General features: G+C 42.6%; 2 protein-coding genes and 1 long non-coding RNA gene across 3 annotated transcripts in view; 2 read left to right on the plus strand and 1 right to left on the minus strand.

Annotated features, from left to right (window-relative positions):
• Window positions 1–1,782, plus strand: part of Nobox (NOBOX oogenesis homeobox) — a 5,577-nt gene extending 3,795 nt beyond the window's left edge. The window contains exons 7-9 of the mRNA XM_032905176.1: window positions 22–253; window positions 570–874; window positions 1,478–1,782. Of these exons, the coding sequence (XP_032761067.1) occupies window positions 22–253; window positions 570–874; window positions 1,478–1,782 (842 nt within the window). The remainder of the gene's footprint in view (window positions 1–21; window positions 254–569; window positions 875–1,477) is intronic.
• Window positions 1,783–12,931: 11,149 nt separating this feature from the next.
• Arhgef5 (Rho guanine nucleotide exchange factor 5) lies at window positions 12,932–36,881 on the minus strand. Its single transcript, XM_032906649.1, has 15 exons — window positions 36,766–36,881; window positions 26,750–29,891; window positions 26,169–26,226; window positions 25,578–25,642; window positions 25,118–25,371; window positions 22,120–22,280; window positions 21,422–21,574; window positions 20,986–21,115; window positions 20,684–20,758; window positions 20,199–20,288; window positions 18,873–19,030; window positions 18,156–18,317; window positions 16,844–16,914; window positions 14,598–14,702; window positions 12,932–13,627 (listed from the first exon to the last, which is right to left on the minus strand). The coding sequence occupies exons 2-15, from the start codon at window positions 29,877–29,879 to the stop codon at window positions 13,470–13,472; spliced, it is 4,770 nt and encodes a 1,589-aa protein (XP_032762540.1). The 5' UTR covers window positions 29,880–29,891; window positions 36,766–36,881; the 3' UTR covers window positions 12,932–13,469.
• Window positions 36,882–39,273: 2,392 nt separating this feature from the next.
• LOC116902849 lies at window positions 39,274–42,086 on the plus strand. The gene is made up of 2 exons (XR_004388243.1): window positions 39,274–40,921; window positions 41,620–42,086. It is a non-coding gene; the product is annotated as an uncharacterized LOC116902849 (long non-coding RNA).
• Window positions 42,087–72,089: the final 30,003 nt, after the last annotated feature.

Genomic DNA, 72,089 nt, shown 5'->3' on the forward strand with positions numbered 1-72,089 from the left:
CTCTTTGCTCTATTCTCCTAGAGCCCCCCATGCTGCTGACTTCGGACCAGACTCTAATGTCCTCTCAGCACAATGAGAGTGCTGAGAGGGTGGCAGTGACTCCACCACTCCTCAGTCCCCCACCTATTCGAAGGACCAACCTTCCTCTTCCTCTGGGTCCCTTTCAAACTCCTCAAGTGCTACCTCCGCTGAGGGATGTTCCTGGCAGTGACAGCATATACAAGGACAAGCCCTGTGGGTCCTGGGGTACTAGGTATGGGACCTGAGTTCATTTGTAACCTTGGAAAGAAGAAAAGAATGGTGATGTGGAAAGGAGAGGGCTGAATGGGTCAAGAAATGGCTTATGTGATGGGGAGTGCCACGATGTACGAGTTTGGGTAGGAGTGATCTAGCATTTGTAGCAGTAGAAGTGAAGCAAGGGGAGCAGTGAGCAGGGACTGGGAAGATGAAGTGGCAGATATGCTGTCCCAGGAGATGAAGAAAGGAGTTAGGAGGGAATGGTCTCTTCACTGTGTGGTGGGAATGAGTTCACTGTTACATCTCATTAAATACTCCTCTATCTTCCATAGTATCACCTCACCTCCCATCTATTCAAATTTGGAAGACCTGGGACCTCAGGATTACCAAGCAAGCAACCAGTTGGGTTCGTTCCAGCTCACCCAGGCTCCACAGACCCCCCTTTTCCCACCCGTTCAGTCCCAGGTTCCGTATCTGCCTCCCTTCCCTCTCCCTATCCCAAGCCCACTGCCATTTCTACCACCAGAAGACTCTCTGTTTTCATTTCCTTTCGGCCTCAATGGGGACTCATCACAGGATTATTACCCAGGGCCCCAATCAGGTCAGATCTTGCTGCAGCCAACAGCTGGAAACACGGGTGAGTTTCGGCTAGAAAGAATAACAACCCCTTTTCATTTGAAGCTGAGAAAGGACAGAATACCTCCCTACCTAGAAGGCGGAATGAGGCAGGTCTAGGTGGTGAGCAAACCTCTTGCTTGCTACTGATCGGAGCTGTCCTGAAACTTCTGTTGGCCTGGCACTGGAGCCCGGGTTTCATATTGCTGGGGTAGCTGGTGACCACTAGAAACGGTAATCAAAAGGACCTGGTACAGAATTGGTAGCAGCTAATTATACCAAACGATGTGGACTTCTGAAACCCCAAAGCCCTCCCTCTCATGCATGAAAAGAGTTCTGTAGGGAAAAATGAAAGAGATTTCCAGGTGCTTCCTTGTCTCCTTGGTGCCTATATAAGCCAGCCCTTGGCCTTGACCTTGACCTTGACCTGTGGTCAATAAAGCACACAGTATCTGTAATCAGGATCCTAGGGGGGAGAGGTTAGTGTTAATGTTTTACTCAGACATCCACTAGGAACCTAAGTCATGGTCCCAAGAAAGAAGAGACAGACCCTTCCACAATTTATTTAATGGTATTTGATGTTCTTTGTCCTGTCCAATAATTGCCATGTTCTTTGACTCCATAGGTCCAGGACCCTGGAGCGGCCATTGCTTGCCAGAACCTCCCTTCCGTCGCCCACACCACCCACAGGGACACCCCCTAGGGGCAGAGGGCTATTTTCCTGACTTGTTTCCCACTCCATGTGCTCCAACTATGAGCAAGCAGCCTTCATTAGGCCTAAGTGGGCTTATCGAAGGCACTAGAGCAGTGACAGGGACCTCGATAAGCAAAATGCCAGATGAGCAGACTTCCTCTTCCCTTGAGCAGCCTGCACCAGAGGAGGTCAGAGACAAAAATAAGGATAGCCAAGCTGGTGGAGCTAAGGAGTAAAGAGAAAGTCTTATTGGAGGCCTGGGGCGGCAGGAGAACAGCGCTGACAAATTCGAAAGGCTATGGACTGACCTGCTATGGAGGTCCAAGGTCTCTTCAGCCTGGACTTAGAGAAAGAGAGCAGAGATCACATTTTCCCTTTACACCCTAAGAATTGGAAAGAAAGAAGGATCATGCTACTCTAAATGTTACGTCTGGTATTACTTGCATCCTAGACAGTGTATGCAATAAAACAGTTGGGTGTTTTGTGAATGAAGAACTGTGTCACTGCTTCCTTGACTTACTTACTCTGCTAGTTAACCTTTCTGGGAGATCCCCACTGGGCATCCCTATGTGAAACCTGGCATTTTCTGGGCCCAGTTCTCTATTAAGGGAGGTTTTGGGCACCTTATGCTTTTCTTTCAGTCCTGCCACTAAAATAGTGTATTCCCACACTCAGAACTGAAGCTGAGTCTGGACTCCTCTCTCCAGTAAGGACTTTGTAGGGATAGTGCCACAAGAGAAATGCAAAGCTATTAAATGTCAATTATCTATTTCTGTCAATTCCAACTTATCCCCCCACAAAAAAAACCTATTAGTGAAGGGTGGGGATAAGAATGAGGTGTCATTGATACCTAACACAGTATAGCAAGTAGGCTGGTTGGAATGATGTCATGTACCTCTAATCTCTAATAGAACTCTCACTGGGCTGGGATGAAGGAGCCAAGGATCTTTCTGTCTTTGTCAACATTAGTGTGGTGTTTTGTTTGGCCTATTTATATCTTTGACAACTACAGCCTCCAGGATATTTTCATAAAAGATGCTTTGAGTCCAGTTTACTCCTAATTTGTACTTGGAGAAATAATGTCTTAAATCGAAATACATGAAGATTTATATCACCTGTTCAGCTCTTTCTGGTCTTGTTAAGATGTTTTAAAATTCTCACAGAAGATCAGCTGGCTCAGAAATTTTATTCTATTTGAAAATTGCATCATTCTATTTAGGATATTTATATTTCAACTGTTGCTAAATTTATAAGCAGGATAATAAAGGTATATAAGATACTTCGGCATTCCCTTGGAAAATAATCTATTAGTGGCACTAGAGAGTTAAGGTAGCCATGAGTCCTCAACTGTACTGTCATCCAACACTATCCACGGCTATCTCCTACAATAGCATTATTGGAAGAACCTACTTTTAGTGACCAATAAAATCAGCATATTTCCTGTGATGGAACTGGGTAAGGTATTTCTCCTGTCAACCTAACTGCATAACAAATGCTGTATACTTAGGGGACACCTGCTGTTGTTCCTGCCTCATAAGAACATTGTAGTGGTCTGAATGGCTCCCATAGTCTCACATATTCGAATGTGCAGTGTTCAATTGGTGGAATGGTTTGGGAAGGATTAGAAGTTATGGCTTTGTCGGTAGATATGTGTCATGGGTACTCCAAATTGGATGTCTTTGCCTCCTGCTTGCAGATCACGATGTAAGCTCTTAGCTACCGCCCTAGCTCTATGACTACTAGCCTGCTGCCAAGCTCCCCACTACAGTGGTCTTCGACTCATCCTCTGAAACAGGCCCAAATAAATACTTCCTTTTACAAGTTCCTTTGGTCATGTTGTCTTATCACAGCAATAAAAAAACTGAGACAAATATTTTGTTATTTTAATTAGCATATATATTAGGTTTCATTATGGCACTTCTAAACACAATTTCATTTATTCATTTATTCTTCTGTCCTATTTCCTTGACCCCTCCTTCCACCGTTCTACCCTAGAACCTTGTTGCCCTTTTCTTGACTCATGTATCCTATTGCCCTACTCCTTTCTTCAACATCTTGTTCCTCCCTCTCATGGTTTCTGTTCTAGTGTCATAACCTATGCCCATACTTGCACCGATCTACACACAGACATGTACACACATCTGTATATGTGTACATATATACATGGAAATATATATATGTATATATCCTAGCTTACCATGTTATACACATGCATATGTATATGTGTGGTAAACTAGGAATTCTATATGAAAAGTATTTTTTTGTCATTCTGAGTTGGTATTACCTCATTTAACAGAATACCTTCTAGTTCTATTCATTTTTCTGCAAGTTTCAATTTTTACCATGAAAAAAATTCCATTATGTACAGATAGCACATTTTTTCTGGATATTTTATGTATTTACATTTCAAATGTTATCCCCTTCCCCCATCCTGCTTCTATGAAGATGCTCCCCCTCCCATCCACCCACTGTCACCTCAACACCCTGGTATTCCTTTACACTGGGGCATCGAGCCTTCAGAGGACCAAAGGTCTCTCCTCCCATTGAATCCAAACACCATCCTCTGCTACATAGGCAGCTGGAGCATGGGTCCCTCCATGTGTACTCTTTGGTTGTGGTTTAGTCCCTGGGAGCTCTGAGGGGTCTGGTTGGTTGATATTGTTGTTCTTCCTATGAGGCTGCAAACCCCTTCAGCTCCTTCAGTCCTTTCTCTAACTCCTCCATTGGGAACCCCGTGTTCAGTCCAATGGTTAGCTACAAGCATCCTCACCTGATACATTTTCATTCTCCATTCTCCGTCGACAGACATCCATTTCCTTGCTCTGAACAATGCAGCAATAAGCATGGCTGTGTAGGTGTCACTGTGGTAATATTCAGAATGTTTTGTGCGGAAAGTTGTATAGTTGAGTTTTATGGTAGTTACATTTACTTTGTTCTTTAAAAGTTCCCATACTGACTTCCACAGAGGCTGCACTAGGCTACACTCCCACCAGTAGCAGACAGAGATTCATCTTTCTTTATATCCTCACCATTTGTTGTTACTTGATCTCTTGGTTTTGTATGTTTTTAAAAAACTGTTTATAAACTACATTTCAAAAATCACTTATAGAAGTCTATAATAACTTTAAATATTTTTTTGTGAAAATCAGCTCTATATAAATTAGTGTCTATGGCTCTATTAGGTCACAGGAACCCTCTTCTGATTGTACTAGAATAGTGATGGAATTATTGAACCTGGCTCTGATGCCTCGGTTTGGGCACCAAGGCTGTCTTTTATTCGTTTTACTTTTCACATAAGCTAGTGGTTCTCAGCCTTCCCAATGCCACAGCCCTAAAGTGCAGTACCCTACAGTATGCTGACCCCAACAGTAAAACTATTTTCATTGCTACTTCATAACTGCATCTTTGCCACTGTTATGAATCATAATGTAAATATTTCTTTGGAGATAGAGGTTTGCTAAAAGGATCACAACCCACGGGTTGAGAACAGCTGGCTTAAACCCGCTAATTTCTAAATCGCTTTCCTTTCCAAGAGCAAACAAGCTGACATAAGAATCAAGGCTTTTAGCCATCCTTGGTTGCCATGGTGACCACTTCCGGAGCCACACTTCACTCAGTACTGTTCTTTCCTAGCTTCTGTAGTTAGACCCCTGCGCGCCCTCCTTTGGAAAGTTCTTGCACTTCCAGATCACCCTTGCCTGCTGTTTTTCTTGACGGGGGCCAAGTTTCTGCATGCTGGAGAGTTAGTTCACTGCCCCCTCACCTTGACCTCTGGGCATCACACTCCAGCCTCACTCCAGCATCACCTGCCCAGTCATGCTAGATTGACATCACCTCTAGCAGTGCAACTTGGGCTCCTCTGTACTTTGCTACTATCCAGAGCAGCACCCCTCCTGTAAGCATTAGGGACATTTTAACACACAAAAAATAAAAGCCAGCACGGCTGTTTAATCTCCTTACAGCTTTTATCCACTAGATGGCAATGCACCACCATTTTCTTTGTGATCCTAGAACTTCTGGTTGTTTAAGTCAGAAGGCCCTGAGGATAATTGCTCAGTACTTTCCTTTAAATGCTCCAGGACCCTATTCTATCAAAGACTTAGCCATCAAAGGCACTTGGGTTTCAGTTTGGCTTAAATGATTTTTTTTAAAGGAGAGACAAGCTGTATTTTAGAGTGTTGGGTATTTTTATCTACTCAGACTAGCATGCCATAGCTCTCAGCTAAGGATATGTGAGCCCACAAAAAGCATAATTCAGAGACCCCAGAGTCTGCCTCTGTGTCTACAGCCATGTTCATTGCTAACATTTCCCAGCCACCTTTCTGTTCCTCCCTGATCCCTCCTCCTATAGATTTTTGCAGCCTTAGGCTCCACATAGGTTCGTGTGTGTGTGTGTGTGTGTGCGCGCGCGCGCGCGCGCGCGCACCCTAGAATTTTTAAAGCCGTTTCATTCCTATCTTGTCAGCTAAGTATTTCATATTTATGTAAATTACGACACTGAATAGACTCCAAATATCTACCTAACTATGATCTGCATTAATGGAATATGGGATGGAAACAGGTTACAAAGGTCAATTTAGCTTAGTCTTAAATGGCTATGGTTACTTAGGAATAAATTTGATTCCTCCGAGGGGAAGCTTTTCTCTGCTCACCCAGAAGTGGTGCTTGCTCGAGCCAGGGGGACACCGAAGGAGATTTAGTTCTTACATTTGAGGCTTAGTGTGTGCTGCTGTCATAAACACCTTTCCATCTGCATTCCATAACAACGCCCTGAGAAATAAGGGCAAGCATTTGTTCCAAGCTAAGAGGGATTTATAGGCACCAAATGTACTTGACGGATACAAAGATGAATAAAATGCCTTCCTAGCTTTCTGGGAACTGCTAGTCTCACTGGACAGTCTGAAGACACAGAACCAGGTACAAAGCAGGGGCAGGGCTGAGCAGGGCTGTGTGGAGCTGTCCATGAGAACCAAGCCAGCCGGAGCACTAATGAAGAGCCTTGAGAAAGTTTTGAGCATACTTAGAGAGCAGCTATGACAGGAAGAACAGGCTCTAGATAAGCAAGGAAGAAAAGGCAGTTGTCTCAGCAGAGGCAGGTGAAGAGCACTGACACTGGATGACCAGGGAGCTCAGGGTGTTGCTATGTGTTGGGCCAGCTGGTTGAAGGCAGGAAAAGAAGTTGCTGGTGACTGGGACACGGAGGGGCTAGACATCCTAGGAATTCAGACTGTACTCTTTGCACAAACACAGGCACTGTCTATTTTAACATGGGGGCGTGCCTGTGTCCAATCTGCGCTTTCAAAAAAGAAGTGGACAGAGAGACTGGCAGATTTATAGAGAGAAGTTATAAAGATTCACTGTAGAGGGACTGAACCAGCCTCAGAGATAACCAGTGCAGGCGAGGGAAGAGGCTGAAGAGGCAGTAGACCTGGGGAATGCAAAGGTTTGAATCATTGCAACATGGTAGGGACGTTAAAGGGAATGAGGAGAAAGGGAAAAGAGAAATAGCTTTATGAGTAATAACTGCTATAATGAGGAAAAATGGACATACAACAAATTTGCATGAATTTACTTTGTGTTTGCTAAGTTCGTGTGTGAAAACCCTTAGAATCAGGGTCAGAGAGATGAGAACCAAACACAGCTTGGGCTTGTGTGTGGTGGGGACAAAGGATAGTTGAGGTCAGGAGACCGCACAGTTTTGTCCGTCATGGCAAGTAGTGAGGAGAAGAAAAGTCAGCCTGAGATGGACTCACTGGTTTTGTTCTGGAAACATCTTGGAGGAGAACAGGCCAGTGGACTGGTATTGGGATTGTCTAGAAATAGGTAGTTTTAGGACAGAGCTAGAAAGAGCTGGAAGAGATTTTGGGTTGAAAATGATCCAGAAGGGGCTGGAGAGATGGATCGGTGGTTGGGTGCACCTGCTGTGTACAGAGGAGAGGACCTGGGTTCAAATCCAAGCACACACATGGTAGCTCGTAACTGTAACCCCAGCTCTAAGGGACCTGACACCCTCGCACAGATATGCATGCAGGCAAAACATTAATTTGCAAAAAAATAAAAATAAATTCATTATATTTAGAAACAGAAAATGATGTAGAGCTCAGCGAGGGCTGTAGGTCACAGAGAAGTTAGACTGGGAAATGTACAAACAAGGGCATACGTATCTGGATTTACACAAGTGAGATCATGAAATTTATTTCCAAAATCACCTTAGCCAAGCCTGCATTAATATCTTATGATTTTCTTTTACTCTCCAAATGCAGATAGTAGGGTCTTGCTTCATTAATGCCAACCACTTTAAATTTGGAGTTTTCTTAGATAAAGGCCCTCAGTCGTAGCCTGCCCTGATTTGTGTGTATGTGTGTTATAAGACTGTGGGAAGCTGAAGTGGCTCTTGTGCTTTACCTAGAAACTGGCTCCCAACTGAAATATTAATGGTAATGATGACAATGTATTTAGTATTCATTGTGTAACTAGCTCTCTGATGAGTAATTTCATTTGAAAGCAACCTTGTAAGCAATATGTATGTGCTAGGTGAAAATGTGAAACTCAAACGGAAGTACTCGGCCCAAGTTGTAAGAATAGGTTTCAGGCAGGCTTCCCATGTCGTGACATGTGCATGTGGATAAGCGAGAGCTATCGAGAGTTTAGGGAGTGAAAACTGAATCTAAACCACAACAGAGGTGGAATTGAGTCCTTCAGTAAGGCCCAGATCTGTGTCTCTCAAAAATGTAAATATTTAGTACTGCTCTCTCTTAAACAAAAGACAAGATTATTGGGATAGAGAAGAGGGGACTGTAAAGGGAACAGGAAGGCTGCACCCTCCCAAACCAGGAAGAGAATGAATACTCGAAAAAACACGGGCAGAGGAGAAAGTGAGCGTACGTGTAAGGGGAGAAGCAGAAAGACTTACAGGAGTCCTTGCGGAAGTCATGCGTGACATCTGTTTGGGTCCATTAATGGCAAGACTTAATAATAGGTTGTGGGGGGGAGAAAATTTTAAGTTTGACATCAATCTAGACTACACTTCTGGAAGAATGACAGGTGATAGGATTGGGAGTCAACAGGGCAGTGAAGTCATTCTAGTGTCCAGGAATTAATTACTACAAAATTATGTTGTTTTGGTGTTAGATACATGAGCCCAAGTATAACAGATTGAAAAATATGTCTTTCTGAAATTAGAGAAATGGCTCAATTGGAAAACTGCTTACTGCAAAAGCACGAGTACCTGAGTTTGATCCCCAGCACCAAACAAAAATCTGGGCATACTGGTGCATACCTGTACCATCTGGCCACACTGGTGCATACCTGTAACGCCCACAGTGGGAGGGCAGAGACACAAGAATCTCCAGGGCTCCCTGACAAGCCATGCTAGCCTAATTAGCAAGTCCCATCCTCAGTGATAGAGCCTGTCTCCAGAAATAAAGTGGAGAACTGAGAAAGCACACACAGGCGCATACAAGAGCAACAGCACAACTGCCAAATATTTAAAACACTTTCAGTTTGCTTTTTAATTCCCAAATGGCCAACCCTGTTTCCCTTTTGTTAGTTAATTCTAACATTACTTTATTCCAGAGAGGAAATCTAGTCTTGTGCATCAAATCCACCTTGTCCAAATATTCTCTATGGTCCTCCTCTAAATTTAAAACATACATGCATATACACTGGCACATGCTTGCACACAAGTTCTCTCTAGTATCTGAAGGCCCACTGTGTAAGGATAATAAATTACCTGGACCACACCTTGACCCTTGTTTCCAATCTGTTGCCCAACCCGGCTCAGCACCATCACATGCACCTGCTTATTAACCACCCATACATGTGAGTGCCGGCTCTTCCTGCTCTCTCAGAAACACCCTGGCTGCTCATTCTGTCTGTCCAACCTTTCTACCTCACGGCAAATCACCTTCAGCCTATTATGAAAACAGCAAACTCCAAAGACGACTTGCTGAAATCTCAGTGAACACGGAGTTGTTTGCACCTGTAGCTCCTAATTAATTGGCTGTGTGACAGCAAGTCCCTTCCCATCTCCAGCTCCACTAAGTCTGTGTAAGAGCAGGACTGAGACTCTTAAGACACAAAGGTCTTCAGGTGTTTGCAGTACTAAGAGTGAATAATCTCACTCCCATCACCATGTGATCTTAAGAAAACACCCAAGAATGGGCTGGATGGGCCCTATCTTATTTTCCTTTTATCCCAGGACTTAGTCCTTTGGTGGCCTACAGTTTCTCTGTGACTCTGATCTAACATAGCTGATGGTCTGTTGATCTTGGCTACCTTCCCTGAACAGTCTAACTTTCTCGTTGGTCTTCAGGAGCCCCTTGGTCTGCAAGCAGATTTAGAATTTCCATATTAGTGCACACACAGACTGGCTTCTACCCCGCAGTTTCCGTTTGCATTGTTCAGGAAGAGTTGCCTCTCTGAAAGACTCAGGTAAAGTGCCAGGAAAATATTTATCCGCTCATTGGTGCTTCATTTGTGGCCAGACTTGGCCCTGCCCTATTGCAAGGTCTGCCCTCAGGCGCCATGACTCATTCACCAAGCAGCAGGGATCAGCAGTCACCTCCACCCTTACCAGCTGGGAAAAACAGCTTAGAGCTCCTTTCTTCCCCAAATTCTTCCTCCAGTACCCACCCAGAGTCAACACTCTGATCACTGGCAGCCATTTCTTTTTGTAACGTCCTGTGGCAATTAGACTGAGCACTCTTACAAGGAAGGAGTAAGGGAAATTTCCACTCGTAACTGTCACCTTAAAAATGGGCAGGTTGCAAAGATGGGTCAAAGGTTATAGAGCATAGAGAATGTTCTATATCAGAGGGAGTTTATTTGATTCCTGGTTCAGTCTGGCCCATCTCTCTAGATCAGTTGCTTGTAACCTTTGGCCTTTCCACACACCTAGTTTCAGAGTGAGAAGATTACACTTAGCTGCTGACTCCTGTCCCTATGGTCATGCAGCGCCTGAGTCATGCTTACAGCTAATGTGGCTTTAGGGGCATCGGTCTGCGGTAGTGATAAAACCAAGTCATCACCGTTTAACATATTTACACAGAGGTCTCAAAGCCAAGCCCAAACATGCACACACGGTGTGCTGTGGGGAGGTGGATTACCTAGTAGCTGTCTGTAGAGGGCTACTAGACCAAAACACCGGGCCTTTATAATTTGATCCAGAAAACAATTCGTAATGAGGGAAATAGCACTAAATACTTAATTACATAATTAAATACGTAATATAGGAAATACCATTGAAAAAGCACACAGACTATGTGGGTACCTCAAGAGAATCCAAGCTACAATCAAGTTTACTTCTAGGAGATAAAACCTAAGTCATAGGAAGGAAGTCTATTTAGACTAATCTATTTAGACTTTTGAGTAATATTTATCCCAAAGGTTACTGTTAAAAAGGGACCATGGAGTGGAGGTGAGTAGTGGAATGTTGGCCTCCCAATCATGCTCTGAATTTGAGCCCCAGACCTGAAAGAAAAGGTGGGGGGGATCCCCACAGGCTGATGGTATCAGAACTCATCCTAAGGCACTATAAAAATCCTAAACTCGTAGTTAACCTTAACTGAAGGTGGGTGGCGAATATAAACTCTGAATAAGCAACTCACAGGAATTTATAAAAATGACCCAGCTACGAAGCGCAAGGCCCTGGGTTCGGTCCCCAGCTCCGAAAAAAAAAAAAAAAAATGACCCAGTTTGGTGTGAACAGCTACATAACGGAACCAATTCAGTACAGATGTATTTGATGACAAGCGCCACGTCCGTCTCTGTTCAGATCTGTAAGCAGGCCTGTTGACGATGATATCCCTCGTGCATGACTTAGAAACGCAACCAAAAGCTGAATGCCCTCCATGTTTCAATGTGGGTGTTTCTCACCCTGTTATAAGCAGCTGCTGGGTCTCAGAGCCAATGACATCAGCCTGGCAAATTCATGAGTATCTGGAGGATGGGACAATCACTGGGTCTGCATATACACCATTTCCCCAAACTCAAATCTATAGAAAATTTAGTTAACTCAACTGAAGAGAGATTACCCATGTCTAGTTTCTCCCCCCTTTTTAAAAACAAATATCTAAGTTTCTCTCTTTTAAATTAAGGACCATCTGATATACAGAAGCCAAATGTCTTTTGGTTGTCCAGATTAGATAAGAATAATCCAATGCATGTGTGTGTGTATGTATGTGTGTATATATATATATATATATAAAATCTGAAACAATCAGACAATACAACAGCTGCCCACATATCAATAATAAAGAATTGGGTTATTTTTACCTCTAAAGAAATACTAAAGAACTTGCCTGGAAATTGCAAGGTTGCATGTAACTCTCTACTTTAATGTTATTTACACAAATAGTTTGGAATGTATTTACCACAGGCACTAATATGAATGTCATTAAATTACATATTAATATACATATACAAAATATGTCACAATATTAAAGTCAGTTGTGAACATATCAACTGGGCTTCCCTAAAACTATCCCTAGTGTAGATTTAGTCCTCATTCTGCCTCAAATAAAATATTTGTATATTTTAAAAAAGGCAAGCAAGCTTACTTGAATTTTAGAATGGGTTAAAAAAGCAGTGTGTTGTCAGGAGTTAGTATTAACATACACTTTTAACAAACTGTTAATAATTTGTTAATGAACACATTTTATTTACATTATGTTATTAACACATTTTGCTTCATTCTTACCCTTGTGCAAAGCCGCAATGCAGCTCTGCCCTGGAGTCCTCTCAATCATAAACTATAATAGAATGACCAAGGAAGGACTATAGGGATCCTGCTTAAAAGATGGGACAAAGGATGCCATGCGCTGTCATGTGAGATGCTAGACAGGAAAAACAATGGTGGTGACATTCTTCAACCAGCAAAGGCAATGTTAAAGGAGACAGAGAATGACTGTCTGCTTGGCTCGGACTTTGCAGTGTATTGATCGGGTGCTGTTTAGGGATATGGACTGACTGACTCGTGGCAGCATGGTAACTGGATGCTAGGACTCTTTCCACTGACTTTTACCAAGAAGATTGAACACCTAGGCTGGCATCTTCATGGCAATTGAAGTCACAGCAGAAAGTCACAAATGGTTGGAATAACATTTGCCAAATCCACCCAAATTAACCTATCTGTGCCTATGGATGTGCTCCATTATGTGAACAGGCTCTCACTACCCACTTGTGCCTTCTAATTCCTTCTACAAGCTCTGGCGCTACAAAAGCAGAGCCACTGGCCAAGCTCCGAGGTCTTATTAGAAGAAGCTAGTAGCCGATATTATCTGTGCATGTATGTTTTTGCATAACACTGCCATATAGGTTGGAGTTCTTATGAGACTCTGCATTGTAAATTTGGTTCAGTGAGTACTAAGTAATCTGAGAAGAAAACACTGAAAGAAGTGCCGAGTTTATTAGAGTGAGAGAATGGCACTCTCACATTGCCACCAAAAAACAAGAACTGCAAGGGCACATGCACTGAGGACAATCTCAGATTGGAAGATATTCTAGAGGTCACCAGGTTCACCTGATGTACCAATCCCCATTAAACACCTCCCTCCAGTGAGTGGGCTGAGGTCTATCTGGAAACATATACCCACAACCTTAGATCCGGCCAGCTCTGAATTCGCACTATAGTAGCAGATGATGTACAAGTACCATCTGGCAGCCGAAGTCCAGCACCTAGGCTCAGGTCCCACAGTCCCTTTTCCTATGAAGAAAGGTTCCCAGAATCCAGTGTGCAGTCACTCAACATTCCCTACCAAGCACAAAATATAAAGAAATACTGCAGCAAGGGACAGAGCTCATCCTTGGGCTTTCAGACAGCCAAGTTCCTGGTCCCCAGAAGGCTTCTGCAGCAGGTTTCTAGGCATAGTCATCTCCAGGAATGCTTGTTCATGAGCTCAGAAGACTCCTCACCCAGGAACAGTTAGACTTGCTGTTCTACCAGCTGTAGTTTGGCAGTCTTTACTCGATGGGCTTCCTTGAGGTTCTGAACACGGACCTCTGGATTTGAAATGAACTCTACCTGTTGGAGAGGAAACCAGCCTTGCTCCCCATCCGAGAGTCTCACACCCTCCAGCCAGCCTGCAGCACAGTGAGAGGAAAGAGTTAGATGCTACGGGTTCATGTCAACTTCTTGGACCTCCTTGATGAAAATTAATCTACATCCTGAGGACGAATGGACCACAATACTCCACCATGAAAAGCCCAGCCATGCATACCATGGAAATGGCTGCCTAGGCCTGCTGAAGTCTAGTCTTCTTCTCTGTTATCAATTCAATTTTTCCCATCAAAGCATTTATTTATAACCTAATACCTTGGTTATTTGAAATCTGCTCTTACTTGGTGTGGGAGTTGGAATAAAAATGGCTCCCATAGGTCCATAGGAAGTGGCATTATTAGGAAGTGTGGCCTTGTTGGAAGAAGTGTGCTTTGAGGTCTTAGAAGCTCAAGTCAAGCCTCATATGGCATTCACTTCTGCTGCCTGTGAATCAAGATGTAGAACTCTCAGCTCCTTCTCCAGCACGATGGCTGCCTATGTGCCACCATGTTTCCTGCCATGATGATAATGGACTAAAATGCTGGCTGTAAGCCAGCCCCAATTAAATGCTATTATTTATAAGAGTTTGGTTATGGTGTCTCTTCACAGCAATGAAACTTGGGGATAAAACTGCACCAAATACAATTAATAAAGTTACACTGAGGTCATCCTGGAGTCCATCAATTAGTCAGAATTGGTCTCTTTAAAGAAGGGGTAATTTAGATGCATACAGAAGGAAGAGAGCCACAAGGATATGTATGCAGAGATTAGACTTATGCAGCCATTTTGAAGCCTGTCAGACTGGGACAAGGTAAAGACCCTTCCTAGAACCTTCAGAAGAGCCAGTTGACACTTTGATTTGGGACTTCTCAACCCCACAACTTTGAGAGAATAAACTACTGTTGTTACCGTTCACTAAGCTTTCAGTACTCTGTTATGGCAGCCCTAGAAAGCTGGTGTATGTCTGTCCAGCCTCTGCTGGCCCACCTCAGGCTCAGGGATCTTCCCTCTTACCATCACTGCTTTGCTGAGTCACCATCACCACATCTGCCTTCTCTAGTGCCAACTCATCATTCTCTCGGGGTTTGTAGGCACGGAGGCACTGAACTTGTGGGGAGTCTTCAGAAAAGGAGAGTGAAGGTTAGGAGCAGTGTAGGACACACATGAGGAATCGTGAGGGAGGTATGGGAGAACTTGAGGTAGAGACAAGTATGGGATTATAGACAAAGGAAGCCACTGGGCCACACCTTTAACCCCAACACTTAGGAGGTAGATGCAGGGGAATCTTTGTGAGTTCTACACAAGCCTGCTCTACACAGCAAGGTTAGCCAAGGCCACATAGACCCTGTCTAAAAATAAAAACAAAACCAAAAACAAGACAATAAAACAAATAACAACAACAACAACCCACAAAATAAAAGCCAGAAAACAAACAACAACAACAAAGAGGCATTTGGGACGATCTTTATCTCCCAGGGATCAAACAAGTCAGTAAAAAAACACAAGGATCTATATGGGATCTAATTTTACAAGTTCTACTTCTCTAGGGAAGATGCCTGGAAAACATCATATGATGATATTTAATTAATCATCATGACAAATACTTGACGTTAGGCTGAAGATCCATCTTCCTTCTGAGCTGTTCCCTGCCCCTTCTGTTTTCAATGGAGTTTGAATTCCTTAGAACTGACTGATGAAGGAGAACCAGGTATCACGTATCTACTGTTTTCTGCACATGTTTTACTTTGCTAGTGCAAAGCACAGATTGGGCTCCAAAGGGAGCAAGGGGTAGTATGTTCTGAGCCACATACAAATGACCATGACCTAGAAGTATAGAATGACACATTCTTCTGTGGAAGAGGTTACTTCTATGGTCAGAGAACAAAAGGAAGGCATGAATTTGACAATACACTGGTGAGGTCCTATGGAAGACAGGTTATAGCAGAGAGGAAACATCTCTCCTATAGGTGGTAGACATTATCTTAACAGACTTAGCTTTAGGGCTTGTGAAGCTAATGGTCTGCTAAGTTTAACAATACATCCACAAGTTTTACACAATAGTCACAAGTTCTATCAGGCCAGATTGTGTGTGGTAATAAAGGCTACGAATGGGACCAAAGACTGCACATGGTAATTTTGGCTCTTGATCTGTGACATTGCATCTTCACAATCAGAAATTTCAAGTGTTCACCAGTATGTTCAGCATAGAACTCAGAACTGAATTCACAGCTTTTCCAACTATATATATTGAAGTTTATGAATCTTGCATAATTTTCTTCCTTGTACCAGATAAGGGATCCCATGCCTTTCAAAATAGCCTTCTGCCATTAAACTTTCTGGATGACTTAGGTGCTCTTCCTCCCTTTTGACCTCAGTTTCCTCATCTGTAATTGATCAAGATGATCATTGATCAAAATGATTCACGAGGAAATTCTACATGCTTTCTTAAGAGCCAGGCAGCATTTCCATAGACTGTAATTAAGTTCAAGATTCAAAGTTCAGATAGAGTACGCCTATTCTAGAAGCAATCTATCTTAGATGGATTTGTCTTTATACTTGACTTCTGTGCACTGGTTTTGCAGAAAATAAGAGGAATGAATGTTACATTATTGGCAGTGCAGTTCTTTTTTCTAAAGTTCATCTTCCATCCACAGAAGTAAAATGCTATAAAGTGAAGTAGTTCCCGGTTACCCTTTTTACCCACCACAAACGAAGCTGACTAAGGAATTGCACAGCACAAAAACAGCATGGGGTCTCCTAAATCCCTTTCCAAAGTTCAGTACACTCTTGTTTTTTCCCTCAAAAGCCCAGTGCTCCTTTGATGCTCTCTGGGCTCTGGCTACCCCTGTGTGCTCTGGGTAGGCAGACTTAGCTACCTGGCAGTGCTCAGACCAAATGTGTGCAGCTCTTCTGTTGTCTCCACAATGGCTACAGTGCCTCCCCTCGTTTCCCTCTTGCATCTTCAATTGGTAAAATTAAGTCAAACTCACAGCAGATAAGACTTAAAGGAATATATATTTTACAAAGAACAAACATTTGCCTAAGGCAGTGAATGCTCAAGAAAAGGTACTGCCACGGTGAACAACAGTTGTTAAGCAGATGTATCACGAGTATTTAAGCTTCTACTTCCAGCAATCTACCATGAAATTCTAGGGAAGAGCAATAAATAGAAGTCCTTTAGAGTTACCACCCAGCACACTACCCTTCATCCAAGGGAGACCACAGATAGACACTATCTTCTCTGTCATATCCTTACTCACCGTAACACTCAAGTAGGTCCAACTCCTCTCTGGGCATGGCCAAGGCTGAGATCCACCGAAGCTTTTCACTTCTGAAATAACAAAGGCAAGTCTTAGCCTCAGTTACAGTCTAGGCGCACATAGGCTGAGGGCCAATGGCAGGGAAGGCAGGTGGCTACAGGAAGGACTTGTCTATTTTAATGACTCAAAGGCAATGGGATCCAGCCTGGTTGGAAACACAGGGTGATCTTGCTCTATGTTAGTGTATCATGCTGATTCTTCCTTTCTCCCTCCAGGCATATCTTCGAGAGTCATAAGGTGAACTGTCAGTCACACACATGAACATTTTCCAGTCTGGAAATCATACAAAACAAATCACTCATCTGTTCAGACATGACCACTTCGCATGGCTCTTGATTGTCACTTACCTCCCTTCAATCAAAAGTCTAAGCTGAAAATTACTATTTAATACTAATTAAGCCAAGTCATTGTTGTATAATGTAATCTTAGCCTATATTATCCTCTGCCTCCCAGTGTACCTAGGTTATCGAGAATGACACTTTCACTTTTCCAAAAGGATGCTACCCAAATTTCTACAAAAGAATACAAATCTACTTCTGGTTATTTATCTTGGGTAAAATCCAGACTACAAACTCATGCACACTACCATTTCTGTTCCATGAGTAGAAATAGAAACTATTGATCCCACTTGAAATGTCTTCCAAGGGATCAATCGGAAAAGCATCCATAGCACAGATGTGTTTAATAATCTTACAGAGAAGCTCTTCCTGTGTCTCTTATAGCACCAGGAAAGCTACGGGGTGTTCTTTAGTTTGCTATATAGTGTGCCAGATTTTATAGATATCATTTCTACTCTCAAAATTTGTATGCATATGTGAATGTATTCATTTGTTATCATCATCAGAAAGATTACACCCCATATTTCTTAACGCTGTAGAGGATGAAGCTAGGAGGTTGAGGGAAAGCAGACAGTATACACGGTGGTTTTTATTCATATAAGTGCCCATCAGTCTTGGCGCTAGGTTGCATTGGTGAGCTGATCACTCACAAATCCAATTCTCGGCTCATTCCATGCCAGCTCGGCTCCCTTACATCTTACAGACCCCGTGCTTTTTAATACAGGCTGTAAAGCAGATGTTCAGCTGTGGTGGCAACTTCACATCTTCACCCCACACTGGATCTTGGTCAAGTTATCACTTAACTCTAGGGCCTTGGGTTTCTATGAATAACCCCAGAAGTGCTGAGTCATGGTCTGAATGTGTTACTGTCCAGGGACACCCACTCCCAACTCCCGTGCCCAGCCCCGTCTCACTGAGTCTCAGTTCGGAAGAGGAATTCAGCTTGGGTGCCCTGTGCGTTGTGCAGGAGAAAGAGACGGAAGAGGTTTTTGTGAGCTCCGTGCAGCTTCATTTCACACTTCTCCCCTCGAATGGAGGAGAACGGAGCATGGTCAAATACCAGGAACCGGCTGCCCCTGCAAGACAGAAATCTTTTAAGTCTGAGTCTATAGTTTTGGTACTTCATCCACCCTCAACCTAGAGTCTTGGATTCAAACTCCCTCCCCTTAGCTTCTACAGACTGTATTCATATAAAAGCCTTATGAAGGTTTCAACTTGCTCTGAATATAATGACCCTAGTGTCTCAAACATTTACTGCAGCAGTGATATTTATTACTTTAAGGAGTTGAAAAGATAAGAACCAATATTAACTTTATAAGGTCCTAATGACCAGGGTTTCAGCTCTGAAATTAGCCAAGTAGTTGTATTGATTATTATGCTGGGCACAACCCAAAGAAGCCACAAAGAAACTTATTTTAAAAGATGACATTTCTTTGCTGTAGTTTGCTCATGTTTATAACATAGGACAGGTTTGGTAACACTATTTCCACTTCTGTTCCATAAACTAACTCATGACTCAGACTCTGAGTTGTCTAACTGAAAAGGGATTCATTGGCAGCAGGTCATCTGATGTCCCTCTGGTCCTATCCCAATTCTTTCAAATGCCCTGGCCTCCCATTCCAGCCACTGACTCTCGGGGCCGAGACAGCAACAGACAGTCGTTGAAGAGATGTAGGTGGACTGGACGAGTGGTCAGTTTCCTTTTCAGCCCTGGGGAGACACTGAACTCAAGGGCCGTCAGCTCCCCACTCTTCACCAGCCATCGAGATTGTGAAATAAGTGGGAAAATCTATGGAGCAGGAAGAGAGAAGGGGCAGGTCATGAGCTTCCTGTCAGTCCTGCCCAACCTCCCAATCACCAATTCCATGTGCTCCCTCTTGCTCTAAAGCAATGGTTTTCAACGTTCCCAACGCTGCAACCCTTCAATACCCTTTAATATGTTGTAGTGACTCCCCAGCCATAAAATTACTTTGTTGCTACTTCATAACTGTAATTTTACTGTTATGAATCAGAATGTAAACATCTGACATATAGGCTATCTTATATAAAACCTCCTAAGGGGGTTATGACCCCCAGGTTGAGAACCACTGCAAACCAAGCCATCCAGATTGTTTCTCTTGGAATACCCTAAGTACACTGTACTTGTGTGGATCCATGCTCAAAAGAAGGTGACTCTGATCTAACAAGAGATGATGTGGGAGCAGAGCTCTGTGAGCCCAAGCAGACCATGTCAATGTACATGGGCACAAAACAGCATGATGAAAGCCAAAGGATCAGGGGCAGTTATATTATCTTCTCTTTCCTTAGTGATGGTCAGAGCCAAGACAGCCAGAGTCAGAATCAGGCTGGAATTGAGGATAAGGAGATTAAGGTGGGGTCTTCCTGGAGCTGGGGACTAGCAAAGAGCTTCTATAAAACTTAAAGAAGGACTTCTGTTCGCTTTTGGGGAAGTAATGATGTTATCTGTAATGCATTGCAATTTCAATGTTGAAAATCCCATTTGTTTGGATAAGAGATTTTGTGGTTTTTGGCATGTTGCTCTGCCTAGGACGAAGGTGATCTGATAAAATAAGTGAGTCAAGCATTCTTCACTCCTAAATTTTTATATATTCTTACTCTGGGAAATTGCTTCTATCCACTTGTTGGGTGCTCCTCCTCCTCCAGTAACTATTGCCCCTCCCTCTTTTCTGATTATCCTGACCATTTCCTTATGCACATACACACAGATATAGCTGTAGATCTGCATCCTCTACTTTCCCACCAATATATAATAAAATCCGCACATAATTCTATGCCTCCACCTATCACCACATCTCGTAGAATGAAATGATCATTTGCACAGTCCAGGAATGGACAGGAGAGGTAGGACATTGAAGGCTGGATGACTGTGTTAGAGGATGGTCTGTAGGATATGCTAAAGAGACGCATAGGCAGGGAGGTGTGCAGGGACAGCTCACTTTGCACTCAAACTCAATCTTCTGGCTCAGGTAGATGAGCTCCTCTGTCCGCCGCATTCTCTGCACATTGCTGTTGCAGTCTCGAATTAGCTGTGAATGGAGCAGGGTAAAGGAAGGGGAAGATCACATGTTACAGTCTTGCCTTTAAGCCCCCTGAAAGTGAATCGACCTGGAAGGATGCCTGAAAAGCTGTCTTTTCTACCAGGCTGGAACTGTGTAAAGCAACATCAAAGTCATAGGCTAGGATGATGGAAGTTCTTACATGATCTGAGAGAACAAACTGGGATGAGGGACTGTGGTATCAGAAACATCGTTGCTAGATATGGAATGTGTAGAAATAAGTTTGGTAGATGTCAGAAGCTCTCCCCTTAGTATGGTCCTGTCTCCCTTGCTCTTTTCAGGCATGAGTATTAGGGGAAGAAGGAAGACTTATCCCTAAATGGTTACATATCCCTTATAGATTATTGGATATGATGGCTGCCTACCTTCTCTAGGGCATGGTGTGCCTTTGTGGCCTCTGCCTCTTCTGAGGAGCCAGGCTGGGTTCTCTTCAGAATGTTCTGTGGAATAAATAGTGGTCAAGAGCCAGATAGGAGGAAGGACAAGGCAGGGACATAGTTCCAAATGCAACAATTTCTGGAGAAAGAAAGATGTGGACACATGGGAAACCGTTCACATCCTACACATGATGTGGAAACTTCACAGGTGGATGGATGACCTTTGCCTCCAAAGTTTCCAAGATCATGTGTTTGAGCTAGGGGGACTGATCCAAAGAAGTATGTCATACCTGGAGCAGCAGCTTGAGACGTGTGATGCGTTGGAAGGGCAGTATCAGAAAGGACTTGAGAGACAGGCGTTGGCAGATAGGGTCACTCTCCAGCTTCTCTAAGACCTCTCGGAAACTGCTGTTGCTATTCCTGTAAGAATAGCAAGCCTCAGGTGAGGAGGGGGGAAGGGAGGGATGGAGGGAGGGAGGGAGGGAGAGAGAGAGAGAGAGAGAGAGAGAGAGAGAGAGAGAGAGAGAGTGTTGGGGAAGGATGGGTAGAGCCCACGTACAGGGTGCAGACATGAGTGCAGAGAGGATCTGATATGGAGAATGGGCTGAGACTTCAGATGACATAGTGGGCACAAGAACATATACTCATGGAAGAAGGCTCTAGGCTGGAGATTGAGTCAAGGTCACTGCAAAGTCCACTAAGGGAATGGAGAGGAATTGTTCTTACATTAGACTTTGGAAGGTGCGTTCCTGATAGGTCTGGTTGGTGACATAAGGCAGGTAGACTCTGTGGAAGTCTGGAGCATGATCCAAGACAACATCACACACTTGGAAGGAGAAGATGTTGTTCTCGAAGTTTTCTTCTAGGTCTGAAAGGAACCTGTGTAGTATTTAAACAGTCATGAGCTACTGGGTCCTCAGCCCAGCATCTGTCTCAGCCCCGCATATTCTGAGCATGCAGCGAATCCATGAATCACTAACTTCTCCTGACTCTCCTTAGCTCTGTGCCGATGCCATGCAGTACCATCCTCCCCAGGGTTGTTACTAGTTTATTTCTGATGGAACTTAAATAGAATTCTACTATTCTATTTTTTTCTTCTTTTATTCTATTCTGGTTTGCCAACCTTTCAGTGATTCTTATAGGTTGTGTCCACTGCAATAGACACCCAGAATGTAGGCAAAATCTCAAGCCAGAAAGCACTTCTCATTCATCTATATTGATAGACCTGTGAACTTGCATACTCTGTCCTCTTAGTTCCTCCTATTCCCCTTCTTACCCCTGAAGGAATCATGGAGGGAGCCCAGGCCCCACTTTTATCCAGAGACTCTGACAAAGTGAAGGTTTCTACATGGGACAAAAGTAGCTGAAACCTCAACGGCTAAGACTAGCAAGGTTGATAGATTGGAGTTTGGAAGAAGTCTCACGTGGTGCTGACATCTCGTACATCCTGCAAACGAGAGAAGAGCCATTGATGATCCTGGTTGGACAGGGTGGCCCGCAGCTGGGTTGAGTGTTGGAAATGGTCCACTGCTATGTTTAGACTGCGCAGGTAAGATGCCTCAGACACAATCAGCTCAAACTTGGCCTAGACATTGGAAAAGAGGAAGATTAAGGAACACTTTTATGAAGTGTCTGGTAGATGGAAGTTGCTAAACAATGTTTTAGGGTTGAGCACTGAATTAGCTACATCTTTTGATCACTCACAGTAATAAAACTTAGTCTGGGAGGGGTACAAGGAGTATTTGAATATGACAGAGTCAATCAGGGGCTGAATAACATGAACAGAGCCTTTATGTTTTCAAGAAACTTAAAGATACATTCATACCCATACATAAATAACTCTATGATATCACAGGTATGTTAATATACCATATGATAGCAACAATTCTACCAACAAAGAGACTCATAATAAGTAGCTAATATTTCAAGCACAATGAAGTTTACTTTTAGAAAAGTAACAAATAAGTTGAGCATTTCTACAACTTTTATTTAAAAAAGAAAAAGGAAAGAAAAAATGAAAATGAAGCCGGGGGTTGGGGGGTAGGGTGAGGGTGAGGAGTAGGAATGAGGCATGAGGCCTGGTGGACCATGTAAACAATGCAGCACGTAAGCTTAACGAGATGTGAAAAGGTAGAATCGTTCATCTAGCTGAGTCGCTTTTTGGGTTTGTTTTGTTTTGTTTTGTTTTTGAATGAGAACACCTTTTAGCAACCCGTGGAAAAGGCCAGAATAGGTAAGCGCCATGCTGGGAAGTGGGGTAACATGTCTCGATGGGAGACGAAGGCCTGTCACTCATAGGCATGTGGAGAAGTGGGTTTCTCAAGTCATCAAACTGGACTTGGAAGACACTGCTTATTTGCTAGAAGTGGGGCGTAAAGAGAAGGAGCAGAGGCCAACACCCTACTTTTGATTAGGCAATGGGTTAGATGATGGAATCATGGACTAAGCCAGAGAGCTCTGAGTCAGGGACAGAGGAAGGTGACAAGCTCAATTTGATGTCTGAGGAGAGATGGGAATAAAAAGAAACAGGATATGTCAGAGAAGATGCTACAGTTGTGGTTTAGAAGGGAAAGTCAGCACTTAAGAATGTGCACGGAGGCTCCAGCAGGGGGCGCAGTGACTCATAGACGTGACCAGTGGACCTCTTTTCCTTCTCAGCATGGTCACTCAGGCCACTTGGAGAAAAGTAAAATAGGCATCCCTTGCTGATCGCTGAAATAGCCAACTATATAGCTTGGCTTTCTTTTTTTAATTTTACTTTTCTTGAATATTTTATGTATTTACATTTCAAATGCTATCCCCTCCCCCTCCCATACCCCTCTTCCTGCTTCTCTAAGGATGCTCCCACTCCCACCCACCCACCCCAACCTCAACACCTGGCATTACCCTACATTGGGGAAATGAAACTTCACAGGACCAAGGGCTTTTCCTCACACTGATGCTGGACAATGCCACCCTCTGCTGCATAGGTGGCTGGAGCCATGGGTCCCTCCATGTGTACTCATTGGTTGGTGGTTTAGTCCCTGAGAGTTCTGATGGGATCTGGTTGGTTGATATTGTTGTTCTTCCTATGGTGTTGCAAACCCCTTCAGCTCCTTCAGTCCTTTCTCTAACTCCTCCATTGGGGTCCCCTTGTTCAGTCCAACAGCTGAACTTTCTATACAACCTTAAACCATGCTACTGCAGGCTTATTCACAACGTAACCATCAAACACCACATGGCTTAAAGTGGCCCATTTAACCTTCTGAAACTTGGGATCTCTGTTGTTATTTTGTCTTTTTATATAGATAGGGTGACCACCCCCCCACCACAAACACACTTCAGAAAACACGATTTTCAAAAGGAATAGAGTCTGTGAAGGAACTCTGTAGATTCCCAAGATGCTATTTTACTAACTTAATATGTATGTATGAGGTGGTAAGACAGAGGTCTCTCTTCTTGCAAAGTCAAGAGGGATCGGGGCTAGAATCAGGGTCCTTGTGACTTCCTAGCTCGCTGAAGACTCAGAGATCTCATTTCATCTTTCCATTATTTGATCAATAAATATAGGACAGGTTAGTGATTTTCTAAACAGCTGTATTTTAAAACTTGTAGTGAAATTATAGCTTATCCAAGATTATCTCACTAGTTGAAGCTAGGCCTACATCGTTTAAATTCAAATAGTCAATATTTTCCAACTGACTGTTCTGAAGTAAACATTTATCTTTCTTGTTCTCTTAGTAACTCTTTGTATCTGTCTTACAAATGGCTTGGAGACAGCAAGTGATTTGGCCAAAGTCAAACAACACATATTAACAAAGGCATCATGTCTCCATCATTGTTGTAGAACCCAATTACTTAGATATTACTCTATCCCACTGTGCCCTCTTTTCTCCTGGGATGAAAAGTTCTACCTCTTCCTTCAGACAAATATGAAGGCAGAATCTGCCCATGAAAAACTTACTAATGGTCACTGCTTAGAACCAGAGAAGCAGTGTCTCCTGAAATCTTAATCCTGGGGATGACCAAGCAGGGATAAAGCCTAAGTGAGATCCAAGAACCAAAGGACAACTGCCAGTTTGTCCTCTTCAAAGGAGCCAGCACAAATGAACATGTGGCTTGTCTGAAACATTGTAGATGTGGAAAGGGGATTATCAGCAATGAAGTTACTCTCACACCCCTCTCAACAGGCATGGTCACTCTGTATGAGTCCAAGCCACGACAGGAAAGAGTAGATGGCACATGCACAAGCAGGGGAAGAAGGACTATGCTGAAATTCTAGGGCACTTCACTTCTTCAGCATGGCAGTGAGCAGTCACTGTGTATACAGGTGAGTGTGGGGTGGGGACAGCCTGTTCATGGTGGCAGAGGTGAGGAGGAGATAAAACATAAGCGAATATGACTTTGTTTCCCCAACTTTCCCTTGCGCATCCCTGGTGGTACCTCTTGCAGTTTTTGATCTTCGTGGGTCATGGAGAGCAGCACTGTGCTATTGCGCACCACAGGGATTTCCTGCCAGAGGGAGCCACTGGAGGCCATGGAGAGGCGCTGTAGGTAGGAGTCTGAAGAGACCAGTGCCTTTCGCCGATATCGTGGGGAAGAGATCCCAGGTGGCTCGGCCAGGCTGTCCAGCCGCTGCTGGCTCTGAATCTCCTTGTTGAGAACAACATCACTATACTCCTGATAAAGCAGCTGAGCTATGGGTGAAGATGAATGAGAAAAGGAGAAAACCCTGAGAAAATGAAGTGAGTAGAAGCTCACTGCCAGACACTGCCATCTATGGCTGACTTCTAGCAACCCTTTTCTCTGGATACCACCATTCAATTGCTGGCAGTCGTGAGGCCCTGACCCACTTTAGGCAGAAAGCACACGCTAGCCTATAGGTCTGTTTTAAAGTACTCACAGGAGTTGATGAGCTTGGAGCAACGTCTTGAGAAACCTCCCATCCCCTCCTTTGGTTTCTTCTCCCTGTGGAATAGGCAGGCTTTGAGATATTTACTGACTGTGAGACAGCAGACGCCCAAGTGACTTTAGATTAAAAACTCTAACCTTCCATACACGTGCTGAATGAAAGCTACTTCAGTCTGTCCCCATCACTGGTCCTTCCATTCAACCCTTCTCCCTTATCCCACAGTCCATGAGAGACCCTGAGGACTTGGCAAGAACTTAGAAATGCAGTAGGGTATCTCAAACAGTAACTCTACTTTGTAACTCAGGGGTCATTTGGATAGTATGTGAAGGAGACTGATGGATAGCCATATGCCTTAGGAGGACGACAGGTAACTCAGACACAGCAGGCAGAACTGGGCAGGTACAAACGCCTTCCTTCCCTGCAATCCTGATGCCTCTTTCCTCCTCTCCTTACCTTCTGGACATAGAAGCACCAACAATTCTGGGTCCCAGAATCTTTGTCCACAGAATTCTTACTAAGGAAATCTTAGTGTCATAAATGAAGACAGTACAGTTGAGTTAGCGAGAAGACAGGGCAACTCACCGGAAAACAACAGAATCTGAAGAGCCAGGAAGTCTCCCCACAGCTGGATTTCGTAAATCTGAAAGGTGAAATGGGCAGCACAACAGGGACATTTAGAGTAGGTGAAAGGATGAACAGGAGACACAGCTAAGCAAAGGAAAGAGAGTGCTACTGGAATCTGGAAGAGAAGACAATACCAAAGATATTGTAAAGCCCAGTACCCATGCGTCACTGGTCCTCATGTCGGGGTAGGAATTCCAGAAGATATATTGGCTATGCTCCCCAGTCTTCATGCAAGATGGGGAAAGCACAAAGAAAGGGCACTTTAAGATTTTCAAAGGGGAGAATGCGATGGTATAGCAATGGAGGGAGTCTAGCGACTTCAGGAAGAGGTGGGCTTCAGGGGAAGTAGGAGACGGAAAGGTAAACAATGAGGGGGAACATGCTAATGGGATCATAGTGGGTCGTGAGTTTCTGAGTTGACTATGTGATGCAGGGGAATGAAGCTGCAGAGAGAGCAGTAGAGATCCCTCAGATGGAAGATTTAGAATAAAAAGCTTTGTGTAGCATTAATCGTTCTGTAGTCTCTGCTCCTGACTTACCTGAAGAGCTCTCAGGCAAAATTGAAGGTCTACGCAGGCCCTGCCGGTTCCAGCCCTTTTGCTTGTTGGGTGCCTGGCCCAGGACAGCCTGTTCACTGCTACTCTCTGATGTCCTTGCTGTATCCCGTCTGTGAGGCCAGCTGGATGCCTTCTCCAGTTGGTAGTGGATGGGTTTTTCTGACTTCTTTCTTGATCCTAAAGCTGATCTCCTTGTATTATTAAATTCCTCCTGAAGGGCTGGCCTTCTAAAGGATCCTCTCACTGGAGGCGCAGACTCTTCAGGGAGCCCGGACTCATCCTTACTGGTGGGTATCTGAAGCTCTGGGCTCCAAGGAGTAGTAGGGGAGGAGGGACTAAGAAGGTTTGTCATGTTGCTGAAAGCCAGACCAGGGGACACTTCACTATTACACCTACTGGTGGGAGGCAAAGATTCTGCTGATCTGCCTGTGGCTGGGGGCCAGGAGGTCCGTCCAACAGAGAGAGTAGAAACTGTCCAATCTTGACCAGTAGTTCTTGGGTTGGCTTGACCCATTGAATGCATAATTCCTACCTGGACACTCCTGCTTCTTTCCCTGGCCTTTGGGGGTAATGGGGGTGGTTCAGAGGAAGGATCTGTGATAGGGACTGGGGGTAGAGGCCTGTATATCCTTGAGATATTAGAGGAAGAGATGGATGAATGGCAGGGCTCAGGCATATCAGGAGTTGGGGGTAATGGTTTGTTGTATCTCAGCCTGGAGGGGATGGAGGTCTGAGTATGGTGGGAGCCTTCTGGGGTGGATGGCAGAGGGCGGTGCTGCCTTGCCACAACAGAGTCAGGAACTAGGGAAAATGAGCCTTTAGGAGACCTATGGAGCCCTGAACTTAGGGTCAATGGAGGAGGATGGCTATGCCGCTTCAGTGTGGCAGCTACTGCATGAAAAAGGCCATCTCTTTCCACTATGTGACTGTAGCTATGTCTCTTCTCCGGGGGAGGAGGGGGCAAAGCTTCATGTATCATATCCATGGAAACAGTGGGTGGAGAAGAAACATTCACAGGAGAGCCTATGGCAAAGGCTGAGTTCTGTGGGGAGCCCCATGGTTGACTACCATGAGGACTGCTGGACCTCTCTGGATTTGAAGTGAATTCTTCAGAGTCCTGTTTCAAAGCAAGTAAAGCAGCAGAGGATTCTGAAAAGACGACACCATCCCTACTTCTTCTGTTTCTTCTTGGGATCAGAGAGCCATAGATGGCTGTTTTGGGCGGCCTCTGAGGTAATTCCAAATGAGAGAAAGAGAGTGACATTCCCATAGAGTCTGGAGTCTGCTCTGTCCTGTGAGAGCCTGGGAAGGAGTTGCTTCTTAGATGTTGGGTGACTCCAGTGTAGCTGCTAAGAGGGCTGGGGGGGTTGGCTGTGTCAGAGGTGGCACATGGGTCCCTGGTGGATTTTTCAGGTAGTGGAGGAGTCTCACATGGCCCATAATGAGGTGAAGTGTCAGCTGAGATAGAAGCTGCTGGGGTCTCCTTCTCAGGAAGGATAACTGAAGAGCTAACAAGTGAAAAGGTGGCAGTGGTAGGGAAAACGTTGGGAGGAGTGAAAGGAGGTAAATCTGGTGTTCCCGATGGGGCCACGGATATACTAGCAGACACAATCTCAGTCCCCTGATTGGATATTGTCCCCTTCCTTAGCTTGAATTCTTCTTGCTGGCTGTCGTGAGTCCTATTACCAAGGGCTTCTTCAGTAGCAAAAGAGGCAGGTGGAGAACTGTGCTGGTGAGACCATTCTGTTGGCTCTGGTGCAGGAGTTGGAGCTTGGGTGGTCAGTTCCTCAGGCACAGGCTCCCTCTGAATCTGTGACATATCAGCCACAGACGAAGGAATAGCTGGGAATAATGTACCTGGGGAGAGGACCCCAGGAGCTATGGAAGTCATTGGAAGACAAGGCTTGTTGTCCTCTCCTGTTCTGCTCCCTTCCTCTGCTGCCTGCCCAACGCTGTCCCAGGTCCCTTGCTCCCTGTCACCTGAGTCTACAACCTCCTTCTGGTCCCCTACATGCATCACTTGTCCTGCTTGATCATGATCTTCCTGCCGTCTCCTTACATTCTCTGATATCTCTTCTAACATTTGATTCTCTGCACACTGAGTGCCTACCCTCCTCTCTTCCACCTCCCTTAATTCCTGGTCCTGTCCCTCCTCTTTTGACTCTCTCTGACCACAAACCCTCCTTTCCCTTTGCTCTTGGCTCCTCTCATTGTAATTCAGACCTTCTAATTCCCCACTGAGCCCCTCACCTTCCAATTGTCCTCCAAGTAGCATAGAGCTTTGGCTCTGTTCCTGCTTTTGTTCTTCCTCGTTGGCATTAAACTCCTCTTCCACCTCTTTCTGTTCTCCCAGGAGCCCACCAAAACAAATGTCTTCCCTCAGAGTTCCTTCCTCTTGAATTTCTACTTCCTGTCCTTCCTGCTCCTCTAGTCCCTGGGCTTCCTGAGGTTGGAGGAGGCCCTGTTGCCCTTGATTTTCTTGTGTAGCCTCCAACTGCAGCTGTTTCCCCTGTCTAAGCAATTCACTTCCACTGCCCTCAGTCTGGTCAGTCTCACCAGGGTGAATTTTGCAGGGAGGCCAAAATCCAGGGGTTGAGGTGTCTGGAGAGCTTTCTTCTTCTTCTTTCTCTTTGCTAACTGCTAAAGTCAAAGACATAAGCTCTGGCTGCAATTCAGCCTCCACGCTGCTGTCTAGTTTGCTGGGTATGTCTAGCCATTCTTCCTGGACAGCACAGGCCAGGAGCTCAGGGGCGGCTATTGTTGTTGACAGTCTGTCTTTAAGGCTCTGGGCTACAGCTTCCTGCTGGTCTGAAGTGTCACAGGCCTCAGCCAAAAGTATTTCCTGGCTTGTCTCCATAGCTGAAGAATCTTTCTTGAAGAAAATTGCCACACTATTAGGTGTATGGTCACTCACGTCCCTTAACACTTTTGACTGGTCCATCAAGGGTCTGTGTCCATCAGTCCACTTATAGGATGGGTCTTGGCCTTCTTGAGCTTCAGGATCCAAGGCAGGGATCTGACTGCTCCTCATGATACCTTCAGGGATAGCTCCAAATTCTTCTAAGTCAGGGACAGGTGTGCATGCTCCATGTTCAGGCTCCTCAGCCTCCATCAGGGCTGAATCCTGAAGGATACAAAATAAAAGTTTCTAATGCCTCTTCTGTGTCTGTGTACACAGGGAAAGATCAAAAATAAGATGATTGGGAAACCGCTTTGGTTCCATTTAGGATCATTCTAGGCAGGCATACAGTGATACAAGTGCTGGCCTTTGTCTTATGTCTTGTTTGACTTTACTTATTTTTAAATTAATCTGAGCTATATAAATTTTTAAATTTATTTTTATGTATACATATCTATAAGTGCATGCAGTGTCCACAGAATTCAGAAGAGGGCAACCAATCCCCTGGAATTGGAGCTATACGATGGTAAGCCATTGATATGGGTGCTAACAACTGAACCCTGGTCCTCTGAAAGAGAGACAAGTGTTCTTAACTTCTAAGTCATCTCTGTAATCACTAGGGATTTATTTAGGGGGACTGAGACAATGGTTCAGTTGGTAAGTATAATAACGATTTACCAAGAGAAAAAGGAGGATAGTTTGGTTGGTCTGATGTACAGACATAAGAACCCAGCATGCCTATAAAAATTCCAGGAGTAATCTTGTGTGTCTATAAACCAAACATGTGTGGGTGTGGTCAGGTACTGATGGATCTCCAGAGCTTCCTGGTCAGCCAGTCTAGTCAACCAATGAGTCCTAGTTCAGTTAGAACTTGTCTCAAAAAATAGAGTGGAAAGCTTTCTAGAAAAATATCTGGCATCAATTCTGGCCTCTAGAATATCTCTCTCTCTCTCTCTCTCTCTCTCTCTCTCTCTCTCTCTCACTCTCTCACACACACACACACACACACACACACACACACACACACACACACACACACACACACACACACACACACACACCCCCACATTTACCTAGGGACCCTTTAAAGTATCAGACAATCAGCAGTGACCAAGACAAAGCTCCTGTTGGATCCTGTACTGTTGTGGGAAAAACTGATTACACGCAATTCAATTACCACTAAAGACCATTGTCAAGGAGTTCCAGGAACTCCCAGTGGTCACTGCCCTCTAACTTCTATTATGCCATTGTCTATTTCTCCCTGTCAACTCTCTGGACTCTCAGGGTGAGTCAGGCTCCAGTAACTACCAGACATGAGGGCTGACACACCCTACATCTAACAGCCCAGAAAAGCAGTGTCAGAAGTAGAACCGTCTTCCTGAGCTGTTGACATGAGATTAAAATAGGTCAAGATATTACAGCCAATATGCAACAGGTGAATCCTTTATAAGGATTCTGGATTTTACTCATCTTCCTATTTTAACAGGGTCTACCAGTGATTTATAACTAATGAACAATTTTCGTTTTAAATTATGAAGACAGCTGTTGTAAAACAGCTACTCCATTTACTCTATTCAACATGGCGGGTAAAGCCAGGCCACTTTCATTATGAGCCTCTCCCCTTCACCAGGCTAACTCCTCTCACTACTTGCAAACATGGCGACCTTTTACCCTGTCTCCCACTTCCAACAGAACACCTCATATCCTACTGTGCAAAAAAGAAAAAAGAAAGAAAAATTTTTTTTAAAAAAATCAGAAAACAATGGAAAGATGCCACTTCATTTCATACAAGTCAAAGGAAGCTTGCATGCCCACTCTCCCTCTTTCCCGTGTTCCACCTCATTACCTTGTGTCCTCTAGGCCATGACTATCCTTTATACCAGTGGTTCTCAACCTTCCCAATGCTGCAACCCTTTAAAAACACATCCTCACCTTATGGTGACCCCCCCAACCACAAAATTATTTTCATTGTTACTTCATAACTGTTAATTTTGCTACTATTGAGTTGTAATATAAATATCTGTATTTTCCAATGGCCTTAGGTGACACCTGAGATGGGGTCATTCAACACCCCACAAAGAGGTTGAAACCCAGAAGTTGAGAGTCAGTGCTCTAACCACTTCATTAGTATCTAAACATTCCCCACAGCATGCATCTTCTGAATATCTAAACCTCTGCCTCTGTGATGGCTTCAGAGTCTCTGCCCACCTGCTCCCCCAGCTCCAATAGGTGCTATTCTGTCAGGATCCCCCAGATCACACTCTGGTGCTGGCTGTGACTATCACTACTCTCATCAGAACTTTTCTTGGTAGTTATGCCATTATCCTGTTTTGACTTACACTCTGGGTTTCTAATTCCTCAAATAGCCAAAACTACATTTCTATTTCAAGTAATTAAAAAAAAAAAAAACTCACTTCACTTTCCCCTTGCATTTATACCATTTCAACTATATAATTATGTATTCTGACTTAACTTTAATCTCACCAAAAATTGGCAAGGAGTGTGAGACATGTTTTGTTCAGTTGCCCACATCTAGCTTAACACTAGCCCATAGTAAGCGCTCAATACATATTTTAAGTATAAAGAATAAATCTCTTGTTTCCCACCGGACCAGGATTTTCCATATTATACTCACATATCTTTATACCTGGAGCATAGCCTAGCGCCAAACTCCACACATACAGGGCATCCTCCACACAAAATACCACTTATAGTTTAAATTCCTTGGTATCTTCTGACTAGCCTTAAGATAAATCCCAAAAATTCAGCAAAGATCATAAACACTGTCCAATCTAGCCTTTGCCTTCCTTTTTCAACACCTGCCTCTACCCTCAGCTTTCCACCCCTTCTCTCTCACCTATGATCCTTCATATGTGGTGTTCCATGACTGGAATTTGGTCCCAGAGAATTCTCTGCTTCTCCTGAAAAACACATAGAACTTGTCTAGCATTTCCCAGCTGTTATCAGGATCTTCATGAGGGCACACTGTCTACTGTGTTAACTATGCAGTCCCCACTACCTAAGGTTCTATGGTCACATTTCCCAGCTATCTCAGCATCTCTGAGCATATCCTCTACCATATTCACTGTGCAGTCCTCTCTACCTTTATGGTTCTTGGGAAAGATGGGCAGTTACCAGAGTATTTTTCAGTTCTGCCTTTTTGATTCTTTACTAGCATTTAGGTCAACTGTAGGAGTCATTTAATCTATTTAAATAATCCTTCCCTTATAAGAAAAGAAAATCTTATAAGAGATGGGGAAATTGTTTCCTTCGCAGTTCTAATGAAGGTTAACTAACATAATAAAAAAGTTCACTGTTATCTTTAAAAGTCCTAGAAAGTACAGGTAGTGCTGCCCTAAGAGACTGAATATGTATAGGAAAGAAATAGAAGACTGTGAGTTGCAGAGACCTTCCTAGAAACACAAAATTTTGCTCAACTTGCAGACCACAAACTAAAGTCCACAGACATCATTTCCAAAGGACACAAGTAAACCTGAAACAAAGACTCCTAATCTGTGTTTACTGTAAGTACACAGTCATCCAGCCACAACACAGGATACCATGGGCCTGTGGGCCCTTCACTGTACCCAATCACTATTTATCTGCACACAGAGAGAGCCAGGGCACAGCATCATGGGGAACTGGCTTCTCCATGCAACTTTCTGCTCCGTTCTAGGTTTAAAGGTGGTTTAAAAGCCACCTGTAAGAATGCCTTTTGTTGTCATGTTGGTTGCTATGTATGGTATACACACACACACACACACACACACACACACACACACACACACAACAACTTAATCAACCCTTGCAGTCTCTGTGCAATAGAATCTGACATAACCAAACAAGCAGGTCCCTAGGCACCTCGCAGATGTGGTCTGTGACAAGTTCCTGGTCACCTCACAGATGCAGATATTATCTATATAGGGCAAGTATATGTGATTATCATAAATGTACGTGGATTGACGGACTTTTATGTCCTTTTCTAGTTAACTAGTAGTATGTGATTTATTCTACCCTATCCTTAAATGTAAAATGTATAAATGATGCGTAATGTGACCTTTTCACAGCCACATATTAGTTAAATAATGTATTTGCTCACTGAAACTTGCTCCTACCTGCCTCAGAAAACTATGTGACAAACCCTGTTATCTCTCCTCACCAGCATCAGTACTGTCTGGATCCCTTTCTCCCAACATCATCAAACCTTTAAAAGAAGTTCTCCCTGGGTTTGTAGATGAGCTGCCATAGCCACACTTCATTTACTTATGTGCTACACGATGTGCTTTGTGGGTTTTTTCAGTTCTGATCTAGGGACACAGTACATGTCTGTTTCTGCAATCTCACAACTATGTTCTTTTCTTTTTAGAAATATAGTAGTCGCTGGGAGGTCATGGCATGCTCCTTTAATCCCAGCAATCAGGAGGCAAGGCCAGGTAGATCACTAATCTTTCTTTCACAAAGAAAGAAAGAAAGAAAGAAAGAAAGAAAGAAAGAAAGAAAGAAAGAAAGAAAGAAAGAAAGAAAGAAAGAAAGGCAGGCAGGCAGGCAGGCAGGCAGAAAGAAACAGACAGACAGACACAAAGAGGTGGTAGGGTTATAAGAAGAAGGAGGAGGAGGAAGAAGAAGCAAAAAATTGTTGGTTTAAGGTTAGTTAGTGCATTCCCTTATTCTTATACTTAATTCCATCTTAACAATCCTATGCAAACAGGCATGACCCAGCTAGAATAAGGAGAAAGCTAAAGGAAATCTGTAAAACATGGTCTTACTCATATAAAGGCATTAGAATGGAATTTTTTTTTTAACTACCCATTCCGTTAAGAGTTGAAACATCCTCATATCCCTCTCATCTGGGGTGACTAATCACTATTTATCTGCGCAGAGAGAGAGCCAGGGCACAGCATCATGGGGAACTGGCTTCTCCCCAGACCAGAGACATTTCACATTTTCAAGACCCCATAGATAAAGCTGCACGTCACCCCATTAACAGAACAGTACAGAACAGAGGAAGACCTCCACAGTCTCCCAGAGTCTCACCAATCAACACGTTAGCTCTCATCCATTTCTAATCACCAGCTGTAAAAGGTTCTCAAAGACACCCTTCCTTCCTTCCTTATCTCTTGGGTTGCTTCTGCATTTACAATGGCATCTATACTTTTGCCTACAGTAGGAAAACAAATCTTCCACTTTCAATCCAAAAGATACCCTCTTCATTTCATTTAGTTCACACAGTCACTTCATTCAGCGTTTGACATTACTACCCTCCATATCCCGAAGACATCAAAACAAGTGTAGTATGACACTACTGTTATGACTTGTCCAAGCAACCCAGTAAAGAATGAAATAAGCATCTTTCACCCACTGTCTAATGTCTTAAATGTCATGGATTGCCTTAGAGGCCAAATATAGAAGAACACTCTATGTGAGGATGCTTATGCCCTCAGGCCCACCAGTGGCTGTGCGACCGACCATCCAGTCAGATAAGGTGTGACTTGTTTGTCCTTGGCACATAAATGACATTGTTTCTGCGTACTTTACAGATACTCTAAGTGGCCAGCTTATTCTACACACACCACAGGTACAGGGTCCTGTTTACAACAGAGGCTGGCTATCACCTGTTTGTGTCTATATCATTCTGTTCAACATCACCTCACGAGATCCCACTTCTGTCCACACCAGAGTAAGTGACTATTCCAGACACCACAAATGACGTCTTCTTGTCTATCCCAAAGACAGACAAGTGCATAACGTGACCACACACAACTTCAGACAAACCACATTATGGGCAGCCATACCCTCTAGGGAAAACAAATATATGAAAACTTTGGCTGCATCTTCAATTTCTTACTTTCCTTGTGACTTCTCCTCGCCCCCCAACATTTACATCCCTTTTACCACAAACTTAGAATTTATACCTCTGTCCCCGACTCAACTCAACTTCCCCCTAGCCCCTTCCATGTCCTTTTAATGCTCATGGTTCAGTCTTAGACCTGAGGACTGGTTAACAAATGATGACTGTTTTGATAGAGCCAGAAGTTTGTATACCCCAGGTGGAGATAAAGCAGGAAGTAGAGGAAGAGGCCACACTGGGGGCTGTTTCTATGGGACTTGGTGCTTTTGAAGTAAAGCTGGGAGCACAGTGGGAGAGCAAGGGAGGAAGGAAGCTGAAAGGAAAACCACCCTCCCAACCCTCCTGTTTGGTGTGCCCTTCCCCCTCAGTCTGACACAGTGCTGGCCAGAGTTCACTGCTAGGCCGACAGGAGGACAAGATTGTCCAGAGAACCCAAGATCCAGGAAAGGGGGGAGGGGAGTGAGCGGAGAGGACTAAGACTTGAAAACTGAAGCTCCAGGATTAGCTCTCCCGGGCCAGTTCTGCTTAAAGGCATTTATAAAAGATGCCCCGAACTAGGGCGCTGCAAATGGGCTCCTGCACCCGCGATCTGGCTGGCTGTTCTTAATAGCTTTTCCACCTTCCTAAGAACCTAGTGCCGAGGCCAAGAAACTCCCTATATACAGGTAAATGGGGGAGAGGGGACTCAGCGCAAGGATCCCTGTTTCAGACTCCAGAGCCTTAGTTAACAGCGGAGAGAGGTGTGTACACTGATTCACACGCACGTACGCATGTAAATGCCGCGAAGATAACGAAGCAAGGCCTGGGCCTGGTTACAAAAAAGAGAGAGAGAGAGAGAGACTTACAGGTAAGGAACCGTCTAAAAACTGAATCTCAAAAATTCTTTATCATAAAAGTTAGAGCTTTCCTCAGGGCCCCGACTTTCGGGGTGGAAAAAAGTTCGGAGTATTGGCCCGGTAACATCTCGGGGCAGGGTGTCCATTTCCAAGGCTTAGATCTGACTGGAAAGCAAACTTTTCCAAGAGGCCATTCCTTCCGGCTCCCTTCCCGTTCCCGACCAGGTACTCAGCCCCTCACTCGGAGCCCGGCCCACTGGCCCAGCCCCCCATTTCCGGAGCCTGCGCCCCGGGACCTGCCAGGGACTGGTCCCCGGGGAGGCCTAGCTCTCTGTTCTTTCCAGCCCTTGCCTTATCTCCACCCGGCGCCGCGACCACCCAGAGTCCGGCGCTGAGAGGAGAGGAGAGCACCTACCTGGTCCGAGTCACATGCTGCCCAGGGCAGGTCCGAGAGTCCCCTCCAGGTCCCGGCGCCCGCCGCGGTCCCCAGCCAGGCCAGGCCGCCTCGGCGCCCCACCCGCGGCCCGCCCCTGCCGCTGGACGGGAGGGAGGGACGGGCTTCTCCTAAGGAAGTTTCAGGTGAGGAAACAGGGACACACCTTCCCGGGGGAGGGGCAGCTCCAGGCAGAGTTGGAGAGAGCGAGCTGAGGCTGAGCTGTACCACAGCACCCATAGGCAGAACCCCGGCAGGAGTCACCAGGGAGTTGCATGTGAGAACTGGGCACGGGACTCGCGGGTGTCCCGCGTGCCCCTGGACGCCCCTGCGTGTCTCTTTCTCCGTGGGTCCTCTTCAGGTCCCCAACTGAGTTTCATCGGACCGGGCTGACTCTCTACCCTTCTCTTTGGCTTGCCGATGTTTCAGGACATCTGAGATTTGTGATTGCCAGCGTGTTTCTTTACCTTTCTCTTCCTTGGTGTTTGCTATAAAATAAAGGGTGTCTCTTGCTCAAGTTCCTCTGTCCCTGTCTCTATGTTTCTCTATCTCTCTCTCCCTGCCCCCCCCATTGTTCCTCCCTCCCTTCGCTGGGTGCACTTGAAACATTCTTACGTCTTTTCTGTAGATAACCTGTTTGTGTCCATGTTCCTGGGTTCATTTTAAGATCTTATGTTCCAGTTTGTATGATCTTTCTCTGTTTTTTGCAGAGAGAGAGAGAGAGAGAGAGAGAGAGAGAATGAGAGAATGAATTTAAGAATGAACACTGAACACACACACACACACACACACACACACACACACACACACACACACACACACACACATCCTTTACCTAGAGACAGGAACTTTGGATACTCTGTCCATCCATAGGCTCCCTCCCCAAATCCGTTCCTTGCTCCGGGAGGTACCATAGTTTTATGTGTGTTCAGGAGATTAACAAGCTATTTGGCTGTTTTTCTTTCAGGAATGCTGTATACGGATCCCTGTGCCCACGGCTGCTGCACTGAGCCTGGCAGAAGAGGCTAAGCAGTTGTTTGGAAGGCCCTGTAGAATAAAACATGGCTGAGGGGGAATGGCCTCCTCTCTGATAGTCCTGAAGCAATGCAGTGTTCAAAAAAATGCCCTAGTTCCGTCATGCTCATTTGAAGGACTAAACTTTAAAGAGTTTAGCTAGCTTAGACACACTCTCAATTGCGCTGAAGTATACAGGAAATAATAAGAAATGCCAAGACTAGGACTCGGCCATATAAGGGCAGGCCAGCATGCTTCACAAACCCAGCAAAGGCATAAGAACAAGGAGTGAAGCGAATCAGAAACTTACAGCTGGTCAAACAGTTCCTTCTAGACTGGGGGAGAGAACTTAAGGAATCAGAAAGTCCTGAACATATTTTATCAACTTCTGCTCCAGAAGTTGCTGGTCTCTGACAGCACTGCTGCTCGGGCACAGCCAATGTGGACAGGGAGCTGGCTGGGCTTACACATTGCTGCCCGTGACTGTCCTCCGTGAAAGCTCACTTTCTCTGCTTTTCTCTTCATCTGGCTCTCACAGCCTGACCTCCTCGAGTGTGCTGATTCGGAGCTGGCAGCATTGTTGCTTTCTAAGTCTCTACCCTCTTTTCTCTGAGCTCCAGCTCCTGTCACTAGTTGAGCAGGGGAATGTTGGCTCTGTGTTCCCACTGGTAGTAAGATGTAGAAAGGTTGCACTGATCCCTTTAGGCAGTTTGCTTCTCCTTGACCCTGCTCCTATCTTCGGGTACTCGTGAATAGAAGACTAGTCTAGCTCTCCTCACCTTTCAGAGACCGAGGCTCACTGTTTATCATTTTCTTTTACATTACTTGGTGCCTGGACTTTGGAGTTAGGGTTGTCACCCTGTCCTGAAATGAAGAGACTTTATTTGGGCTCATATGTGCTCTAAAACTCTTAGCTATGAGAGAGAATGAACGACGGGAAGAGGATGGGATATAAGTTCAGACAGATGTAGACTTGAATCCTTGAATTTTCCCTCTGTCACTTATTTAACATGATGATGTAGGGATGTTAAATCTCGGGTGCTTTACTTCAGTGTTCCTATGAGATCTTTCCTGCTGTCACTAATATGGTACTTCACTGCTTGCTGAGGTGACTCAAGAAGGGATAAAGGGAAATCACTTATGCTATGTGGGAAGATTGTTGCATTAGTCAGGGTTCTCTAGAGTTACAGAACTTGTGGAATGTCTCTATATATTAAGGGAATTTATTGTGATGTCCTACAGTCTGTAGTCTAACTAATGTACAGCTGTGGATGGGACGTCCAAGAATCTACTAGTTACTCAGTCACACGAGGCTAGGTATTTGAGTTGCTCTTTTTTAAAAAATATTTATTTATTTTATGTATATGAGTACATTGTAGCTGTCTTCAGATGGTTGTGAGCCACCATGGGGTTGCTGGGAATTAAGCTCAGGACCTGTGGAAGAGTAGCCAGTGCTCTTAACCGTTGAGCCATCTCTCCAGCCCTGAGTTGGTCTGCTGTAGAAGTAGATTCCAACAGATGTGCTGGCAGGTAAGTGCAATCAGTCCAAGAAGTGTGAATCTTCCTTCTTCCAGTGTTCTTAGGTAGGCCTCCAGCAGAAGGTGGGGCCCAGATTAAGGTGTGTACCAACATGCCTGGACCTGGGACTTGCTTTGTCCCCAGCTGACCTTGAACTCAGATGTCTCCTTGCCTCAGTCTCCTGGGAGTAAAGGAGTGTACTACTTTATCTGGGCCTAAACTTTTCTTCGTGGCAACTATACCTCAAGGTCTTCATGTCAGGATCCAGATCTGAAACGTGTGTCTTCCAGCCTCGAGATCTGCATCACAAGTGCACCTTCCAATTCTGGGTTGTGGTTCATTCCAGATATAGTTAAATTGAGAACCAGGAATGGCCACCACAGTGCTAGATATGGGTAATTTTCCTTTCCTAAGAGGGCCTGGCTGTTATGCATGTGAAATGAATTTATAATAGCAAGAAGAAAATAGGTTCAGACTAAAGTTATTTTTAAATAAGAGCTGTATTTGGTGCAGAAGAATAAACACAGGCTTCGGAGTTTGAGGTCACTTCAATCAGAGAAAGTGCTTCTGAAATCCAGCTAGGAGTGAGCAGAGGAACAAGAAACTTCCCTGTGTAGTTCTGAATATTAAGATGAAATTGTTTTGCAGGAAGAGTGCACTAGTCTTAACTATGCAGGTGCTACCGTCTTAAAGACATTTGCCTGGTGGCATAGCCCCTGTTCCCCCTTGGGCAACTCTGACTCCTGCCAATCCTATGCTGGTTCTTTAAATATTGCTCAGACCTTCTTGCCTCTGCTTTGTACCTGTTTTTGTGTCAGACCTTTAAACATTTTGGACTTGAGTTTGAGTGCATTTCTTAACTTAGGTGACTGTGGTATTGTCATCTCTGTGTTTTAAACCCACCCTGACTTGGCCACTATGGTTCTCAGTTGTTCTGTTAGCCGTTTGATTAACATATCCGTTTCTACATTTTGGTTTCCACGTATTTGTTTTCTCAGCCTCCCCACACGGGCACTTATTCAACATAGTGCTACCCAAGGCATTTGTACTAATTAACACCTTCATTTTCCCATCATCCTCTGCTCCATTTGTGTTCATAGACATCAGGTATACAGAGACAGGCCGATTTCCGAGGAGATTCCCACCACATCAAAGTAACAGACTAAGTATGGCCCATGTGCTGCAAGGATTGTAATGGGTGCATAAAGGAGAGCAGCCTTCACTGTTGGGGAGCAGAGGTGACCTAGTGGGACATGTGACCATAGTTGTTATAGAAAGTGATTCTTTTGTTTGTAGAAGGAGATACAGCAAAGGCAAAAGGACATTGGAAATAGGACACATAACCAGAGGAGACTGAGTATCGTCTCATCAGGGAAGTACACCAGGGCAGGTTTAGCTAGAGGAGGAGCTGTGAAATAACAGAGAATGTTTGGGAATGGTGGTCAGGCAACCATATCAAGGAAGGCCTTGTGGCTATGCATTCTACTGAGTTCAGATTCTCTTCTCTGGAGACGGGCCTCTGGAGGACTGTGAACAAGACCACGATGTGACTAGAGTGGAAGTGAAGAAAAAGCCACTCTCCTTGGAATATGGAGAATAGATTGAAGTACATAGAAAAATGTGGGTATGGGGAAGCCTACTTAAGAGGTGTGGTTAGTAACTTGTTTCACATTATAGTCTGTAGGTAAGACAGAGGACACCCTGAACCAAGGCTGGAGAGGTGGGCATGTGAGGGAGGCAGTGGAGGTAAGAGTCAGGATGACTGTTTTTTGAAGGAAATAATAAATTCAGAACTGAAAAGTTGACTATGGGGAAGACGAAAGAACTTGCTCCCATGTAAACTGATGGGATAGAATGGAAGACCCCCAAAGTAAACCTACACAATTGTAGCCAGTTAATGTTTTATAAAAGTAGTCAGAAATAGATTAGAAAAAAAGGAACCTCTTCAATATATGATGCTGAACAAATTGTAGAAAAAGAAAAGTTGGTCTCATTCTCTTCCCTGTACAAAAATGATCTCAACCCTTACCAGCAAGTGTCTTTGCCTGACATGTAGTTGGCCAAGAATCTTTCCAAGCCTATAGTCCTTTCTTCGATTGTGTGGTCGTTCTTTTGCAGTGCAAACACTGTTTAACTTCTTGCAGTCCCATTTGTAGATTCTCGGAGCGATGCCCCATGCTTTTGGTGTCATTTGCAGAAAGTCCACTCTGACTCTATAGTTTCTGTTTTATCTTTGTTTTCTCCAAGAAGATTCAGTTTCAGGTCTTACATTAAGGTCTTACATTAAGTTCTGTGTGATTTTAGGAACAGCTGTCTTCAAGACAAGAGGACAACGATGCTGGCAAGGATGTGCGAAATATGGAAGCCCCTCATATATTGTTAATACAGCTGCTACAGATATCAGAATGGAGACTTTTGTAAAACTAAAAGTGAAACTACTATATGACCCAACTGTACTTCCAGGCAACACCAGCAGGACTGAAAGGCAATATAACACAGAGAAATTTACATAACCATGCTTTCTGCTGCACTAGTCACAGTTGCTAAAAAATAGAGCTCTCCTAGATGTCCATCAAGAAATCAATGGATGGAGCTGGAGAGATAGCTCTGTTTAAGAGCACTGGATGCTCTTCCAGAGAGCCTAGGTTAAAATCTGGAACTGAAGTTTCAGGGCATCTGGCCTCCACATGCTCAAGGCATACATGTGTTCCTTGAACATACATGCAGGCAAAACATATATACATATGAAATAAACAAAGAGTAAATAAAAAGAATGAATGTATAGCAAATTTTAAAAAGTGTACATATACACACCAGAACTTTATTCAGTTATGGAGAAAAATGAAATGGTGTCATTTGCAGGAAAATAGATGGAACTGAAGATCATATTAAGCAAGATAAGCCAGACTTAGAAAGACAAATACTACATGTTTTCTCTTGCGTTCAGAATCCAGATTTAATGTGTGTGTTGGGGACTAGAGGGACCATGGCAGGGGAGGAAGTGAAGAAAGGGTAAAAGGAGAAACCCTTGGTCCTGCCAAGGCTCGACCCTCAGTGTGGGGAAATGTCAGGGTGGGGAGGCAGGAAGGGGTGGGTGGATGGGTGTGGGAACACCGTCATAGAAGGGGGGGGGATGGGATTGGCGGTTTATGGATAGGAAACCAGGAAAAGGGATAACATTTGAAATGTAAATAAAAAAATCCAATAAAAAAAAAAAGAGAGAGGGTAATGGAATACATGTGATATGAAAACAGAAAGGCAGACAATTATGTGGAGAAGGAATCACCCAGACAGGGCCAGGGATTGGGAAGGGCACTAGCAAAAGATGCCAGAAAACAAAATCCGAGCACAATGACATCTGCATGAAAACAGCTACAGTGGAAACTGTCACTGCATATGTTCGCCACCATCCGAAAATCATTTCTCCCTGTAGTATTTACTCTGCCTGTAGGAGACACCTCCACGATGCTCCATAGACTGGGCCAGAATGCTGGCATCTTGCTTCTGCAGTGACTACCTTCATGACTGTATTTCTACTCACAGAAGACAAATATCTGCTATTTACTTTGGATTTTCATCTCCTGGGCTGTTTTTTTCCTCCATGTGGGCACTTTTAGGATTCGGAAGCCAGTGACTGCGATGATGGACTAACAAGCCTTCCCTAGAGCTCAGATACACTTCTCATTTGTGTCCCAGAGCTAGCCGTCATTTGCCTGATTCCTTCTGGTTTCATACATTATTGGTAAAATAAGATACTGAGGAAAATAGTGTATTTTTTCTGAAAGGCATGTTCATACTAGTTCAGATATTCCAACATTTAAGCAGTCTCAGAGATCCCAAGTCAGCTAGTAGAAATCAGTAGTTTTATATATTAAAAAAGCTAAGTAGACACCACAGCCTTACTACCAGGATCACGTTAATTTATAAATTACTAATAATATCCATAATAACCGTCTGTACAGAATGTCTCAAGTGTAGTTTGCAGAATGCTTGTACCCATGTCCTTTTAATGGGATTTGTGGGTCATTTTTTTTCAAAGGTTTAATGCTTGGGATTCATGGTGTTCAAGTACATAGGGAAAGAGGAAGAAAAATAGGATAGATTGCAGCATCTATTTTAAGAATATTAGCATCAGGCAAAAGAGATTTTAAATTTTTCTATTTAAAAAAATCACATGTATTTTTGCATGAGTTTATAGGTAACTAGAGGTCAGAAGATGATTTAGGATCCCCTGGGACTGGAGTTACATGTGGTTGTGAGATGTCTGATATGTGCGCTAGAAAATAAATCTGGGTCCTCTGCAAAAGCAGTAAGCACTCTGAAACACTGAGAAGACATCTCTCCAGACCAGCGAGACTTTCTGAGGCTGAGCTACTAGATGTGAGGTTGGAATAATACCAAGGAATATCAGACTAAGGGATGGGGGCACCGACAGAGCCATCTTTCGAATGTTTGTTTGGATTTAAGTGTGATGGCTTGCTGCCCTGCACACTGACTGCATGTGTGAGGTGAGTTTTGAGGTTATGAAGCTGTATGTTTCCAGTTTACCCTGGATGGTATAGCATCGAGTGATAGGTCTGCTGTAGAATTCACTTGCAGCATGGAGCTATGTCCCATGAGATCTCTTCACACCCTTCAGAGCTGGATGAGCAGAGACTGTATCAGCTCACATGGAGGTTATCTGGAGTCATTCTTCTTAAGAAAGATGCTTTTAACTTGCATATTCTTATAGTGTGATGCTTTCTGAGAGTTAAAAAATCTGATATAGTGTTAGCAAAGGATCTAAGAAGTGTTTGCTCAGATTCTTAAATGGTCCTCTCAGACCAGTTTAGCCAAAATTAATGTAATGAATTTTGTTCCCTGTGTCTATAGGAGGTATTGATGGGAGAAGGGAGAAAGAAAAGGGTGTTTTTACCTTAACAAAAAGCAATGTTTTACTAGCTCTACTGGCCCTGGGAGATAATCAGACCACTGGCCTTAATACCTAACAGAGGAAACCGGTGAACAATGGAGTAACATATGCATTTGGCTCTTTGTTTCCAGGGGTTTCATACTGGAGGATTCAACCAGCCAAGGGTGAAACATTTGGGAAAGCACTGCATTTAGACTGATGTATACAGGTTTTTGTTCTCATCAATATTCCCTAAACAATGCAGAGTGATGGTCATTTGCCTAGTGCTTACGTAGTGCTAGGTAGTAGAGACGATCTAGAGATGCTTTCCACTGTCTTTGGAATGTGTGCATAGGTTATACCCAAAACCAACACCATTTTATATAAGATCCTTGAGCATCTGCAGATATTGGTTACCATAAGGGTCCTGGAACCCATTCCTCAGACACTGAGTGGGACAGCAATATATTTTGTGGCAGAGGTGTGTACAGAGCACCATGTGAGTATAGAGGTTGTATGGACATAGTTCCCTCTAAATAGTAAGAGTGTGCAAAGCAAGCTCTGATTGATAGTGTTTCCCTGTGTAATATTGCTAGGATGGGATGTAAGTTAACTCCCATGCTCTCTGGGTCTGGAGAGGCCTGTGGCTCTTGAAATAAGTCCTGTGAAAGACGCATATATATCCTGTTCTGTTTCCCACTACTGAGTGAGTTATAAAGGAAAGAGGTTTAATTTGGCTTTCAAACCCAGAGACAGGAGTGTTAATGGATAAACAGGGAAGTGTACAGTCAAAGTACATGAGATTTGATGAAACTGTCACGAAACCCATTGCTTTGTGCAATCAACACAGTCATAAAAACTTAAAATAGTGACTGTGGTTAAAGCTCAAAAAATATAAAACAACAACAACAACAACAAAAAACAAAACAAAAAACAAAACAAAAAACAAAAAAACAAAAAAACAAATCCAGACAAATGAACAAGCAGCAACAGGGAGAGTCCTCTCTCTGGTTCACATTCCTGTTTCACTTTTAATCTCCATGGCATTTGGGGTGCTACTGATCACAGAGGCCGGGGTTCACTTCTTTTACTGCGCACTGCATACCAAGATGCTTTGTCAGAATTTGTTTTGTATGAGAAACAAACTGGTCCTTAGATCATGCAACTTAAGATTAGTCAATAAAGGGCCTCGGTGGTTACCCTTGAATCTCCCAGGGAAGCTCCAAATCAAACCATCTTCAAGTCTGAAGCCAGGCTTGAATCCCCACTCAAGTGAGTCCTGGGACATTAGTGACTTGGGGGTTAGAAGTGCTTGGAGTTGGGAAGCATGACTCTCCACTGACATTTGGCCTTGAGGATGGTGCTTCTGGTTTCCTAAAACAGAGGGTTGTAAAGATTCTATCTTAATGACAAATTAGAGGAGGCACTAAAGGGAGCAGAAAGTCTAGTCTGAGGAAGTCCATAACACTCTCATTCTCAGCCTGAATTGGAAAATAGAATTCAACAGCACAGATGTAATTGCGTTTCAGAGATGTGTTGGAAGATTGGACTGCCCTATGTATCTTAAGGCTTCTTATTTGTCTCTACTGAAGAAATAGGGATCGTTTTGCCTGCCACTTACACAAAGACATAGTGTAAGTTAGTATTTGCAGGCCAGGAGTGGTGGCACACACCTTTGAATCCAGTACTCAGGAGGCAAATCTCTGTGAGGTCAGCCTGATCTACACAGTGAGGTGCTATCTCAAAAAACAACCAAACAACAATTGAAATGCAAATAAGAAATACCCAATTTAATAAAGATTGAGAAAAAAAATTGTATTCTGGGACTGGAGAGATGACTCAGTGGTTAAGAGCCCTGATTGCTCTTGCCAAGGTCCTGAGTTCAATTCCCAGAAACCACATGGTGGCTCACAACTGTCTGTAATGGGATCTGATGACCTTCTGATGTGTCTGAAAACAGTGACTCTCATACATACAATAAATAAATAAAATCTTTAAAAAAAATTGCATTCTAGGGTCGGAGGGGGACCATCCTCATCGAAGCAGGAGGAGGGGAGATGGGAGAGGAGGGGAACCTGGAAAGGGGATAACATTTGAAATGTAAATACATAAAATATTCAATAAAAATCATAAATAAAAAAGAATTTGCATTCTGCACAGTGCAATGCATTTACATTGTATTTAGCATCACAGTAAATCTGAAGATGATGGTGAAGTATTAAAAGGATGACTGTAGGTTATATGTAACTAATGTTGTACTGTTTTATATAAAGGATTTAAGTCTCTGAGGAATTTGATATCTAGAGATTTCTCGAATTCATCTCCTGAGGGAACTATCACATCTGTTCTAAACTCCTGGTTTCTGTTCTTACTTCCACCTTTTCTTATTTTCTTATCTGTCTTTAATTTTATGTTATCAAATGTATACATAACTTTGTATGCATGTCTATGAGTCATATTCTTTCCTGTAGAAGGGCATACATATGGAGGTGTTTATAGTAACTTACACTGATAGAAGAGGGAAGTCTCCAGAAGTTTATATTGTGGAAACATAAGTCAAATGCTGTTTTTATATACACGCTTCTTTTTCCTTCTAGTTGGGGTAAGCTGGAAACCTGCCTTTTGTCCACCCCATCACATTACTTAATAAGTTGGGTCCTCTTTCTGTCCCCTCTTCTAGTGGATGTAATATGAAAAACAGACTACTACTCAGATGCTATTTGCTTTGTAAATGGAAACAATCTTGTTTTCTGTTCCTACCGTTCAAACCCTACCTAGCCCTTTTACCAGTACAAAATTGCTGCCTTTATTCCTTATCTCCGGGGCCTAATGTCTATACCTGGAGGGCTTCCTTTGCCAAACCCTCGGGGACTTCACCTTAGTACCAAAGACCTCTTTTCCACCCTAATTCTCTTCCACTCTGTTTTTTCAAAACACAGTAGATTCTCCCACTACTCCTGAGACTGGGTCCAGGATAACCGGCAGTCCCTGTGCCCTGAGGCCTTGGAGCTCCTCGCTTTTTCCTGTCCTGTGAGAGTAGAGGTGATGTGGAAAGAGACTGTCAGCCACAGGCATCTGTGTCAGTGGTGATGACTGGGACTGCCTTGCTAAGGCACAGAGGCAGGAGAGAAAAGTAGAGCCAAGAATGAAGACCAGCAAGGATGATGCCATTTTCTTCAAGAGAAATTCTCCAGTCTCTTCTGTGAAACAAATACTCTGCTTTCATGGCTCTCCCAAAGAGAATTCTCAAGATACTGATAGAAGCAAGCTATCAAAAAGGAAAAACAAATTCAGCAGCCGCAGAGTTAAGACAGCTCTCAATTTGGGTTGTCTAGAGATGATCAAACAGTCCAAAGGGGGGTATGATGTAAAAATCACATTCCTAGGCCTAAAAAGTGACCACTTCCCTGTCACTCCAGCTGCTACAGGTTAATGAACACATATTTCAGAGTGTGGGCATTTGCTGGTCTCATTACTATGCATAACTTGTTGCTAGGATGCTTTTTTTGCTCTAGGATATACACTAGATCATTATCGTGGGTCCTTGTCCTAAGTGAACTTGGAACATTTAAATGGAAATGTTGAAATATTCTAAATCAGCCCTTGATAAGCCCAAAGAGGGTAAAAACATTAAAGCCCCAGAACATCTGAGGAAAGTATGATCAGTGTGGGCTGGGATGGCAAGGAAAGGCTTTATTGGAGGTTCTTGGGCCGTGCTGAGTGGAAAGTGTGGGTGCGTGTGGGGGTTGTGTTTCCATGCCATGCATTTCCAGGAGCACTCCAGCCACTCCTCAATACGGGGTCCCACCCTTGGTCACGTAGCCCTGACCTGTGAGGGCAGCAATTGGAAGAGGAGGGTGTAGCAGTAGCTGGGGATTGTGGCTGACACTAAGCCTCTACGTTAACTCAGGTATGTATGGGGGCAGTGGCAAGCATTTACTTGGAAGAGTTTTCACCCTTCAGGCTTAAGTCAACCTCTATCAGGATATGTTGACCCACTGTGTTTTGTTGATGGATTCACCAAACACAGACAGATTATGTTTTCAATCTGAACCATGTTCTGCATAGCACATTCTGACAGAAACCTGGGGTTTTGCTTGGTGGAAGCTATAGCACCACCTTGTGGAAATACATTTTTCAGCCCACAAGCTGTTTCCTGCCCCACCCCCACGCCCGCACTCCTTTACAGGGTTACAAGTGTCTTCCAGAATGTTTTAGAAAATATTCTGTGCTGTTAGGTTATGTTTGCATCAAAGACCCGAAGAGTATTTTGAGTTTGCAGCTTTTCGCTTGGATATGTGGATTGATCTGTGTTACTGCATGAAGAGCTCCTTTGCTTGTTTTGTTTGGAAGTACTTCTCTAGTCTCCTGCCGCTGTAGTTTCCAATAGTTTGATATACAAGCAGTGCTTTTATAAGTGTCCTGTCCATGTTAGTCTACCCTGTGGGGTATGTTTCTGAAGATGGAATTTCTAGGTCAAATGATGTATACCTTTAGAATTGTGGTAGACATGGGTGGACTATTTTCCGTGCAGTTTTAGGCCAAGTTTCAGCAATGTGTGATGCTCCATAAATCATCACTAACTGTGTTTTTGTGTGTTGGTGTGTGTGTGTGTGTGTGTGTGTGTGTGTGTGTGTGTGTGTGTGAGATGAATGTGTGCACATGTATGTTCAGATGCATAAATGTATGGGTTCATATGCATGTGGCCCGAAGTTGACACCAGGTGTCTGCAATTACCGTTCAATTTATTTTGTAAGACAGGGTCTCAGTGAACATGGAGCTCAGGTAGACATTAAGCACGAAGAGCCCGCCTATCTCTGAGTCCCCAGTCCTTGGGGTTACTTGTGTGTGTTGCTGTGGTTACTTGTGTGTGATGCTCTGCTCCACTTTCCTATGGAACTCTTAGGGGCTCGAATTGAGGTTTTCCTGCTTGCTCATGAGCCATCTCCCCATCCCACTAACTTTATTTTTAAAAACCTTCATTTCTTTGCTAATGTGATAGATAAACTATATAGCAGTTTTCTGTTATAGATTTTGTGGTATTCTTCTCATGGATGTGTTTGTATAAACTCAAAATTGTTCATGAGGTCTGGCAATCCAAATTGATTCTTTTTCTCTAAAGCTACTTATAAGATTGATGGCTGATGATTTATAAATTTACCTTTTTACATTTTTAAAATTTAGTTTTTATAATGGGCTGAATTTCAAATAGGTTTAGAAAGCACTCACTGATGTTTCTCTGTTTATTTCCAGTCTTGGATTTACATGAGTAAGAGACATGTAAACTTGAGAGTCTCTTATATTTCCTGAACTAAGTTTCATTAGTAAATTCCCATTCTTTCTTTTCCCTCCATCTTTATTAACTTGGGTATTTCCTATTTACATTTCGATTGTTATTCCCTTTCCCAATTTCCAGGTCAACATCCCCCAACCCCTCCCCGCCTTCTATATGGGTGTTCTCCTCTCTATCCTCCCCCCACTACCACCCTCCCCCCAACAATCACGTTCACTGAGGGTTCGGTCTTGGCAGGACCAAGGGCTTCCCCTTCCACTGGTGCCCTTACTAGATTATTCATTGCTACCTATGAGGTTGGAGCCCAGGGTCAGTCTATGTATAGTCTTTGGTAGTGGCTTAGTCCCTGGAAGCTCTGGTTGGTTGGCAGTAAATTCCCATTCTTAATGATGTTGTGACAGAGGCTGGGGACCCAGCATTTCAACAGCTCAGTAGTTCAACACATGCCTAGAGCATGCATGAAGTCTTGCATTTCATTCCCAGCATTGACATAAACAGTTGACACTGATAGTTTAAGTGTCATGCCTGTCAGTTTTTTCAGTTTCTAGCTTCTCACATCTTTGCTAAAGAATGGTTTTATCAAGGTGAACATATCCAGATGTCAAATAACATCCTTCTGTTCTTGGTTCTTTCAGTGTATCATGGTTTGCTGTGCACACTAAAAAGGTGTAATCTTGTTTTGATTATTACAGACATTTGCATGGCTAACCACTGTCTGATGACACAGTTCTTTCTTCTACCATCTCCTTATTGGTAGAACCAAGCGTATTTCTGCTTCACCTCCATGTTCTGCTAAGCATCTCAGCAGATTTCACAGACCCAGTGACCTCTCTGCATGCAGGGAAGCTACAGGTGTCAGAAGAGGCAGAGACTAAAGTAGGTGAAACTGGCTGGGGGAATCCCAGCCTTGCTTGCTCCCCACCCTCCTCAGGTATCTAGGACTCTAACTTTCAAGACCTGCTGCTTCAGAGCCTAGCATGAATATGTAGATACAGCTAAGTTAAGGTTATCTATGATTGTGAAACAAAAGCTTGTCTTGCTGAGGAATTTCTGCCTCTCAGGAAGAAAGGCCAACAGAGATAATTTGAGCTTATAATACAATGCTGAATGATTACAGAATTCAAAAACAAAATCAGGGTACTGGCACAGTTCACTAAATAATTGTCACTGTGCACATTTTAGGGTACTGTATCTGATGGGCAGAGATGAATAGCCCAGACACAGAGGATATAAGGTTGCTGGTATTTTTCTGGTTATATTTAGTAAACCTTTGACTATTTAAAAATTTTAATCAACACATAAAGTTGTCCATGTCTGTTATGTGCAGTATAATTTATCTAGTTAGTTAGTTTGTTAGTTAGTTAGTTTTGAAACAGAGTTTTTTTGTGTTACTGTCCTGTCCTCTCTGGCTGTCTTGGAACTTGTGTTGTAGACCAGGCTGGCCTTGACTTTACAGAAATCAGTCTACTTCTTCCTCTGCCTCTTGAGTGCTGGGGTCAAAGGCGTGTGCCACTACCGCCTGGCCAGTGTGATTTTCTTATAAATATAGAAGCTTGTTGCGGGATGATGAGGTGAGCTATTTAGCATTTGAATTGTCTATGTGGGTTTAACCAGTTTGCAGTAAGGCCTCTCTCCCTACTCTCTTTGAATTTTAAAGAACATAATATGTCGTCTTTTTTAAGATGTCACCATGTTGTACAATAGATCCCTTCGTTGACGTTCTTGATTCTTACCACTCACAAAGATTCCACTCCTGTAGGCTATTGGGAGGTTTAGAGAATCGGGCTAATCCATATTTATCCTTGAGTCAGGTCACTTGCTTGCTGTGTGACTACTTACATTCTCCCTGCTTCTTGTTTCTTTTATGAAATGAGTGTGATAAAAAAAAATAGCCACACAGAGTTATCAGAAAGTTTAAGTACTCATTATTTTTTTTAAATTTATGTGTATTTGTGTGCAGTTCAGTGTGTGTCTGCGTATCAAGCTTGTGCAAGAGCTTGTGGAGATCAGAAGAGGGTGTCGGATCCTATGGATCTGGAGTTACAGGCACTTGTGAGCCACATGTGGCTGCTGGCCACTGAACGTAGGTTCTCCATAAGAACGGCAAGTCTTTTTAATGACCAAGTCATCTCTCCAGTTCCAAAAGTTTAGAGAGGATAGCAAGGTGTGTAACTCAACAAAATGCATGATGCATAATTAGTTCTTAATTAGTGTTATTCATTAAAATTATTTTTATGTGATGTCCCAATATAATTTTGTCATTATATCATAAAGATACGCTCCTCCCAAATTCATTGCACCATAGTAGAAATTTAGTGCATCATAGTAGGAAGGATATGGGAATGATCTGAATATCATCAGTGAATGAATGAATAAAACGGTGGTACATGTTTACTATGGAACATTACTTAGCATTAAAACAATAAGGGAATCTTATTCCACACAATCTGAATGAATTTAAAAGATCTTAAAGCAAATAAACAATAAACTTTCTTAAGTAAAGAAATAAACAAGGCACACACCAAACGTACTGCATGGTTTCACAGGTACAAACTGAAAATGAAGAAAAATCAAACACATAGAGACAGAGAATAAAACAGTGATTATCCAAGTCTAGGTATGAGAGGGAAGAGGGAGATGTGAGCCAAAGGATCATAGTATTATAGGATGAGCTGATGTACGACATGAGGACCAATGCCAATGATACCATAGTCTAGACATGTTTGTGCATAAGCATGTTATAGACTCTGTGTTAGATAAAGGGCATGCAAGTTGTTGGTTCCACTATTGTAACCATTTTAATGTGTATATATATATATATCATAAAATTAAGTTTTATACCCTAATTATACACAATATGATTATTTTAAAAGTCAGAAACAGAAATCTAGAATCAACAACAACAAAGACATAAAAATGAGTCATAGCTCTTCAAAGTGTGTCAAGAAAGTGAAGGCTCTAAGTCATTTTTTTCTGTTAGGTGGAGACATACCACTTTCCCTTTCTTCTTTTCCTCCTCCTCTCCTCCTCCTCCTCCTCCTCCTCCTCCTCCCTCCTCCTCCTCCTCCTCCTTCTCCTCCTTCTCTTCCCCCTCCTCCTCCCCTCCTCCTCCTCCTCTTCCTCCTCCTCCTCCTCTTCCTCCTCCCCCCTTGTCCTCCTCCTCTTCCTCCCTCCTCATCTGCTGATATAAAGGATGCTGCTGTCCACTCAAGCATGGACAGCCACCGTGCAGGTTTTCGGCATGCGCAGATGCTTCAGGTGCCCATTTCAGGCTGTAGGTGAGCCACATCCTAACCCCATTATTTTCAGTAGTTCTTGTCTCCAACCTCACAGCAATGTTTTAGGAGTAACACACTAATACCTCTCCTAATGTCACACTGTCCTGGCCTTTCCAAACAGCACATTCAGTCACTGGCATATCTTTAGAGTAACCTGTCATCTAATACATAAATAATCCCTAAATCTTTAAATAGTAAGGAACAAATTTCTCCCTAATTTGTTTAATTTCTACTTTGCGATGTCAGAATAGCGGCATGCTTTCATTCATCAGTATTCTACCATATAATACTATGCTAAAACAAAATCTACTAAACAGTAACTTATCTAATCTTGCAAGAATGAAAGAAATCCTTGTTAGATTCTTCTCTAGGCTAGGGCTTATGAGTGGTAGTCTGGACACATCATTTACTTGTTTATTTGGTCAAGTGTACATTTTAAAATAATATTTGTGTTCTTTGAGAATTTCACATAGTGCAACATATTCACCTCCCCTTCTCCTAACTCCTCTCAGATCCACCCTGCCCAACTCTGCCTTCTTACCAACAGAATTTTCTTCCATCTTCTCTTTCTCCTCCTCTTCTTCATTTTTGACCTTTAGTTTGGAAACACAAGGAGTTCATATTTATTGCTCGACTACTCTTGGGTGTGGTTGGCCTTTCAGGGGTCAAACCATTAAAGAAAATAGGTTCTTCGTCTTTTCCCCACTTGTGAAATGCCAATATATCTTTAGCTGGTGGTGGGATTTCATGACCACCTGTTCCCTACCATGCTGGACTTTTGTCTGCCATGAGCTTATACAGGTCTTGCACAGGCTCTCAAACAATCAGTTCATGCTTTTTGTTGTCCTGTTCTGCCAGGAAACACTGTTCCCTTGAAGTTGTCTACCAAGTCCGGTCTCACAGTCTTCCACTAAGATCACTGAGCTTTGGGAGGAAGAGCATGATAGGTATGTTGCCCTGAGGGTTGAGCATTACAGTCTTTTATTGTCTGTACACTTAAGTCAATGTTTTTAAAGTGTCTATTAGGAACAAGGTAGCTGCCAGTCATTCAGGATATGAATATACATAGATCCTCTACAGAAATTTCATGTACAGTTCATCTAAGGCTATTGTGTCTGTTTGAAGTATGTGGCTACCTTTGTAGAATTTTGTGACCCTGGATAAACTACTTATTACCTCAATATTTGCAAGTGTAGTACTTGTATCTAATCTAGATATTTGATACAAGCACGATATTAAACCGTTTATTCAGTACTTATCACACAGAAAATCCCAATTATGGTCGACAATTTATTTTTTTATAGAATATTGTATAGGTTGAAGAACTTATGGAAAGTAGATGTTAGAAGAAAGCTCAACATTGAAAATTTAGAGATGAAGTGAATGGATAGTTTGAAGGTTCTTTATTTATTCATATTTTGTTTACATGTATGTATGTGTGCATGTATGTGGTATATGTACATGCTTATATATGAGTGGGTACATATGTATATGTGTATGTGGTGGGTGGTGGTCAGAGGTGGGCATTGCTGTCTAACTTATATGTTGAAGCAGGTTCTCTCACCTGAATACAGAACTCACTGATTCAGTTAGTCTGGCCAACCATCTTGCAGGAAGAATCTCTTGTCTCTACCTTCTGAGTGCTGGGATTATGGATATGCTGCCATTCCCACCTGATTTTAAATGAAAACAAATAGACAAACAAAAACTTTTGTTTTTTGAGACTTTAGGTTCTGGCTGTGTAAACCTCATCTCCCACATGTATGTGGCAAACAATTTATCAACTGAGACAGCTCCCCAAACCTACTCAGGTGGCTTCTGAAGGGTTTTCACTGTAAGGAATGTCTCAATACCAGAATAAACAAATGAACTAATTTTGTCTTTCTCTCTGTGGATAGTTGACACATAATTAAGGAATGTATTGTGAATCCCAGGTTAAGGATTATGAAGGATTGGAACTCATTAATCTTTTGCTTTAGGAGGAATATCCTATGTTTTCCTGGTGGTTGGGCTGGGAAAGATTCTAAGGGAGAAGAATTCCCCAGGGGCCATCCCTTGATGACTCACTGTGAGGTAATGAGTCTGGGTACAACTTTGGCTCCTGGCTGGGCTGTTTCCCTGAGGCTGGGTGACTTCTAAATCTTTCTTGATGATTTGTTAAAGCTACACAGGCACAGGATAAAGCAATCTTTGGACATTAATACCATTTCTGCTAGATGGACAGCTGTGGCCTGAGCTCAGAAGGTCTAACCATATTGACGGAATGAAGATAACTTCTCACATAGTGGTAATAACAGTAATAGCTATGTTTGCATGGTGTTTTATCTCACCCAATGGCATCTGCTTCTTTCTCATTTGACTGAAGCTTCTAATAGCCCACTGAAGCAGCCTACGCAGCTCTTCCTCCTCTTCCTCTTCTTCCTTTCCTCTTCTTGCATCATGCTTATAAGTTTTAATTGAAAAATTTTATACAACATACTTTGATCATCTGTCTTTAAAAACAAACACGAGAAACAAAAACAAAATGCCAAGAAACATATACTAAAAATACCTACAAAAATGAAAATAAAACAAAAAAAATGTCCAAACAAAGCAAAACGAAACAATATATTCCCCAAATACCATGGAATTCATTTTGTATTGATCAAATACTCTTGGCCATGGAGTCTGCTTTGGTTGATAAACCAATGGAACACCATTGGAGACAACTGGTTTCCTTTTGTTGACCAGTATGATATCAATTTTAGGTAGCTGAATTAGTTAGGGTGCGACCCCATATGCACTTCCCCCTCTCAACACTGGAACTCCATATGACTTAAACTTGTACAGCCCATGTTCCTGCTGCATTCATGTATGTGTCAGTTTTGCTGTGTCTCAAAGACATTGTTTTCTTTGAGTCATTCATCCCCTCTGGCTCTTGGAACTTTTTTTTTTTTCCGCTTCCTCTTCCACATAGATCCCTCAGCCCCAGGGAGGGGTTTGCTAAGGACATCTCATTTAGGATTAACATACACTAAAGGAAACCCCTTAAGGCCCCACCCCCAACTCACTCCTGGCAAATTGGGCCTTCCCTCTAGGACCTTGAATTAGGCACAAACCACACCCAACCACCTATTTTCACAGAAATCCTTTATTAATTGGGGAAATGTTAAAAGTGTTTGCTCTCTGACTCAGCCAGAAAAACAGCAGCAAATGACCTGGCAGGTGGAATTTTTAAGAGAAAAAGGGGAAGCCTGTTTTAGAATGTGCTAGGGTGCCGTGGTGTGTTTTGATTGGTCTTGTTAATCAGGCGAATCAAAGGGTTTTTCTTTTCTCTTTTCTTTCTATGGACTACATTGTTTATTCACTTTACATCCTAATCCCAGCCTCCTCTCCCTCTTCTCCTCCCAGACCCTCCTTCTCTCCTCTTTCCCCACTTTTGCCAGCAAAGGGGAGGCCTCCCCTAGGCATATCAAGCCTCAACAGGACTGGGTGCATCTGCTTCCACTGAAACTAGACAAGGCAGCCAATGCCACGAGAGACAGCTCCTGTTCCCACTGGAGAAGTCCCACATGAAGACCCAACTTTGCTACTGCTACATATGTGCAGAAAGCCTAGGTCCATCCCATTGGCAGTTCAGCCTCTATGAGTCCCATGGGCCAGGTTAGTTGATTCTAGGTTTTATTGTGCTGTCCAATCCGTCCAGTGAAAGGATTACCAGGTTAGAGGGATGGCTGGTTCAGTTTTCATATCTTCCACTACTAGGAATCTTAGCTAGCATCACCCTCATAGACTTCCCATTGTCCCAGGTTTCTAGCTCAGCTCAGAGATGCCCCCTCACCCCCCAATACAACGGTTCCCAGAATTTTCTCCCTCAGTTCTTCCTGGATTTTATTGTTCCTGTTCCACCCTATCTCCTCCCCAGTCCTGTCCTTTCCCCCTCCTTCCTTGTTTTAATAATACAGCTTCAGGAGGAGGAAGTGGCCAAATAAGGGAATAAACTCTATAATCTATAGCAAGGCATGAGGGAGAAGGGAAAGTCATGTCAGAGACGTGCTTGCCGTGCCTGTCCGCCTGAGCTGGCGCTGGGGGGCAGGGACTCAGATTTTTTTTTTTAAGATTTCGTTATTTATTTTATGTCAGAAGAAGGCATCAGACCCTATTACAGATGGTTGTGAGCCACCATGTGGTTGCTGGGAATTGAACTCAGGACCTATGGAAGAGCAGTCAGTGCTTTTAACTGCTGAGCCATCTCTCCAAAAAGCCCTCAGCAAACAACTGGTAGGTCAGCTGGGTCAGGTCTCCAGCTACAAATCTCTGATGCTTGTTCCCTGGGCAGCCCCTGTAGCTTCTTGGTAGCCAGGGGAGCCCTAATGGAGAACATGGCTGATACTGTGAGCATAGCTTGATTATCTCAGAGTGTTATCTTCTTTCCTACCTCCAGGGGAGCTTCTTTCCTAACTACCTACCCCTGGTAAGAAATAACAGTTCTTTCCTTTTGCCTGGTGGTTTAGTCATCTCTCCCAGCACCACAGCCACATGCAGCATCTGCTATGAAACAAAACTCCCGTTTGGAGAGTTTGTTAGAAGATATGGGAATTACAAGTTCCATTCTCTGTTTCAATGAGTTATAGGAAGACTTTTGATGAATACCTTTCAGTTAGCAAACCAACTGTTTAAACTCCAATACCAGTATCTCTAATGCTTCCTGTCATTCAGGAAAGTCTTAGACACAACTTTTGATTCTACCTCATCCTTATTTCTGCCTACTAATTGAAAATCAGGCTGGGTTCTTTAGCAATTCTTTGTTTCTTTCTTTCTAGAGTCCAGGAGACATCTTTGCTTAGAGGTTAAAAAAAATACCCTTCTGACACATCATTCCCTCCCTCACTGTCTCATTTTCATGATCAAAATTAACATGGTTTGTAACACTAAGAATATAATATTGAATTGTAATTCAATTTCCTTATTTATTTATAGATGGAGTGTATATATATATACACATATACATACATATATATATCAAATAAAAATAATAATTATTATGGTATTAAAATCCTCTTGATGGCCCAAATCAAAGTTTCTTCCTGCTAAATTTTTTTTGAAGAACTGTAGTACTGCTTTGGGGGCTCTCGGGGCTAGGAAGATGACCCCAAAGTGGAAAGTACTTACAACTCTAGAAGAGGACCCCAGTTCAAAACCTAGAACCCACATTAGCATGTGCACAAACACAGACACACAATTAAGGATAAAGTAAAATAACTTTAATAAAAAGAAGTTTAAGGACAGACATGGGAGCACACACCTTTGATCCCAGCACTTGGGAGGCAGAGACAGGGAGATCTCTGAGTTTACTGCCAGCCTGGTTTACAGAGGCCTTTTCAGGACAGCTAGCGCTACATAAAGAAAGCCTATCTTGAAAAACATCCCAGGTCCAATTGCGTGCTGGTTGCGTGGTTTCTTTTCTTGTTTTAGCACCTAAATTTGATGTTTGACTAGGTCAGTTAGCTAGATGTGTTATCGACATCGTCTCCTCTCTGTTTGCCTATTCCCTTACACAGAAGGGACTAACGTTAGTCCCTAAGTTGGAAGGTTGTTATGAGGATTTGAAGAGCTAATATTGCCAAATACTTATAACAGTGGCTCACAAAACGCTCAGTAGAGGAGTGTGTGTGTGTGTGTGTGTGTGTGTGTGTGTGTGTGTTGTACATCTGAGCAGTGTACTTGAAAATAGATGTGTCTTAGTTCTATGTCTTGTCATGATGCTCCATTTTAAATAATCTCTACTGCCTATGTTTTGAATGTTCTCTGCTTCTCCAAATCTCTGACTACCTTGTCAGCCCAAACTCAAGGACAAGTATAGGGAAGGAGCCTTCATTATAATCTCTGAGTCTTGGGCTCATCATGACTTATATTAAACTGAGAAGAAACCGATATTTCCATATGTTTTCTACAGCCAGTTAGGATAGACTTATTCTTAATTTGGTCACCCTGATAATAATGTACTACATTTTCCTATTAAATAAAGAACACTTAAAATTAGATTAAATATGAGGGCAATGCTTACCATATTTCTAATTTTGCTTTCATAAAGGGAGATAGTAATAAGAAGTGAATTCGTTAGGATGATAAATGAAATTATCATAAATGACTTAGCAACCTATTGTATTTAATAATAATTCTATCAGTATTTTTCTTATGACACTTTATTCATCTATTACCTCTGCTTGGGTCATTCCATCTTTATCAGATGTTATCAGACTTCTTTGGAGAAGTAAAAGCTGATTATAATATATATTATATATGTGTATATATATGTATATGTGTAAATGTATATATATATAAATAAATAATAAGAAAGAATTTATTAGATTGACTGAGACAGTCAATTGTATCCCAATTACTCTTTGTGAGCTGGAGAGAGAATGTGATGAGTTGGTACCTACTCACGTTGAGAAGCTAAAAGCCTCAAAACAAGACATGGATAAGGTAGACCTGGCCAAGCCAGTCGAAGGCCAAAGGCATGAATATCCTCTAGAGAGCGGCTGTTGACCCACTTCCTGCTTTCAAAGGCTGAAAATACCTGGATCCCAGGCCAATTGGTTGAGTGAAACATTTCCACTCAGGAATAGATGATTATCAACCAAAGAGGTAGTAGAAGAAAATATCCCTTGTATCAGTCATGTGAGTCTCATTTATATCTTGTCAGTTTTGGTTCTCTGTACCTTTCCTATTTAATTCTTTTCCAGCAAAGGATATGGTCTTTTATCTCCCCATCACCTGTTTGATATTTTCCTTTTTTTGGAGCTGGAGATCGAACACAGGGCCTTGCGCTTGCTAGGCAAGCACTCTACCACTGAGCTAAATCCCCAACCCAATATTTTCCAAAAGTGATCACTGAAACGAATTGGCTAACAAAGATGAATGTGCATTCAAACAGATGAGCATCCGTAATTCTGCTAGAGATCGATTGTCAGCGGGGTTGTAGAAGTCGGCAGTGAGCATGGGAACGTTAATGCAGTTGCTGTTCTGCAGACAGATATGCATGAGAGGATAGCGATGGAAACTATCCAGTCTCCATGAGGAAAGTGGCTGTGGTGAAATGGATGGATGAATCATAGAAAATGTGATGGTAAAACCAAGCAAATGAACCCTCTAAAGAATATTCATTGTAAGTAAAGAAATATTTCACAACATTGACATGGTCAAAAGTACGTCATTACATAGATATCAGTTGCACTGGGCCATGCATGGACTGAGTCTGGAATCACTCTGTTGCTTACACCTTGCCTGCTATAATTGCACCAAATCCAAGTCATTCTTCTCAAATGACAAGGAACAGACTTTCTGAAATTCCAAAGAAGTAACGATAGAGAACTCCAAGGAAGCATTTAACCATTGAACATTTGAAAGACAATTGCTTTTCACCCATTTTTATTTCATTTTACATGATGCCCAAACTATCTTACCTGACTGCAAATGAACCAAGTTTGCCAAGGAATGGACAGAAATGAAAAAGAGAAAAGAGAAACTAAAAAATAAATGCAAAAGTAGTTCCAGAATGCAGCATGCAGACCTTCTTTTATACTTGAAATTCTACACATTATGTATATATGCTCAAGTCTAATGTTTAAGACCCTGGGCACCTGATGAGTGATAGGTGAGGCAGGGCCTCCACGGTTCCTAACAAATTAGCTGAGACTGGAATACATTTTTTTTATGCTTGAACAAACTTATCAGTACAAGACAGAGCCTGTTTTAAGAAGCAAAGCTTGAGTGTGATGGGCTGATAAGCTCAGATATAACATTTGGGGAGTGAGTCATTCACTGTTACTAGAGTAACATCTATTTTTAAATCTTTGTTTTGCTGACATATGGAATGGTTCACTTCCACAGAGTAACAAATGTTTGTTGCAATTAATACAGTAGGTCAGGGCCCTTCTGTCTCCCCAATGTCTGTTTCCTGTCCCTGCTTCACTTGCCCTTCCCCTCCCCCATATCACTGTCTTTATCTAGAGCAGTGGTTCTCAACCTTCTTAATGCCGTCACCCTTTTTCTTTTCTTTTCTTAATTTTTTTTTTATTAACTTGAGTATTTCTTATATACATTTCGAGTGTTATTCCCTTTCCCGGTTTCCGGGCAAAAATCCCCCTCCCCCCCCCCTTCTTTATGGGTGTTCCCTCCCCATCCTCCCCTTGCCGCCTCCCCCAACAATCTAGTTCACTGGGGTTCAGTCTTAGGGACCCAGGGCTTCCCCTTCCACTGGTGCTCTTATTAGGATATTCATTGCTACCTATGAGGTCAGACTCCAGGGTCAGTCCAGGTATAGTCTTTAGGTAGTGGCTTAGTCCCTGGAAGCTCTGGTTGCTTGGCATTGTAGTACATATGGGGTCTCGAGCCCCTTCAAGCTCTTCCAGTTCTTTCTCTGATTCCTTCAACAGGGGTCCTATTCTCAATTCAGTGGTTTGCTGCTGGCATTCGCCTCTGTGTTTGCTGTATTCTGGCTGTGTCTCTCGGGAGAGATCTACATCCGGCTCCTGTCGGCCTGCACTTCTTTGCTTCATCCATCTTGTCTAATTGGATGGCTGTATATGCATGGGCCACATGTGGGGCAGGCTCTGAATGGGTGTTCCTTCTGTGTCTGTTTTAATCTTTGCCTCTCCCTTCCCTGCCAAGGGTATTCTTGTTCCCCTTTTAAAGAAGGAGTGAAGCATTCACATTTTGATCATCCGTCTTGAGTTTCATTTGTTCTAGGCGTCTAGAGTAATTCAAGCATTTGGGCTAATAGCCACTTATCAATGAGTGCATACCATGTGTGTTTTTCTGTGATTGGGTTACCTCACTCAGGATGATATTTTCCAGTTCCGACCATTTGCCTACGAATTTCATAAAGTCATTGTTTTTGATAGCTGAGTAATATTCCATTGTGTAGATGTACCACATTTTCTGTATCCATTCCTCTGTTGAAGGGCATCTGGGTTCTTTCCAGCTTCTGGCTATTATAAATAAGGTTGTGATGAACATAGTGGAGCACGTGTCTTTTTTATATGTTGGGGCATCTTTTGGGTATATGCCCAAGAGAGGTATAGCTGGATCCACAGGCAGTTCAATGTCCAATTTTCTGAGGAACCTCCAGACTGATTTCCAGAATGGTTGTACCAGTCTGCAATCCCACCAACAATGGAGGAGTGTTCCTCTTTCTCCACATCCTCGCCAGCATCTGCTGTCACCTGAGTTTTTGATCTTTGCCATTTTCACTGGTGTGAGGTGAAATCTCAGGGTTGTTTTGATTTGCATTTCCCTGATGACTAAAGATGTTGAACATTTCTTTAGGTGTTTCTCAGCCATTCGGCATTCCTCAGATGTGAATTCTTTGTTTAGCTTTGAACCCCATTTTTAATAGGGTTATTTGTCTCCCTGGTCTAACTTCTTGAGTTCTTTGTATATTTTGGATATAAGGCCTCTATCTGTTGTAGGATTGGTAAAGATCTTTTCCCAATCTGTTGGTTGCCGTTTTGTCCTAACCACAGTGTCCTTTGCCTTACAGAAGTTTTGCAGTTTTATGAGATCCCATTTGTCGATTCTTGATCTTAGAGCATAAGCCATTGGTGTTTTGTTCAGGAAATTTTTTCCAGTGCCCATGTGTTCCAGATACTTCCCTAGTTTTTCTTCTATTAGTTTGAGTGTATCTGGTTTGATGTGGAGGTCCTTGATCCACTTGGACTTAAGCTTTGTACAGGGTGATAAGCATGGATCGATCTGCATTCTTCTACATGTTGACCTCCTGTTGAACCAGCACCATTTGCTGAAAATGCTATCTTTTTTCCATTGGATGGTTTTGGCTCCTTTGTCAAAATCAAGTGCCCATAGGTGTGTGGGTTCATTTCTGGGTCTTCAATTCTGTTCCATTGGTCTATCTGTCTGTCTCTGTACCAATACCATGCAGTTTTTATCACTATTGCTCTGTAATACTGCTTGAGTTCAGGGATAGTGATTCCCCTGAAGTCCTTTTTTTATTGTTGAGGATAGTTTTAGCTATCCTGGGTTTTTTGTTATTCCAGATGAATTTGCAAATTGTTCTGTCTAACTCTTTGAAGAATTGGATTGGTATTTTGATGGGGATTGCATTGAATCTGTAGATTGCTTTTGGTAAAATGGCCATTTTTACTATATTAATCCTGCCAATCCATGAGCATGGGAGATCTTTCCATCTTCTGAGGACTTCTTCAATTTCTTCTTCAGAGTCTTATTGTACAAATCTTTTACTTGCTTGGTTAAAGTCACACCGAGGTACTTTATATTATTTGGGTCTATTATGAAGGGTGTCATTTCCCTAATTTCTTTCTCGGCTTGTTTCTCTTTTGTGTAGAGGAAGGCTACTGATTTATTTGAGTTAATTTTATACCCAGCCACTTTGCTGAAGTTGTTTATCAGCTTTAGTAGTTCTCTGGTGGAGCTTTTGGGATCACTTAAATATACTATCATATCATCTGCAAATAGTGATATTTTGACTTCTTCTTTTCCGATCTGTATCCCCTTGACCTCCTTTTGTTGTCTGATTGCTCTGGCTAGAACTTCAAGAACTATATTGAATAAGTAGGGAAAGAGTGGGCAGCCTTGTCTAGTCCCTGATTTTAGTGGGATTGCTTCAAGTTTCTCTCCATTTAGTTTAATGTTAGCAACTGGTTTGTTGTATATGGCTTTTACTATGTTTAGGTATGGGCCTTGAATTCCTATTCTTTCCAGGACTTTTATCATGAAGGGGTGTTGAATTTTGTCAAATGCTTTCTCAGCATCTAATGAAATGATCATGTGGTTTTGTTCTTTCAGTTTGTTTATATAATGGATCACGTTGATGGTTTTCCTTAGATATTAAACCATCCCTGCATGCCTGGGATGAAGCCTACTTGATCATGGTGGATGATTGTTTTGATGTGCTCTTGGATTCGGTTTGCCAGAATTTTATTGAGTATTTTTAAATCGATATTCATAAGGGAAACTGGTCTGAAGTTCTCTTTCTTTGTTGGGTCTTTGTGTGGTTTAGGTATAAGAGTAATTGTGGCTTCATAGAAGGAATTCGGTAGTGATCCATCTGTTTCAATTTTTTGGAATAGTTTGGATAATATTGGTACGAGGTCTTCTATGAAGGTCTGATAGAATTCTGCACTAAACCCGTCTGGACCTGGGCTCTTTTTGGTTGGGAGACCTTTAATGACTGCTTCTATTTCCTTAGGAGTTATGGGGTTGTTTAACTGCTTTATCTGTTCCTGATTGAACTTCGGTACCTGGTATCTGTCTAGGAAATTGTCCACATCCTGAAGATTTTCAAGTTTTGTTGAATATAGGCTGTTATAGTAAGATCTGATGATTTTTTGAATTTCCTCTGAATCTGTAGTTATGTCTCCCTTTTCATTTCTGATTTTGTTAATTTGGATACACTCTCTGTGTCCTCTCGTTAGTCTGGCTAAGGGTTTATCTATCTTGTTGATTTTCTCAAAGAACCAACTTTTGGTTCTGTTGATTCTTTCTATAGTCCTTTTTGTTTCTACTTGGTTGATTTCAGCTCTGAGTTTGATTATTTCCTGCCTTCTACTCCTCCTGGGTGTATTTGCTTCTTTTTGTTCTAGAGCTTTTAGGTGTGCTGTCAAGCTGCTGACATATGCTCTTTCCTGTTTCTTTCTGCAGGCACTCAGAGCTATGAGTTTTCCTCTTAGCACAGCTTTCATTGTGTCCCATAATTTGGGTATGTTGTACCTTCATTTTCATTAAATTCTAAAAAGTCTTTAATTTCTTTCTTTATTTCTTCCTTGACCAGGTTATCATTGAGTAGAGCATTGTTCAATTTCCACGTATATGTGGGCATTCTTCTCTTATTGTTATTGATGACCAGTTTTAGGCCGTGGTGGTCCGATAGCATGTATGGGATTATTTCTATCTTTCTGTACCTGTTGAGGCCCGTTTTTGACCAATTATATGGTCAATTTTGGAGAAAGTACCATGAGGAGCTGAGAAGAAGGTATATCCTTTTGCCTTAGGATAGAATGTTCTATAAATATCTGTTAAGTCCATTTGGCTCATGACTTCTCTTAGGCTGTCTAAGTCTCTGTTTAATTTCTGTTTCCATGATCTGTCCATTGATGAGGGTGGGGTGTTGAAATCTCCCACTATTATTGTGTGAGGTGCAATGTGTGTTTTGAGCTTTAGTAAGGTTTCTTTTACATATGTAGGTGCCCTTGTATTTGGGGCATAGATATTTAGGATTGAGAGTTCATCTTGGTGGATTTTTCCTTTGATGAATATGAAGTGTCCTTCCTTATCTTTTTTGATGACTTTTAGTTGAAAATTGATTTTATTTGATATTAGAATGGCTACTCCAGCTTGCTTCTTCTGACCATTTGCTTGGAAAGTTGTTTTCAGCCTTTCATTCTGAGGTAGTGTCTGTCTTTGTCTCTGAGGTGTGTTTCCTGTAGGCAGCAGAATGCAGGGTCCTGCTTCTTGTATCCAGTTTGTTAATCTATGTCTTTTTATTGGGGAGTTGAGGCCATTGATGTTGAGATATTAAGGAATAGTGATTATTGCTTCCTGTTATATTCATATTTGGATGTGAGGTTATGTTTGTGTGCTTTTCTTCTCTTTGTTTTTTGTTGCAAGATGATTAGTTTCTTGCTTCTTCTAGGGTATAGCTTGCCTCCTTATGTTGGGCTTTTACCATTTATTATCCTTTGTAGTGTTGGATTTGTAGAAAGATATTGTGTAAATTTGGTTTTGTCATGGAATATCTTGGTTTCTCCATCTATGTTAATTGAGAGTTTTGCAGGATACAGTAACCTGGGCTGGCATTTGTGTTCTCTTAGGGTCTGTCTGACATCTGTCCAGGATCTTCTGGCTTTCATAGTTTCTGGCGAAAAGTCTGGTGTAATTCTGATAGGTCTGCCTTTATATGTTACTTGACCTTTTTCCCTTACTGCTTTTAATATTCTTTCTTTATTTTGTGCGTTTGGTGTTTTGACTATTATGTGATGGGAGGTGTTTCTTTTCTGGTCCAATCTATTTGGAGTTCTGTAGGCTTCTTGTGTGCCTATGGGTATCTCTTTTTTTAGGTTAGGGAAGTTTTCTTCTATGATTTTGTTGAAGATATTTACTGGTCCTTTGAGGTGGGAGTCTTCACTCTCTTCTATACCTATTATCCTTAGATTTGATCTTCTCATTGAGTCCTGGATTTCCTGTATGTTTTGGACCAGTAACTTTTTCCGCTTTACATTATCTTTGACAGTTGAGTCAATGATTTCTATGGAATCTTCTGCTCCTGAGATTCTCTCTTCCATCTCTTGTATTCTGTTGGTGGCTTCGTATCTACAGCTCCTTGTCTCTTCTTTTGGTTTTCTATATCCAGGGTTGTTTCCATGTGTTCTTTCTTGATTGCTTCTATTTCCATTTTTAATTCCTTCAACTGTTTGATTGTGTTTTCCTGGAATTCTTTCAGGGATTTTGTGTCTCCTCTCTATGGGCTTCTACTTGTTTATTTATGATTTCCTGGAATTCTTTCAGGGATTTTTGTGACTCCTCTCTATGGGCTTCTACTTGTTTATTTATGATTTCCTGGAATTCTTTCAGGGATTTTGTGATTCCTCTCTGTAGGCTTCTACTTGTTCTCTATGGGAGTTCTTCATGTCTTTCTTGAAGTCCTCCAGCATCATGATCAAATATGATTTTGAAAGTAGATCTTGCTTTTCTGGTGTGTTTGGATATTCCGTGTTTGCTTTGGTGGGAGAATTGGGCTCCGATGATGCCATGTAGTCTTGGTTTCTGTTGCTTGGGTTCCTGCACTTGCCTCTCGCCATCAGATTATCTCTAGTGTTACTTTGTTCTGCTATTTCTGACAGTGGCTAGACTGTCCTATAAGCCTGTATGTCAGGAGTGCTGTAGACCTGTTTTCCTATTTTCTTTCAGCCAGTTATGGGGACAGAGTGTTCTGCTTTCGGGCGTGTAGTTTTTCCTATGTACAGGTCTTCAGCTGTTCCTGTGGGCCTGTGTCTGGTGTTCACCAGGCAGGTCACTTGCAGCAGAAAAGTTGGTCTTACCTGTGGTCCCGAGGCTCAAGTTTGCTCGTGGGGTGTTGCCCAGGAGCTCTCCTCGGCGGCAGCAACCAGGAAGATCTGTGCCACCCTTTCCGGGAGCCTCTGTGCACCAGGGTTCCAGATGGCGTTTAGTGTTTTCCTCTGGCGTCAGAGATGTGTGCAGAGTGCAGTCTCTTCTGGTTTCCCAGGCGTGTCTGCCTCTCTGAAGGTTTAGCTCTCCCTCCCACGGGATTTGGGTGCAGAGAACTGTTTATCTGGTCTGTTTCCTTCAGATTCCGGTGGTGTCTCAGGCGCAGGGGTCCTGCCGCTCCTGGGCCCTCCCCCACGGGAACCCAGAGGCCTTATACAGTTTCCTTTTGGGCCAGGGATGTGGGCAGGGGTGGGCAGTGTTGGTGGTCTCTTCTGCTCTGCAGCCTCAGGAGTACCCACCTGACCAGGCGCTGAGGTCTCTCTCCCATGGGGTCTGGGAGCAGAGAGCTGCTGCGGGCCGGGATCCATGGGTTTGGGACTCCCGGTAAACACCGCCGTCACCCTTTAATACACATTTCTTGTGTGTTGACCCCCAACAATAAAATTATTTTTGTTGGTGCTTCATAACTGTAATTTTGCTACTGTCATGAATCATAATGTGAGTAATTTTGGAGATAAAGGTTTGCCTTCAACCCATTAGTTGAGAACCACTGACCTAGATGTAACTTGTTTTTCTTTGAATTTCTCCCTCTCCTTCTTCCTCTCCCTCTCCTTGTCTGTATCTGCTGTGTGTCTGTCTGTCTGACCTTCCCAATTCCCATTTTCTCATGTCTTTCTCTTACAATATCTCAGTCTCAAACAGTCTTTCTTTCCTTCCCCAGAATACACAGTATATCTAAAAACTGTCAATTCTACATTATTTGTGTGGTGGTCACATAAAGGGCTTCCATTACTTAGGAAGAATACATACAGATTAACTGTCTTAAACAATCTTAAAAAGACTATCTTATAATTTGTAAAGGCAATACTCTTACTTGTCTGGAATATTGATGTCTTTCTCAATTGATTATAATAATGTAAGAACTATATGTACCTCAAAATTAATTTCTTCAGAATTTGTACTTAAAAGATATCTTTAAGGGCTCTGGATAATTTTGCTGTTAAGAGAGCTTGCTGCTTGTGCAGGAGATCCGGGTTTGTTCCCTAGCACCCACATGGCAGCTCAAAAACAGACCTAACTCCCGTTTCAAAGGATCCACTGCCCTCTTCTGGCTTCCTGGGGCACTACATACATGTGATGCCCTTTAAGCACAGGCAAAACATATATTATACATATTTACAACACATTAATTGTCATGATATCTAGTGATTATTTTAAATATATGGGAGGACATGCAGAGGTTACATACAAACATTTTATATAGAGTACTAGAGCATTCATGGATTTGGTAATTTCAGAGTGTTCTGGAATCAAACAATACGCATTTCAAGAGATGAAGTGTGCATTGCTGGGTAGCAGTGGCACTCACTTTAATACCAGCACTTGGGAGGCAGAGGCAGGTGGATCTCTGAGCTCTATGTCATCCTGGACTACCGAGCAAGTTCCGGGACAGTCAGGGCAATATAGAAAAATCCTCTCAAACAAAACAAAACAGAACAAAAACAACCCAAAAATTTAAAAAAGAAAGAAAACATGAAGCAAACACTTAGATTGCTGAGAACTGTATGTTTAAATAAGTAAGCATTAATTTCCCCACATATTACAGCATATGTGATGTAAGTACATTAACAAAGACTAAAAGCTACAAGTTGACTGGGAGGGATTCATGGTAAACTAAAACTAAAACTTGTTACTTTCCATATTAGGATAGAAACACCTCATTGGGAAGAACCCTGGATGCTGACACAGGTCTTGTCTCCTTTTAGTTTCTGTGGTTTTGCAGAATTGTGGCATTTGCTTCTGACTGACATGCATCAGCATCCTCAAAAAAGGAGGCTGTATTTTCCAAGAGCTCAGCACAGTTGGCAGCTACTGAGGGCTTAATGGAAGGGCTGTATTATGAGATACTATGCATGCCTACTTTTGTAGGGAAGAGAAAAATAATGATTATTTATTTCCATTTCCGTTCTCACACCCACTAGGACACACATCTAGTAAGCACAGACAGCATGTTATATTTCAAGGTATAGCAAAACTATAGGTGTTTGGCTTAGGCTGTGTAGGAAGGATTTGGGAAACACAAAGAAGGGCCAGAACATTCCAGAGGTTTTTGGAGAAATATCTTGTCTAGGAATGTATCTTCTAGGGCCAAAACCACCCATGTAGGTCATCTGTTAGAAACGCTCTCTAGTTTTCACTCTGGAAGGTGATGGCTGCTGAACACAGAGATCATTCTTTTCTGGGAGGATGGGAGCATCTGCAAGGTGGCTCCTATTACAGCTACTTTCCCCCTTAAGGAAGGTGGAGACATCTGCTGTTAAACATATTCTCATTTTTCAATTGTATTTGTTTTTTGTATTAAGCATGAGAGAGTTAGAAAATCTACATTCTAGACACAGTAAGATTTATAAACTATTGTCTTTCTTACACAGTGATTCTAATCTTCTGGGGTCATCAGGAAAATTGGAGAGAAACTCTGAAATTCAGATCAGGTTTAAAGAACATATTCATCTCTGTATTCATAACAAGAAACATATTATTTTAGAGAAGCCAAAACAGTCTTAATCATATCAAAGCATAGTGTATAGAAGTTAGATAGCAAACACTTCATCTCTTTTCGAGATCAGATGCTTTGCTACCAGTGGAAGTAAAAATCTTGTGAAATTATATGAAAGTTGTAATATGGGGGCAGCAAGTTTTCACCACATATCTGTCTCTCTGTGTGTATGTGTGTGTGTGTGCGGGGTGTATGTATGTAATATTTTTATGGTAAACAGACTTTTGGATCAAATCAAGATATGAGTCTAAAATATCACAATAAATAAATTAAAATGTAGGAATGTATCATCTAAATTAAAAGTTTCTATTTCATAAGCAAGATGAGACAATATCCGTTTATAAAAGTTATCAGAGGAAACCATTAGATGCTGAGAAAGCATTTGACAAAATTCAACACCTCTTCATGTTAAATGTCCTGGAAAGATCAGGAATTCAAGGCCCATACCTAAACATAGGTAAAAGCAATATACAGTAAACCAGTAGCTAACATCAAACTAAATGGAGAGAAACTTGAAGCAATCCCACTAAAATCAGGGACTAGACAAGGCTGCCCACTCTCTCCCTACTTATTCAATACAGTACTTGAATTGCTAGCCAGACCAATCAGAAAACGAAAGGAGGTCAAAGGGATACAAATTGGAAGGGAAGAAGTCAAAATATCACTATTTGCAGATGATATGATAGTATACTTAAGAGACCCCAAAAGTTCCACCAGAGAACTACTTAACCTGATAAACAACTTCAGCAAAGTGGCTTGGTATAAAATTAACTCAAATAAATCAGTAGCCTTCCTCTACACAAAGGATAAACAGGTTGAGAAAGAAATTAGAGAAATTACACGCTTCACAATAGTCCCGAATAATATAAAATATCTTGGTGTGACTTTAACCAAGCAAGTGAAAGAATCTATATGACAAGAACTTGAAGCCTCTGAAGAAAGAAATTGAAGAAGATCTCAGAATATAGAAAGATCTCCCATGCTCATGGATTGGCAGGATTAATATAGTAAAAATGGCCATTTTGCCAAAAGCAATCTACAGATTCAATGCAATCCTCATCAGAATTCCTACTCAATTCTTTAAAGAGATAGAAAGAGCAATTTGTAAATTCATTCAGAATAACAACAAACCCAGGATAATGAAAACTATACTCAACAATAAAAGAACTTCTGGGGGAATCGCCATCCCTGACTTTAAGCAGTATTACAGAGCAATAGTCATAAAAACTGTATGGTATTGGTACAGAGACAGGCAAATAGATCAGTGGAACAGACTTGAAGATCCAGAAATGAACCCACACACCTATGGTCACTTGATCTTTGACAAAGGAGCTAAAACCATCCAATGGAAGAAAGATAGCATTTTCAGCAAATGGTGCTGGTTCAACTGGAGATCAGCATGCAGAAGAATGCAAATCGATGCATTCTTATCACCCTGTACAAAGCTTAAGTCCAAGTGGATCAAGGACCTCCACATCAAACCAGATACACTCAAACTAATAGAAGAAAAAGTAGGGAAGAGTCTCAAACACATGGGCACTGGAGAAAATTTCCTGAACAGAATACCAATGGCTTATGCTCTAAGATCAAGAATCGACAAATGGGACCTCATAAAACTGCAAAACTTCTGTAAGGCAAAGGACACTGTGGATAGAACAAAACGGCAACCAACAGATTGGGAAAAGATCTTTACCAATTCTACATCTGATAGAGAGCTAATATCCAAAATGTACAAAGAACTCAAGAAGTTAGACTCCAGAGAGCCAAATAACCCTATAAAAATAGGGGTACAGAGCTAAACATAACATTCTCAGCTGAGGAATATTGAATGGCCAAAAAGCACCTAAAGAAATGTTCAACATCCTTAGTCATCAGGGAAATGCAAATCAAAACAACCTTGAGATTTCACCTCACTCCAGTCAGAATGGGTAAGATAAAAAACTCAGCTGACAGCAGATGCTGGCAAGGATGTGGAGAAAGAGGAACACTCCTCCATTGTTGGTGGGATTGCAGACTGGTATTTTCCTCAGAAAATTGGGTATTCCACTATCTGAGGATCCAGCTATAACTCTCCTGGGCATATACCCAAAAGATGCTCCAACATACAACAAAGACACGTGCTCCACTATGTTCATAGCAACCTTATTTATAATAGCCAGAAGCTGGAAAGAACCCAGATGCCCTTCAACAGAGGAAATGGATACAGAAAATGTGGTACATCTACACAATGGAATACTACTCTGCTATCAAAAACAATGACTTCATGAAATTCATAGGCAAATGGATGAAACTGGAAAATATCATCCTGAGTGAGGTAACCCAATCACAGAAAAACACACTTAGTATGCACTCATTGATAAGTGGATATTAGCCCAAAAACCCGAATTACCCAAGATGCAATCCACAGACCACAGGAAGCTCAAAAAGAAGGATGACCAAAATGCAAATGTTACCACTCCTTCTTAAAAGAGAAAAAAAATATCCATAGGAGGGGAAATGGAGGCAAAGTTTAGAGCAGCGACTGAAGGAATGGCCATTTCAGAGCTTGCCCCACATGTGGCCCATATA

This window comes from Rattus rattus, chromosome 6 (genome assembly GCF_011064425.1).
Source record: "Rattus rattus isolate New Zealand chromosome 6, Rrattus_CSIRO_v1, whole genome shotgun sequence".
In the NCBI taxonomy this organism is placed as follows: domain Eukaryota; kingdom Metazoa; phylum Chordata; class Mammalia; order Rodentia; family Muridae; genus Rattus; species Rattus rattus.

Excerpts from the sequence above, each read along its gene's own strand:
- Arhgef5 (XM_032906649.1), bottom strand. The coding sequence starts at position 29,879 with ATGGAGGCTGAGGAGCCTGAACATGGAGCATGCACACCTGTCCCTGAC. Across the intron at positions 20,759-20,985 it reads GTCTCAAGCTGCTGCTCCAG|AACATTCTGAAGAGAACCCA; the intron begins GTATGACATACT and ends TTTATTCCACAG. Across the intron at positions 19,031-20,198 it reads AGATTGAGTTTGAGTGCAAA|ATTTTCCCACTTATTTCACA; the intron begins GTGAGCTGTCCC and ends CCTGCTCCATAG.